Raw genomic sequence first — 72089 nt, 5'->3', positions numbered from 1 at the left:
AGTGACTGGAACGAATTGCAAAAATCACTGAAGTTGGAGACTTATACGTAGCTCCCTCACTAACTTTAAGCATCAGCTGTCTGACCAGCTTACCGATTGCTGCAGCTGTGCATAGCCCATCTTTAAATTGCCCAGCCAACTACCTACTTCATCCCCATATTGTTTTTATATACTTTTTTGTGTCACGCCCTGACCGTAGATCGCTTTGAATGTTTCTATTTTTGTTTGGTCAGGGTATGATGTGGGTGGGTATTCTATGTTTGTATGTCTAGGTTTTTCTATTTCTATGTTTTGGCCGGGTATGGTTCTCAATCAGGGACAGCTGTCTTTTGATGTCTCTGATTGGGAATCATACTTAGGTAGCCTGTTTTGCCACCTTAGGTTGTGGGTAGTTGCTTTCTGTTTTTGTCTGCACCAGACAGAACTGTTTTGGTTGTTCTCTTTGTTGTTTTGCTATTCAGTGTTCAGTTCAACTAATAAAGGATGAACACGTTCCATGCTGCACCTTGGTCCTCACCTTCTTCCTCTGAATGCCGTTACGTTTTGCTCTTTTGCACACCAGTATTTCTACTTGCACATCATCATCTGTACATCTTTCACTTCAGTGTTAATTTGCTAAATTGTAATGACTTCGTTACGACGGCCTATTTATTGCCTTACCTCCGTACTCCATTTGCACACACTGTATATAGACTTTTCTATTCTGTTATTGACTGTACTTTTGTTTATCCTATGTGTAACTCTGTGTTGTTTTTTGTCGCACTGCTTTGCTTTATCTTGGCCAGGTAGCAGTTGTAATTGAGAACTTGTTCTCAACTGGCCTACCTGGTTAAATAAAGGTGAAATAAAAAAATAAAAAAATAAAAATAAAGATGCTCGTTCAGACTGATGTTTACCATCATGGGTCTTTCTATAAACTAGGGTACTAGTTAGGTTTGGGCAGTATGCAGATGTTCATATCGTCATATCGTCCTTCTCTCATCCCGGGATTTACGGTATTACCGGCTTAGTACACAAGGGGGCGACCAAAAACTATGAAAAAAAGCCCATTTGGGCATCTATTAACAGAATGCTAACAAAATTAGCACAAGTAATAGAACATTTACATGGATACTGCTAACTAGCTAAATACGAATGTATAAGTAGGAGCTACCGAATGTTATTTCATGAAGGTCCTGACGAACAGTTATTTTGCTGACGATGCTTCCAGAGACAGTTTGGAAATCGGTAGTGAGTGATGCAACCGAGGACAGATGATTTCAACGCACTACACGCTTCAGCAATCGACCGTTCCATTCTGTGAGATAGTGTGGCCTACCACTTCGCGGCTGAGCCCGTTGTTTCTTCTAGATGTTTCCACTTCCCAATAACGACACTTGCAGTTGACACCGGGCAGCTCTAGCAGAGCAGAAATTTGACAAACTGACTTGTTGGAAAGGTGGCATCCTATGACAGTGTTATGTTGGATGTCACTGAGCTCTTCAGTAAGGCCATTCTACTGCCAATGTTTGTCTATGGAGATTGCATGGCTGTGTGCTCAATTTTCAACAACGTGTGTGGTTGAAACATCTGAATCCATTAATTTGAAGCGTTGTCCACATACATTTGTATATGTAGTGTATCTCTAGCTTAAACAGATGGATTTTGACTGGGAATTTTTTTATCATGTTAATTACATTTCCGTGGGGACGCGGCATTTGTAGGGTTAAAACGAAATGAATAATGTCCTTATTGTGGTTCTTCAATAATTATTCATAATACTTGTTGGATGCACATTTGGAGTCCATCTGATTAGTTTTGCTGTGATATTCTCACACACCATCATCTGATCCAGTAAGTAATTTTTTGTAATGACAGTCAAGTGACAAACAAACAGCTGTTATGATGTTATGATAGCACATGCAATGCAACAAACAGCCCAAGTGCTGGAAAGAATGTGTTTGAGAGGAATGTCCAGAATACTTTGGTGTATCAGTTGCGCCTGGATCCACGTTGGATCTAACATCCCTTGTGACTTTATGTTGATTATCTGTTGTAGTCTGCTTGATTTACTGCAGGGTCTCGCTAGATTTAACAGAGAAAGCATCAGGGTAATGACTTCATGTTTTCACGTGGGTTTTTTTTTGCTACGAATTGGACACTGAGTCTACTGTGCGTAATTGTGTAGGATAGTCTATTTCGGTACACCCGAAGCTATTCCCATGAACTTTTCGTGATAATAAAACAACAGATTACACAGCCTAGTGGACTTATACATACTATGATCTGGTAATGAAATAACATGACGAAAAACATTTTGTTTTCCATGTTACACCTGCAATTTTAAACACTACAAGGGACTTGAAGTAGCTTATTTCAACTTGAATTTGGAGCTCAGAAATGAAAGTACTGGAATAGGTCTACCTTAAAAATGGCCAAAATGTGGTGTATCAAAAGACCCTTGTAATTATTTTAGCCATGTTCTCCTGCTCCCTTATTAATTATCTGTGCGTTCATTATGCTTCTTCAAAGCTAGTGCCATCTGTGGCATTGTGTTGTGACAAACCTGCACATTTTAGAGTGGCATTTTATTGTCCCCAGCCTAAGGTGCACCTGTGTAATGGTCATGCTGTTTAGTCATCTTCTTGATATGCCGCACCTGTCAGGTTGATGGATTATCTTGGAAATGGAGAAATGCTCACTAACAGGGATGCTAACAAAATTGTGCACAACATTTCAGAGAAAAAAAGCTTTTTGGGCATATGGACAAATGTTGGGATCTTTTACATTTCAGCTCATGAAACATGGGACCAACACTTTACATGTTGCGTTTACATTTTTGTTTGGTATATTTTAGAATGTAATGGTCATTTGAATTTCAGTGCATTGGCAAAGCCGGAAAAAATGCATTATTCTTAAAGGGGTAATGGTGTACTTGTTTGTTTTGTTTTACACTTTTTGCATGTTTTTTTGTGGGGGGGTACAACTATTTGGGGCGGCAGGGTAGCCTAGTGGTTAGAGCATTGGATTAGTAATCAGAAGGTTGCAAGTTCAAACCCCCGAGCTGACAAAGTACAAATCTGTCGTTCTGCCCCTGAACAGGCAGTTAACCCACTGTTCCTAGGCCGTCATTGAAAATAAGAATATGTTCTTAATTGACTTGCCTGGTAAAATATACATTATACAATTTTATAACGTTGAGGTCCTTGAAAATTACAATGAAGTTCTTCTTTAAAAGAAAGTCCCTGAAAATGTATTGAATTTGACATTGGTATAAACCTTGATTAAAGGATGGCATCCTTTTCACAATTTACATGAATAGAATAGTTCATATAACTCTAAAACTCCCTATTGTGATATGTCATTAACATAAATCTTCACCTGTTGACTTTAACATCTTTCTGTGTAAATTTAACTACTTTAAATATTAAGAAAATAAAGATCAACAACACAAATGTCTAGTACATAACGAAGCTGTGTATACAATAAATCTCCAACCAAAGCGAACCTGGCAAAGAGATTCCTGCCCTGTGGCCATGTTGCCACCCTGCCCAAGATGGCTGTCCTGTGGCCATGTTGCCACGCTGCCCAAGATGGCTGTCCTGTGGCCATGTTGCCACGCTGCCCAAGATGGCAGTCCTGTGGCCATGTTGCTACCCCGACCAAAATGGCTGTCCCATGGCCATGTTGTCAGTAATGCCAAAAATCCATTCTAGTGTTCTATTTAATTCTGTGGTACCTGGCATGACTCATTGGGTGAAAGACCTCTCATGGGGTTGGTCAAGTTTAAAACCCCTGTAAAACAGACACCAGGAAAATCAAAGGTTTCTGAAAATGTCACTGGGTTTTATAATTCATGTCTGTCATTTCAATTTGAATACACTTCTGATCTCTTCACACGTATAAGGAAGTGAACCAAGAGCTTTGGTATTTCCTTATCTCTCTTCCACACATATGGTTTGCCATTGAAGGGAAAAGGTTAATCTCTCTCTGAACTATTGAAACATTGAAACAACATTTGTCCTTGCCTCTTCCTCATGTGGAACTTAACATTGATTTTGGATCCATTTTAGGTGTACACTATACATCGTGACGATCGTCGTATGGAATGGACCAAGGTGCAGGGTGGTGAGCGTACATTTTTCTTTATTTGCAAATGTCGCCAACAAAACAATATTACAATAATAAAAACTAACGTGAAGCTCTGTAATGCTACATATGCACAAACAAAGACAACTACCCACAACTACCAAAAGGAAAAAAGGCTGCCTAAGTATGATTCCAAATCAGAGACAACAATAGACAGCTGTCCTTGATTGAGAACCATACCCAAAACATAGAAACAAACAACATAGAATGCCCACCCCAAATCACACCCTGACCTAACCAAATAGAGAAATATAATGTCTCTCTAAGGTCAGGGCGTGACACACATTCATAAATAAACAGCCTGTGTAGAATTTTGCCAGTAACTATTAGGTGGGTTTGGAATCGAATGTGATTTCAAAAAATCTAACACATGGACGAGTACACATGAAGGTAATTCCAGAAGAGGTATTATGAGATATAATGTACTGGTGTTTATAAAGTCACAGATAGGATATATAATGTATTGGTGTTTATAAAGTCACAGATATGATATATAATGTACTGGTGTACTGGTGTTTATAAAGTCACAGATAGGATATATATCTTACTGGTGTTTATAAAGTCACAGATAGGATATATATTGTACTGGTGTTTATAAAGTCACAGATAGGATATATATTGTACTGGTGTTTATAAAGTCACAGATAGGATATATATTGTACTGGTGTTTATAAAGTCACAGATAGGATATATATTGTACTGGTGTTTATAAAGTCACAGATAGGATATATATTGTATTGGTGTTTATAAAGTCACAGATAGGATATATATTGTACTGGTGTTTATAAAGTCACAGATAGGATATATATCTTACTGGTGTTTATAAAGTCACAGATAGGATATATATCTTACTGGTGTTTATAAAGTCACAGATAGGATATATATATTGTACTGGTGTTTATAAAGTCACAGATAGGATATATATTGTATTGGTGTTTATAATGATAGGCACCAACTGATGGGATTGTGTCCTCTGTGATTCATAACGATTGTTTTCTAAGAATCTAGGCTCCATCTGGAGAACACTTAGAGGGTAGCCTAGTGGTTAGAGTGTAGAGGTGGCAGGGTAGCCTAGTGGTTAGAGTGTAGAGGTGGCAGGGTAGCCTAGTGGTTAGAGTGTAGAGGTGGCAGGGTAGCCTAGTGGTTAGGTGTAGAGCAGGGTAGCCTAGTGGTTAGAGTAGCCTAGTGGTTAGAGTGTTGGACTAGTAACCGGAAGGTTGCAAGTTCAAACCCCCGAGCTGACAAGGTACAAATCTGTCGTTCTGTCCCTGAACAGGCACTTAACCCACTGTTCCTAGGCCGTCATTGAAAATAAGAATTTGTTGTTAACTGACTTGCCTAGTTAAATAAAGGTAAAATATTTTTTTTTTATGCATAACAGCTATATCCTCAGCGGTACGGTAACTCATTATGAGATGTGACGTAGTTATGAAGAAGAAGACACAGACAGGAAAATACACGTTTAGTGGTGGTCATTACTGATGTTTCACTCAGTAAACTCATTGATCCATATATAATTGAATCAGCTAATGCTCAGAAATGGATGCGTTCTGCGAACATTCCCTTTTGTTTAGAAAAAAGGAAAACAAATGCTGGTAAATATTTTACAAAAATATCTCAGGTGTTATTTTTAACTGTCGATTGTTAATACTATCTGTCGTGCTAATCGTGACTGAAATATTGAAAGGACCAGAGCTTGTAAATGTTAAATATGGTCTGGTCTAATTCTGGTCTGGTGTTATGTACTTCTTTATCACATTGTTCCAAACAATAGTCATGCCTCTGATTTCATGTTAAATTTGCTTCTGGCAATATAATATTGTACAATCACCTATTTTGACACAATCAAAGAGACCATCTAGGATTGATGATATAATTCCTATTTCTCACTGATTACACTTAAAATCCTTTATCATAAACACAAATTGTAATGTAAATGTTTTTAATTGAATACCTATTAAATCCAATGTAAGATGTAATTTGTGTTTTTTAAAGCACAATGGTCATAGCAAATAACTTTTACATTGAACAACGGCACATAATACTATTTTAGAATAACTAGGGCATTAATGAAATTGAATAATAGATATAGAATTGTATAAAAAGTGTACTTTCCTCTTAATGGCCATTATATAACAGCATATGACGGATTACCTATATATACAAAAGTATGTGGGGGCGGCAGGGTAGCCTAGTGGTTGGACTAGTAACCGGAAGGTTGCAAGTTCAAACCCCCGAGCTGACAATATACAAATCTGTCATTCTGCCTCTGAACTGGCAGTTAACCCACTGTTCCTAGGCTGTCATTGAAGATAAAGAAATTGTTCTTAACTGACTTGCCTGGTCAAATAAAAAAATGTGGACACACCTTCAATTTAGTGGATTTGGCTAATTTAGCCACACCCGTTGCTGACAGGTGTATAAAACCGAGCACACAGCCATGCAATCTCCATACACAAACGTTGGCAGTAGAATGGCCTTACTGAAGAGCTCAGTGACTTTCAACGTGGCACCTTTCCAACTAGTCAGTTAGTCAAATTCTGCTAGAGCTACCTAGCAGTCAAATTCTGCTAGAGCTACCTAGCAGTCAAATTCTGCTAGAGCTACCTAGCAGTCAAATTCTGCTATAGCAACCTAGCAGTCACATTCTGCTAGAGCTACCTAGCAGTCAAATTCTGCTAGAGCTACCTAGCAGTCAAATTACTTCTGTTTAATAATCTCTGTCAATCTTGAAAATGATCACTTGCTTAGTGTTGTATCTCGCTGAGACAGATCATTGGTTGCACACATCTCTAATACGGCCAATTCTGCTAGGTCAACTGTAAGTGCTGTTATTGTGAAGTGGAAAGGAGCAACAACGACTCATCCTCAAAGTGGTAGGCCACACAAACTCACCGAATGGGACCGCTGAAGTGCGTATCGCATTAAAATCGTCTCGGTTGCAACGCTCCGTACCGAGTTCCAAACTGCCTCTGGAAGCAACGTCAGCACAAGAAGTGTTCATCTGGAGCTTCATGAAATGGGTTTCCAAGGCAGAGCAGCCACACACAAGCATAAGCGTCAGCTGGAGTGGTGTAAAACTCGCCACCATTGGACTCTGGAGCAGTGGAAACACATTCTTTGGAGTATTGAATCACGCCTCATCATCTGGAAGTCCGACGGACAAATCTGAGTTTGGCAGATGCCAGGAGAATGCTACCTGCCACAATGCATAGTGCCAACTGTAAAGTTTGGTGGAGGAGGAATAATGGTCTGGAGCTGATTTTTCATGGTTCGAGCTAAGCCCCTTAGTTCCAGTGAAGGGAAATCTTAACGCAACAGCAAGCAATGACATTCTAGACAATTCTCTACTTCCAACTTTGTAGCAACAGTTTGGGGAAGGCCCTTTCCTGTTTCAGCATGACAGTGCCCCCGTGCATAAAGCGTGGCACATACAGAAATGGTTTGTTAAGATCGGTGTGGAAGAACTTGACCGGCCTGCACAGAGCCCAGACATCAACCCTTTCGTACACCTTTGGTAAGAATTGGAATGCCAACTGTGAGCCATCCTTAATCACCCAACATCAGTTCCCGACCTCACTAATGCTCTTGTGGCTAAGTGGAAGCAAGTCCCCACAGCAATGTTCCAACATCTAGTGGAAAACATTCCCAGAAGAGTTGAGGTTGTTATAGCAGCAAAGGGAGGACCAACTCCATATTAATGCACATGAGTTTGGTCATGTAGAGTAGATGAATGTTATGATCATGATGAATGACCTATAGAGATGAAGGTTATTTTATGATCATGATGAATGACCTATAGAGATGAAGGTTATTTTATGATCATGATGAATGACCGATAGAGACGGTTGTTTTATGTAGATACCTAAACTACTATATTCTATATGGATACCGATCAAGGCAGGTTAAGCATTACAACTGGTAGGAACAGTGAACGACATGTACTTCGAGCTTTAATCAATGCTAGTTTTCTTCCTTATTTTCAATGGCTTGATGTCAAGTCTCTATCATGTAATATTTAGCTGTGTCTCTAAACTCTACATTCACTATACCTGAGTTTATAGCAAGCGATCTGAGGGGGGAGCAGATCCAGGTTTTAACAGACATTCCTCTCTGAGGGGGAGCGGATCCAGTTTTTAACAGACATTCCTCTCTGAGGGGGAGAGGATCCAGTTTTTAACAGACGTTCCTCTCTGAGGGGGGAGCGGATCTAGTTTTTAACAGACGTTCCTCTCTGATGGGGAGAGGATCCAGGTTTTAACAGACATTCCTCTCTGAGGGGGAGCGGATCCAGTTTTTAACAGACATTCCTCTCTGAGGGGGAGAGGATCCAGTTTTTAACAGACATTCCTCTCTGAGGGGGAGAGGATCTAGTTTTTAACAGACGTTCCTCTCTGAGGGGGAGCTGATCTAGTTTTTAACAGACGTTCCTCTCTGAGGGGGAGCTGATCTAGTTTTTAACAGACGTTCCTCTCTGAGGGGGAGCGGATCTAGTTTTTAACAGACATTCCTCTCTGAGGGGGAGAGGATCTAGTTTTTAACAGACGTTCCTCTCTGAGCGGGAGAGGATCTAGTTTTTAACAGACGTTCCTCTCTGAGGGGGAGCAGATCCAGTTTTTAACAGACGTTCCTCTCTGAGCGGGAGAGGATCTAGTTTTTAACAGACGTTCCTCTCTGAGGGGGAGCAGATCCAGTTTTTAACAGACATTCCTCTCTGATGGGGGAGCGGATCCAGTTTTTAACAGATATTCGTCTTCGTCTCTTCTCTCCATTTCCTACCAAATCAAAGGCTTATGAATCTTATATCCTCCCTGTTAAGATGGAACGAAAGATCAGTGTTTTAATGGATAGGCCTATTTTAATCTCCCTCATTAATACTTTAGTATGCAGGATATTATTGTTCTGTACCAACGACTATAATTACTTCTGTTTAATAATCTCTGTCAATCTTGAAAATGATCACTTGCTTAGTGTTGTATCTCGCTGAGACAGGTCATTGGTTGGACACATCTCTAATTCAGCCAATCTGCAATCTTCTGTCTGTAGCGTCTGAACCGCTTGGGTTACACACTAACATGACCCCTCTGTAGAAAGGTCAGACTCTCACAAACACATTTTGTCTGAAGGTAACCCGATACCAGTTAAAATGGTTTATGGAAGTATACGGTACTAGTCAAAAGTTTGAACACACCTAATCATTCAAGGGTTTATTCTTTATTTTTGTTACTATTTTCTACATTGTAGAATAAGACATCAACACTATGAAATAACACATATGGAGTCATGTAGTAACCAAAACCAAAATATATTTTATATTTGAGATTCTTCAAAGTAGCCACCCTTTGCCTTGATGACAGCTTTGCACACTATTGGCCTTCTCTCAACCAGCTTCATGAGGTGGTCACCTGGAATGCATTTCAATGAACAGGTGTGCTTTGTCAAAAGTTAATTTGTGGAATTGCTTTCCTTTTTAATGTGTTTGAGCCAATCAGGTAGTGGTGGAATACAGAAGATAGCCCTATTTGGCAAAACATAAACTCCATAATATGGTAAGAACAGCTAAAATAAGCAAAGAGAAATGACAGTCCATATTACTTTAAGACATGAAGGTCAGTCCCCAATGTTTTTTTTCAAGAACTTTGAACATTTCTGCAAGTGTAGTTGGAAAAATCATCAAGCGCTATGATGACACTGGCTCTCATGAGGACCGCCACAGGAAAGGAAGACCGAGAGTTACCTCTGCTGCAGAGGATAAGTTAATTAGAGTTAACTGCACCTTAGATTGCAGCTCAAATAAATGCTTCACAGAGTTCAAGTAACAGACACATCTCAACATCAACTGTTCAGAAGAGACTGCATGGATATCAGACCAGTGGAAATCTGCCCTTTGGTCTCATGAGTCCAAATTAGCAATATTTGGTTCCAACCGTCGTATCTTTGTGAGACGCAGAGTAGGTGAACGGATGATCTCCGTATGTGTGGTTCCCACCGTGAAGCATGGAGGAGGAGAGGTGATGGTGTTTTGCTGGTGACTGTGATTTATTTAGAATTCAGGGCACACTTAACCAGAATGGCTACCACAGCATTCTGCAGCGATATGCCATCCCAACTGTTTTGCTCTTAGTGGAACTATCATTTGTTTTTCATCAGGACAATGACGCAACACACCTCCAGGCTGGGTAAGGGCTATTTGACCAAGAAGGAGAGTGATGGAGTGCTGCATCAGATGACCTGGCCTCCACAATCACCCGACCTCAACCTAATTGAGATGGTTTGGGATGAGTTGGACAGCAAAGAGAAGGAAAAGCAGCCAACAAGTTTTCAGCGTATTGTGGGAACTCCAATAAGACTGTTGGAAAAGCATTCCAGGTGAAGCTGATTGAGATAATGCCAAGAGTGTGGAAAGCTGTCATTAAGGCAAATGGTGGCTACTTTGAAGAATCTCAAATGAAATGTATATTTGCATTTGTTAAACACTTTTTTGGCTACTACATGATTCCATATGTGTTATTTCATAGTTTTGATGTCTCCACTATTCTTCTACAATGTAGAAAATATTAAAAATAAAGAAAAACCCTTGAATGAGTAGGTATGTCCAACCTTTTGACTGGTACTCTACATTGAAGTAGTTTAGTACTCAATTTCCTTTGTTAACTATGGGTTAGAAAGTTATACAAATATTTTCCTGATTACTCAGATATAGGACATACACTTTATAACAAACATACTTTTATTTATTTTTGGACTATCCGGTTTCCATGCAGTAAGGCCAAATTCAATGGGGTCCTAAAATTCAAAGAGATGAAATGATCCTTGGTATAACCATCTTAAAACAATTCCATACTTTAGCTTAGTAGATCCCCATCCCAGGCTTATATCTGAACCCAAAAGTTAAAACGTAAAACAATTCCATACGTTAGCTTAGTAGAACCCCATCCCAGGCTTATATCTGAACCCAACAGTTAAAACGTAAAACAATTCCATACGTTAGCTTAGTAGAACCCCATCCCAGGCTTATATCTGAACCCAACAGTTAAAACGTAAAACAATTCCATACGTTAGCTTAGTAGAACCCCATCCCAGGCTTATATCTGAACCCAACAGTTAAAACGTAAAACAATTCCATACGTTAGCTTAGTAGAACCCCATCCCAGGCTTATATCTGAACCCAACAGTTAAAACGTAAAACAATTCCATACGTTAGCTTAACTCCCAGGTTGAACGCAAACCACAAGTCTTTATTAAACATTCTCTTTTTTTAATACATACATATATATATACATATATTTTTTTTAAACCTGGCTGCTCCTTGTGTTCACTACACCAGCCTGTGAAATTAAATAGAATGGTGAATGCAGCAATCAGGATAAGGCTTCTATGCAACAGGATCATATGTCAAATAATACCATATGGTAAATAATGTGATCATTTCACACCCGTCTGACTGACTAATAACAATAAGTCATGTGTCAGAAACAATTTGGATAAACAGATGAATGAAAATTGTGCATCTGCACAGGAGTATCACTAGCTCCCCCCCCCCCCCCTTTCAATGGCCAAGTCAAAATGGCAGCTAGCGCTCCGACTTCACATGCTTCCAAAGAACATTTAAATGCTAATATGATAAGCTGACAAGCTTATTATAAGCTCTGACGATTGAAGAGTTTCTCCCATTAGTTATACGTGGAGACATTACATTGCATCCCTGTGCTAGTAGAAGGTATGTGGTTCAATTCTGTTGGGGGAAAAAAAAATAGATTATTTTGGCTGCATTTGACAGCAATACAGTGCCGTAGTGATGGTTTGTCAGTGAGGGAAAAAGAGAGTGAAGCACCGGTGGCTTTGAGGAGAGGGTTATCTGTTGTTGCTGGAATACATAGTGCATAGGGAGGCTCCATCCAACCTACAGAGACTATCCACACCACTGCTGTACAGTCCATCATACTGTCAATCCGTTTTGCCGATGTCGCCTGACACAACCCTCAATAGACTCTCTCACACTACAATCAGACATTTGGATCAGAAGAGAAGCTAGCAAGATAGCTTAGTTGATTTATTAACACCAACATGTATTGATTATGGATCAAATGAACAGATCATATGGATTTTCACAGAAGAAAACAGCCTGATCAAACATGTAAATGCCCATGTGGAGTTTGAAACCATCGCTTCTTTGAGACCCTTAACGATGTAGATGTGTAATTAACAGACAATGGGTGTTTCTCAAAAAAATGCATAGTACTGTGCTCTCACGCTCGGAGTGCATTCTCCGACCACGCTCTCTTGAGCATGTTCTTGTGAGGACGAGAGTGCGGAGAACACATAGAACATTACATTTGAGAAGCACAACCCCTACCTCACGCTTTACCTCCCTCATTCACTGAACCTTCTTCTAGCAATGACAATGATGACAACAAGATATGCTCAAAGCAAACGTTTTATCAGTTAGATATGTCAATCGTAATAATCTAGCTAGCCAGCTAGTTGCCAATTCTTTGTGGATAGCAAGCTAGCCAGTTAGCCCTATCGACTTACTATGGACTTACCAATTCAATGAATCACATTCCTGCCAGGACAATTTGATTTTATTTCATTTTATTAGGATCTCTTTTAGTCCCCATTTGGACTAATCTTCCAAGAGTCCTTAACATTAAAATACAATTTATAATACAAACACACTTTCACATATAACACACTATTACAAACATACATAATACACTAGCACAATGACCCAATAAATACTCAATCTAAAAATATATTGATTCTTCATCTACTATAGTCCCACAACATTTCTATATACTATATTTAAATTATTTTAAAGTAATGTTTAAACTAATATATTGAAAGGTTTCTAGTTTGCTCAGTTAATTTATTCCATTTCTTTATTGCTCTAAATCGAAATGTTCTTTTGCCCATTTCTTTTTTCTGCCTGGATAACTCATAGATGGTGGACAATCTATTCCTAGTATTTATGGAATGTCTGTCTCTTACCAACTGAATAGAACTTGGCCGTTTTAAATGATGTATATTATAAAATAAAATAAGCCTGTTTTTTTTTATTATCTTGTCGATGACCAACCAAGAACACTGCGCATGACTGCAACCGAAGAACCATATCTCCGCCTTAAAACAATCCTTGCTGCTTTATTCTGTGCATTCTGCAGCCTCCTAACTTCACTAGATGATGCATTTCCCCAGACCACCGAACAGTTGTTCACTTGACTCTCAACCAATGCCTGTGTTATTTGCTGAAGGATTTTCCCCGGTAAATATTTAGCTATCCTTCTGTTTTAATATATTTTTTTACATAGATTAGTTATTTGAGACGACAATGGCAATAGAGACTAAACAAGATTTACACAAATCAAAAGTAACAGTCAGTATCTGGTGTGGCCACCAGCTGCATTAAGTACTGTAGTGCATCTCCTCCTCATGGACTGCACCAGAGTTGATACCCCACTCTTCCACCAAGGCACCTGCAAGTTCCCGGACATTTCTGGGGGGATTGGCCCTAGCCCTCACAGTCCAATCCAACAGGTCCCAGACGTGCTCAATGGGATTGAGATCTTGGCTCTTTGCTGGCCATGGCAGAACACTGACATTCCTGTCTTTTAGGAAATCATGCACAGAACGGGCAGCATGGCTGGTGGCATTGTCATGCTGGAGGGTCACGTCAGGATGTGCCTGCAGGAAGGGCACCACATGAGGGAGGAGGATGTCCTCCCTGTAACGCACAGACTTGAGATTGCCTGCAATGACAACAAGCTCAGACCGATGATGCTGTGACACACCGCCCCAGACCATGACGGAACCTCCATCTACAAATCGATCCCGCTCCAGAGTACAGGCCTCGGTGTAACGCTCATTCCTTCGACGATCAACGTGAATCCGACCATCACCGCTGGTGAGACAAAACCGCGACTAGTCTGTGAAGAGCACTGTTTTGCCAGTCCTGTCTGGTCCAGTGAAGGTGGGTTTGTGCCCATAGGCGATGTTGTTGCTGGTGATGTCTGGTGAGGACCTGCCTTACAACAGGCCTACAAGCCCTCAGTCTAGCCTCTCTCAGCCTATTGCGGACAGTCTGAGCACTGATGGAGGGATTGTGCGTTCCTGGTGTAACTTGGGCAGTTGTTGTTAACATCCTGTACCTGTCACGCGGGAGTGATGTTCGGATGTACCGATCCTCTGCAGGTGTTGTATCATGTGGTCTGCCACTGAGAGGACAATAAGCTGCCCGTCTTGTCTCCCTGTAGCGCTGTCTTAGGCGTCTCACAGTATGGACAATCCAATTTATTGCCCTGGCCACATCTGCAGTCGTCATGCCTCCTTGCACCATGCCTAAGGCACTTTCACACAGATGAGCAGGGACCCTGGGTTTTGGGGTTTTTCAGAGTCAGTAGAAAGGCCTCTTTAGTGTCCTAAGTTTTCATAACTGTGACCTTAATTGCCTACCGTCTATAAGTTGTTAGTGTCTTAACGACCGTTCCACAGGTGCATGTTCATTTAATTGTTGATGGTTAATTGAACAAGCATGGGGAAACAGTGTTCATAAACCTTTTCAATGAAGATCTGTGAAGTTATTCGGAATTTTACAAATGATCTTTGAAAGACAAGGTCCTGCTGAGTTTAGTGTGGCAACATATGAGATGTGAAAAGTGTATTTTCTCTCACTTCAGATTTGTCTTTTTTTTTTACATCATTATTTTGAATACCTGCCGTTGAAGCATTAATACGTGCTTCAAAAAATATCTACCAACGCATCTGTTTTGCATACTTGATTTGGACTCCGAACCCTTCCGTGCTCCAATTTGCGTGCTCGGAGCATTCCAAATGGCACCCTATTCCCTTTTAAAGTAGACTAGGTTGTGTTAGAACCTTCAGATCTGCCCTTCCCTAATGTTGTTGTAGTAGTTATCCCTAGTCTATAACATCAGACTCAGCATTGCCAACCAAGCCATTAACAATCACTTGTCAGTTCACACGGTGGTGTTGATGTGAGGCAGACATAAACCACAAAACACGGATCATCATACAGTACAAGACTGAATCTCTCTCAGGGAGCTCTCATGAGTTCAATACTTCAATTCGGTCAATAGATCTTTACATTTGAATCATGTTCTCATCGAGCCATGCTGTGCGGCTTCGGTTTCTCTCCATTAACCTTATCTGTGGACCATGCATTTAGGCCACATTAAAGCTGTAGAGAGTTAGTGAGGCCTTGCACTGTGAATGTTGTTCTGGTCTCAATTAGTCACTGATAGTGCAGCTGGCTAACAGCTGGCAGCCTCTGTCTGTATAATCTCTCAGTGCAGCTGTGCTGGAACAGGCAACATGCTAGCCTAATTAGCCATGTTTTCTCTATGGTGAAATTGAAGCCTAGGGGGTCCTGGATCAATGTTGCACTGCCTTGTTCATTCATTTCTTCCCTCCCTTCATCCCTCCCCTGTGATAGAAATGCACAAATCATCTCTTCACAGCCCCTGAAGATACTGTAGATACTAAAAAAGAAAATGGGGATTGTTGCTAGACTCTTAGAAAAAAAGGGGTACTTTGGCTGTTCCCATAGGAGTACTGTTTGAAGAACCCTTTTTGGTTCCATGTAGAACCATTTTGGTTCTCTGAGCAAGGCAGTTAACCCGTTGTTCCCCGGGCGCCGATGACGTGGATGTCGATTAAAGCAGCCATATTTCGGGAAAACACATTTCATTTGAATGTGTTCAGTTGTACAACTGACTAGGTATCCCCATTTCCCTTTCCATACTGAAGTGCCTTTACAAGCGTTCATACCCCTAACCCTAACCCTAACCTTAACCCTACCCCTAACCCTAACCCTACCCCTAACCCTAACCTTAACCCTACCCCTAACCCGAACCTTAACCCTACCCCTAACCCTAACCTTAACCCTACCCCTAACCCTAACCTTAACCCTACCCCTAACCCTAACCTTAACCCTAATCCCAACTGACTCGGTATTCCTCTTTCCCATTCAATGTAGAACCCTTTCCACAGAAGGTTCGACATGGAACCAAAAAGGGTTCTCCTATAGGAACAGTGGGAGAACCGTTTTGGAACCCAAACATGGTTTCAGTACAATGTGGAGTAATTGTGATATGATTGTTTTGGGTAATATACTGTGATAGATATTCTGTGTTTTGTAGTCATGTATATGGTGCATTCGGAAAGTATTCAGGCCCCTTCACTTTTATCACATTTTGTTACGTAACAGACTTTTTAATTATTCCCTCATTAATCTACAGACAATAATCCCGATAATGAAAAAGCAAAAACAGGCTTTTAGAAATGTTTGAAAATATATAAAAAATTATAAACGAAAAACTGAAATATCACATTTGCATAAACATTCAGACCCTTTACCCAGTACTTTGTTGAAACACCTTTGGCAGCCATTTCAGCCTCAAAGTCTTCTTGACACTACAAGCTTGGCGCACCTTTATTTGGGGAGTTTCTCCCATTCTTCTCTGCAGATCCCCTCAAGCTCTGTCAGATTGGATGGGGAGCGTCGCTGCACAGCTATTTTCAGGTCTCTCCAGAGATGCTCGAACGGGTTCTGGCTGGGCCACTCAAGGACATTCGGAGACTTGTTCTGAAGCCACTCCAGCATTGTCTTGGCTGTGTGCTTAGGGTCATTTTCCTGTTAGAAGATGAACCTTAACCCCAGTCTGTGGTCCTGAGCGCTCTGAAGCAGGTTTTCATCAAGGATCTCACTGTACTTTGCTCCATTAATCTTTCGCTCGATCCTGACTAGTCTCCCAGTCCCTGTTGCTGAAAAACATCCCAGAGCATGATGCTGCCACCACCATGCTTCACCGTAGGGATGGTGTCAGGTTTCCTCCAGACGCATTCAGGCCAAAGTGTTCAATGTTGGTTTCATCAGACTAGAGAATCTTGTTTCTCATGGTCTGAGAGTCCTTTAGGTGCCTTTTGGCAAACTCCATGCGGGCTGCCATGTGACTTTCACTGAGGAGTGGCTTCCCATTAGACATTCTACCATAAAGGCCTGATTGGTGGAGTTCTGCAGAGATGGTTGTCCTTCTGGACGGCTCTCCATCTCCACAGAGAAACTCTGGAGCTCTGTCAAAGTGACCATCGGGTTCTTGGTCACCTCCCTGACCAAGGCCCTTCTCCCCTGATTGCACAGTTTTGCTGGGCGGGCAGCCGGCTCTACGAAGAGCTTGGTGGTTCCAAACTTCTTCCATTTAAAAATGATGGAGACCACTGTGTTCTTGGGGACCTTCAATGCTGCATAAATGTTTTGGTACCCTTCCCCAGATCTGTGCCTAGACACAATTCTGTCTCTGAGCTCTACGGACAATTCCTTCGACCTCATGGCTTGGTTTTTGCTCTGACATGAACTGTCAACTGTGTGACCTTATATAGACAGGTGTGCGCTTTTCCAAATCATGTCCAATCAATTGAATTTACCACAGGTGAAATAAAGATATCAATTGAAAACTGACTAATCAATTATCAGTTTATTCAACAATACCAACTTGTATCTCTTTCACAACCTCAGCATTGTCCAAAAACCTTATTACTACAAGCTCATGGGATCTGATGGGGGCAGACTGTTTTTACTGACACAGTAAATATGCTAACTAACCAGTCTGTTGCATTCCCAAAACGGACCACTCAGAGGACGAGCCTTGTGCCTTTGTGGCTTCACTCTGTTTCTCTCCGGTTTTTCAATTCTTTCTTTGTCTCTGTTTCACTTTCAACTCGTGTTGTTTGAGATGGAGAGAGGAGATGATGGATGTGTCATTGGGCCTGACCTCCTATAAAGCTCCATGTGATCAGCCTTCTCTGGTGGTGGGTCAACAACCTGTAATAAGCAGATAGGAGCATGGCACTATTTTCGGGGGGGGGGGAAAATGCCCACTTTGCACAGCCTCGGGGAAAACGTCCAGAGCCAACTTGCAAAATTATTGGGGTCAGTGACTCCGCCTGCTTGTTTGATCTGTCTGCGGTCTCACAAGGCTTTGTTTTGACATTGAAGGACATATTTTCTAGCGTAAGGACTGTAAATGAACCGTGTCTTCCCGAAATCCAAGACTCGGAGCCGGTGGCACTGCATGGATGTGTTCCAAACGGTACCCTATCCTCTACGATAGTGCGCTACGTTTGACCAGGGCCCGTGTTAAAAGCAGTGCACTATATAGGACATACAGTAGACTGCTGTTTGGAACACCCCCCCCCCATTACAGCACCGGGTTTTTACAACATAATCCTCACTGATGGTAATAAAAAGGTTTAGACATTAATGTTGTTTGTATGATTACATTATATTAATTAACACGGTGTCGTTTGCGTTTCTGTTGAGACAGCAGCTTAGTTTGATAAGGTTACAAGGTGTTAGGTTTTAATTCAGAGAGGTGTCTAAACAGGGCGACGTCATGAACTCGTGATGGTATTTTTAAAACAGGCGCGGGCGTCCTCCGAGTTACACCGTTGCAGCTAATCGGTGTAATGAGGCAAAGATTGCAGCAGTAATCAGGGATCATTAGCTTTATGAGTATTTATTATCAGTGGCATGGAAATCATCAAGAAGTGGAGGCTGCTGCACACAGACAGGCAGACAGCACGCGGACACAAAGGAGAGGGTTGTCACAATCAGTTTATTAATGACCGGCTGTCGCAGGAGCCAACACAACTCAAGAACCAAGGGTCATCCATCAATGTTGGGCCCTGACACCTGGAAGATAGATCTACTTCTCTCTGTGTCTGACCTGGATGTTCTACATTTCAAAGTCACAGCACCAAACACATTGCAGTTCAGAATGTCATGTAGGTGGTAGCTGCCTGGCCCCAAGGCCTTCGAGCTCTCCCTCTTTTTGTATGTGTGTGTGTGTGTGAAAAGAAGAGTGTATTTGTTTGGCTTGAATTCCAAACGTGGCTCATCTTGTTTTAACTCTAAGCAGTGTAGAATACTGGTTCCAGACAGTTCTGAGATGAGAAAGGCATCAAGTGTTTCCATAGGGCTCTGAGACTAGTAAGACTAGTAAGGCTTGTGTGTGTCTCTCTCTCTCTCTCTCTCTCTCTCTCTCTCTCTCTCTCTCTCTCTCTCTCTCAAACCCTCTCTCAACCCTCCCTCTCTCTCAACCCTCTCTCTCTCTCTCTCTCTCTCAACCCCCTCTCTCTCTCTCTTTCTCAACCCTCTTTCTCAACCCAATCTTTCTCTCTCAATCCTCTCTCTCTCTCTCTCTCTCCAATCTCTCTCTCTCTCTCTCTCTCTCTCTCTCAACCCCCTCTCTCTCTCTCAACCCCTATCTCTCTCTCTCTCTCTCTCTCTCTCTCTCTCTCTCAACCCCTCTCTCTCTTTCAACCCCCTATCTCTCTCTCTCTCTCTCAACCCTCTCTCTCTCTCAACCCTCTCTCTCACTCTCTCTCTCAACCCTCTCTCTCTCAGTCTCTCCAAACCCTCTCAACCGTCTCTCCCAACCCTCTCTCTCAACCGTATCTCTCTCAACCCTCTCTCTCTCACTCTCTCCAAACCCTCTCTCCAAACCCTCTTTCAACCCTCTCTCAACCTTTTCTCTCTCTCAACCCTCTCAACTGTCTCTCTCAACCCTCTCTCTCTCTCTCAACCCTCTCTCTCTCGCTCTCTCTCAACCCTCTCTCTCTCTCTCTCTCTCTCTCCCACTCTCTCTCAACCCACTCTCTCAACCTCTCCCTCAACCCTCTCTCTCTCTCCCTCCCTCTCAACCCTCTCTCTCTCCCTCCCTCTCAACCCTCTCTCTCTCCCTCTCTCCAAACCCTCTCTCTCTCCCTCTCTCCAAACCCTCTTTCAACCCTCTCTCTCTCTCTCTCTCTCTCTCTCTCTCTCTCTCTCTCTCTCTCTCCCTCAACCCTCTCAATTCAATTCGAGGGGCTTTATTGGCATGGGAAAACATGTGTTAACGTTGCCAAAGCAAGTGAGGTAGATAATATACAAAAGTGAAATAAACAATGAAAAATCAACAGTAAACATTACACATACAGAAGTTTCAAAACAATAAAGACATTACAAATGTCATATTATGTATATATACAGTGTTGTAACAATGTACAAATGGTTAAAGCACACAAGGGAAAATAAATAAGCGTAATTTTGGGTTGTATTTACAATGGTGTTTGTTCTTCACTGGTTGCCCTTTTCTCGTGGCAACAGTTCACAAATATTGCTGCTGTGATGGCACACTGTGGAATTTCACCCAGTAGACATGGGAGTTTATCAAAATGGGGTTTGTTTTCAAATTCTTTGTGGATCTGTGTATTCTGAGGGAAATATGTGTCTCTAATATGGTCATACATTGGGCAGGAGGTTAGGAAGTGCAGCTCAGTTTCCACCTCATTTTGTGGGCAGTGAGCACATAGCCTGTCTTCTCTTGAGAGCCATGTCTGCCTACGGCGGCCTTTCTCAATAGCAAGGCTATGCTCACTGAGTCTGTACATAGTCAAAGCTTTTCTTAACTTTGGGTCAGTCACAGTGGTCAGGTATTCTGCCTCTATCTCTCACTCCCAACCCTCTCTCAAATTAAATTCAATTTCTCTCTCTCTGCCTCTCTCTATCTCTCTCCCCAACATGTAAGGAACAGTACAATCAGAAGAAATGTCCATGGTTTTGCTTCAACTGATTCCCTCTGGGAACTCAAATCTTTGCATGATGGTGTACTGAGCTCCTAGGGACATTGTGCTACATGAGTTGTATTAATTCCTGTTTGCAACGTAATATCTCTTGGCTGAATGCGTATCTGTTTATCCCTCTGGGTTCATGTACCTGTTCCAAACAGATGTTTAAGTAACAATAAATAAATAATCCAAATTATAATTATAATCCCAATTAAATCTGCACCAGTTCTTGGATAACTACTGTCGACTTGACTGTTCAGCTCAAGAAAAAGTAGACAGGGTTTTAGAATATGGAGGAAAAACAAAAAAACAAATGAGGGTTAGATTCATGATGTGTCAAGTTGTCTATTTATCCAATAGCTAAACACTAAAATATACACCGTTTCACTATATTGATTGCAATGTAATCATTGAAATGATTTGTGATGCGCTGATGCCTGTAGCGATGTGGTGTGTCTTGCTTGGGGAGGGTGTAACAGCCATCATACTTCACCGAGTGCTTCACTGTATCTGAACACAAGATAACATTAACCAGGGAGTTATTTCACAGGAGCAGCCATCCTCTCATACTTCACAGAGAGCTTCACTGTATCTGAACACAAGATAACATTAACCAGGGAGTTATTTCACAGGAGCAGCCATCCTCTCATACTTCACAGAGAGCTTCACTGTATCTGAACATAAGATAACATTAACCAGGGAGTTATTTCACAGGAACAGCCATCATACTTCACCGAGTGCTTCACTGTATCTGAACACAATATAACATTAACCAGGGAGTTATTTCACAGGAACAGCCATCCTCTCATACTTCACAGAGAGCTTCACTGTATCTGAACACAAGATAACATTAACCAGGGAGTTATTTCACAGGAACAGCCATCCTCTCATACTTCACAGAGAGCTTCACTGTATCTGAACACAAGATAACATTAACCAGGGAGTTATTTCACAGGAACAGCCAAGCAACAAAAAAAAATCTATAAAAGTGTTTTTTTTTGCTTATCGAAAACATTGGTGTGAAAGTTCAACAAATGATTATTCTAGTGTCCACATGACTACATGTGGGTGGAATGGGGTGTCAGACAGATTCTACATCACTGAATTAATTAGTGTGCCAGTCAGGTGTGTTGGAGGAGAATGGGTTCGTAACCAGAGGCTCTTATGAGGCAATAAGAAGTAAATCCAATGTGGCATGGTTAGTAAACACTATTTCCATCTCTATTTCCAACACATATAAGCAGAAACATAAAGATTGGCTTATATTGTTATGGACCCCTGGGGTACATTATTTTTTAAACTCTTGTCTGGTCATGAGCTCCAAAAAAAATGAGGCGATGGGATCTCCCATAAAGACCACACCAGTTTTATTTTTTCAATGCATGGTGATACTCTTATTTATATATATATATATATATATACAGTGGCGAGAACAAGTATTTGATACACTGCCTATTTTGCAGGTTTTCCTACTTACAAAGCATGTAGAGGCAGACCAATTATTTTAATCATAGGTACACTTCAACTGTGAGAGACGGAATCTGACACAAAAATCACAAAAATCACATTGTATGATTTTTAAGTAATTAATTAGCATTTTATTGCATGACATAAGTATTTGATCACCTACCAACCAATAAGAATTCCGGCTCTCACAGACCTGTTCTCCACTCATTACCTGTATTAACTGCACCTGTTTGAACTCGTTACCTGTATAAAAGACACCTGTCCACACACTCAATCAAACAGACTCCAACCTCTCCACAATGGTGAAGACCAAAAGCTGTGTAAGGACAGCTGGGATGGGCTACAGGACAATAGGTAAGCAGCTTGGTGGGAAGGCAACAACTGTTGGCACAATTGTTAGAAAATTGAAGAAGTTCAAGCTGACGGTCAATCACCCTCGGTCTGGGGCTCCATGCAAGATCTCACCTCGTGGGGCATCAATGATCATGAGGAAGGTGAGGGATCAGCCCAGAACTACACGGCAGGACCTGGTCAATGACCTGAAGAGAGCTGGGACCACAGTCTCAAAGAAAACCATTAGTAACACACTACGCCATCATGGATTAAAATCCTGCAGTGCATGCAAGGTCCCCCTGCTCAAGCCAGTGCATGTCCAGGCCCGTCTGAAGTCTTCAATGACCATCTGGATGATCCAGAGGAGGAATGGGAGAAGGTCATGTGGTCTGATGAGACAAAAATAGAGCGTTTTGGTCTAAACTCGTCGTGTTTGGAAGAAGTAGAAGGATGAGTACAACCCCAAGAACACCATCCCAACCGTGAATCATGGAGATGGAAACATCATTCTTTGGGGATGCTTTTCTGCAAAGGGGACAGGGCGACTGCACCGTATTGAGGGGAGGATGGATGGGGCCATGTATCGCGAGATCTTGGCCAACAACCTCCTTCCCTCAGTAAGAGGATTGAAGATGGGTCGTGGCTGGGTCTTCCAGCATGACAACGACCCGAAACACACAGCCAGGGCAACTAAGGAGTGGCTCCATAAGAAGCATCTCAAGGTCCTGGAGTGGCCTAGCCAGTCTCCAGACCTGAACCCAATAGAAAATCTTTGGAGGGAGCTGAAAGTCCATATTGACCAGTGACAGCCCCGAAACCTGAAGGATCTGGAGAAGGTCTGTATGGAGGAGTGGGCCAAAATCCCTGTGGCAGTGTGTGCAAACCTGGTCAAGAACTACAGGAAACGTATGATCTCTGTAATTGCAAACAAAGGTTTCTGTACCAAATATTAAGTTCTGCTTTTCTGATATATCAAATACTTATGTCATGCAATAAAATGCTAATTAATTACTTAGAAATCATAAAATGTGATTTTCTGGATTTTTGTTTTAGATTCCGTCTCTCACAGTTATAGTGTACCTATGATAAAAAATGACAGACCTCTACATGCTTTGTGAGTGCAAAATCGGCAGTATATCAAATACATGTTCTCCCAACTGTGTGTAACCCACCAGGCAATGTGTCTCTATGTGAAGACCATGGACTGTGGTCCATCAGCTGAGTAACCCACCAGGCAATGTGTCTCAATGTGAAGACCATGGACTGTGGTCCATCAGCTGAGTAACCCACCAGTCAATATGTCTTAATGTGAAGACCATGGACTGTGGTCCATCAGCTGAGTAACCCACCAGTCTATGTGTCTCAATGTGAAGACCATGGACTGTGGTCCATCAGCTGAGTAACCCACCAGTCAATATGTCTTAATGTGAAGACCATGGACTGTGGTCCATCAGCTGAGTAACCCACCAGTCTATGTGTCTCAATGTGAAGACCATGGACTGTGGTCCATCAGCTGAGTAACCCACCAGTCAATGTGTCTCATTGTGAAGAACATGGACTGTGGTCCATCAGCTGAGTAACCCACCAGTCAATGTGTCTCATTGTGAAGAACATGGACTGTGGTCCATCAGCTGAGTAACCCACCAGTCAGTGTGTCTCAAGGAATTGCTTTTTTCACCATCTAATTTTCTTCTCATTTTATATGAATTCATTCATTAAACATAAAAAAAATACATGAACCACTTTGCTATAAGTTATGTCTATTTTTGTTATGACATCCGTGAGACATATGCAACTGAACCCCGTGTCAACTATGGATTTTATGTTCACAGTTACACCCTCTACAAAATGCTTCTTTAGTAGATGACATGCATTATTTAGAACTCTATTGTAATCTACTGCAGACATCTTCATACGGTGGAAGAAGAAGAAGAAGCAGAAGAAGAAGGAGAAGAAGAAGAAGTAGATTAAGAAGAAGCAGAAGAAGAAGCAGAAGGGGAAGCAGAAGAAGAAGCAGAAGAAGAAGAAGCAGAAGAAGAAGAAGTAGAAGAAGAAGAAGTAGAAGAAGAAGAAGTAGATTAAGAAGTAGAAGAAGAAGTAGATTAAGAAGTAGAAGAAGAAGAAGCAGAAGAAGAAGGAGAAGAAGAAGAAGTAGATTAAGAAGAAGCAGAAGAAGAAGCAGAAGAAGAAGCAGAAGAAGAAGAAGAAGCAGAAGAAGAAGCAGAAGAAGAAGAAAGAAGCAGAAGAAGTAGAAGAAGAAGTAGAAGAGGAAGTAGAAGAAGTAGAAGCAGAAGAAGTAGAAGAAGTAGAAGCAGAAGAAGAAGCAGAAGAAGAAGAAGCAGAAGAAGAAGAAGCAGAAGAAGAAGAAGTGGAAGAAGTAGAAGAAGTAGAAGCAGAAGAAGAAGTAAAAGAAGCAGAAGAAGCAGATACAGTGGCAGGTAAATGGATGTGAACCCTTTCTGCATAAATTGATCTGATCTTCATCGAAGTCACAACAATAGCCAAACACAGTGTGCTTATTAAACTAATAACACATAAATACATTTATTGTCCTTGTCTATATTGAATGCATAATTTAAACATGTACAGTGTAGGTTGGAAAAAGTATGTGAACCCCTATGCTAATGACTTCTCCAAAAGCTAATTGGAGTCAGGAGTCAGCTAACCTGGAGTCCAATCAATGAGACGAGATTGGAGATGTTCGTTAGAGCTGCCCTGCCCTATAAAAAACACTTGCAAAATTTGAGTTTGATATTCACAAGAAGCATTGCCTGACGTGAACCATGCCTCGAACTAAAAAGATCTCAGAAGACCTAAGATTAAGAATTGTTGACTTGCATAAAGCTGGAAAGGGTTACAAAAGTATCTCTAAAAGCCTTGATGTTCATCGGTAAACGATAAGATAAATTGTCTATAATGGAGAAAGTTCAGCACTGTTGCTCCTCTCCCTAGGAGTGGCCGTCCGACTGCAAGAGCACGGCGCAGAATGCTCAATGAGGTTAAGAAGAATCCTAGAGTGTCAGCTAAAGACCTACAGAAATCTCTGTATGCTAACATCTCTGTTGACAAGTCTAAGATACATAAACTTCTGAACAAGAATGGCGTTCATGGGAGGACACCACAGAAGAAGCCACTGCTGTCCAAAAAAACAATGCTGCACGTCTGAAGTTCGCAAAAGTGCACCTGGATGTTCCACAGCGTTACTGGCCAAATATTCTGTGGACAGATGAAACTACAGTTGAGTTTGGAAGGAAAACACAACACTATGTGTGGAGAAAAAAAGGCACTGCGCACCAACATCAAAACCTCATCCCAACTGTAAAGTATGGTGAAGGGAGCATCATGGTTTGGTGCTGTTTCGCTGCCTCAGGGCTTGGACAGCTCGCTTTCATCGAGGGAAAAATACATTCCCAAGTTTATCAAAACATGTTGCAGGAGAATATAGGGCTATCTTTCCGCCAATTGAAGCTCAACAAAAGTTGGACGATGCAACAAGACAACGACCCAAAACACAGAAGTAAATCAACAACAGAATGACTTCAACAGAAGAAAATACGCCTTCTGGAGTGGCCCAGTCAGAGTCCTGAGCTCAACTCGATTGAGATGCTGTGGCATGACCTCAAGAGAGTGGTTCACACCAGACATCCCAAGAATATTGCTGAACTGAAACAGTTTTGTAAAGAGAAATGGTCCAGAATTCCTCCTGACCGTTGTGCAGGTCTGATCTACAGGTAACGCTTGGTTGAGGTTATTGGTGCCATAGGAAGGTCAAGCAGTTATTAAATCCAAGGGTTCACATACTTTTCCCACCCTGCACAGTGAATGTTTACACTGTGTGTTCAATAAAGACATGAAAACGTATAATTATTTGTGTGTTATTAGTTTAAGCAGACTGTGTTTGTCCATTGTTGTGACCCTAGATAAAGGTCAGATCAAAGTGTTACCTGGTGTTACCTGGTGTTACCTGGTGTTACATGGTGTTACAGAAAAAACCCAGGTAATTCCAAAGGGTTCCCATACTTTTTTCTTGCCACTGTAGAGAGAAAAGATGGAGAACCAAGTTTGATGATGATAAATGTCCGACTTTGAATCATATGTTTTTATTAAAGTGATCTGACAAGCCAAAGGAAGATGTATTGGCCTGGGAGAATATATATATATATATATTAGTTATTATTATTATTATTATTTTTTTATTCAGTTGTCAGGAGGGTATCAACACATTTTAAACCAATTGAAATGCAGCTATGTTGCTTAGGGAAATGCATCTACCTTCATTAGGATTGCCAAAGTGACTCTGAAGATGCAATTCATTCATCTAGACCGCTGAAAAGTGTTCTTCATATTGTTATGGAAAATCAATGAGATTGAGTTGGAGGACCGCCAAGCTAACCACTTCCATACAGGCCCTGGGAGAAAAGGCTACAATTAATGCATCAAGCATGACCAAATCGTATACCATGTAGACACCGTAAACTGACAACACTCTGTTAACATGACTTAACCCAGGGTCTGAGTCATTAAGGGGAAAACATTAGAACCCTATAGGTGAAAATACTTTGAAGAGGCCTTGCAACCTGGTTTACCGGTAATACAACCATGCTGAAGGTATAACGTGACATCCCCCACATCTCTAGAGCTAGAGATGAGACTAGAACTAGAGGTGAGAGTAGAGCTAGAGGTGAGAGTAGAGCTAGAGATGAGACTAGAGCTAGAGATGAGACTAGAGCTAGAGATGAGACTAGAGCTAGTGATGAGACTAGAGCTAGGGATAAGACTAGAGCTAGAGATGAGACTAGAGCTAGAGATGAGACTAGAGCTAGAGGTGAGAGTAGAGCTAGAGGTGAGACTAGAGCTAGAGGTGAGAGTAGAGCTAGAGATGAGACTAGAGCTAGAGATGAGACTAGAGCTAGAGATGAGACTAGAGCTAGTGGTGAGACTAGAGCTAGTGGTGAGACTAGAGCTAGAGGTGAGAGTAGAGCTAGAGATGAGACTAGAGCTAGAGATGAGACTAGAGCTAGAGATGAGACTAGAGCTAGAGATGAGACTAGAGCTAGTGGTGAGACTAGAGCTAGTGGTGAGACTAGAGCTAGAGATGAGACTAGAGCTAGAGATGAGACTAGAGCTAGAGATGAGACTAGAGCTAGTGGTGAGACTAGAGCTAGTGGTGAGACTAGAGCTAGTGGTGAGACTAGAGCTAGAGGTGAGACTAGAGCTAGAGGTGAGACTAGAGCTAGTGGTGAGACTAGAGCTAGAGGTGAGACTAGAGCAGGAGGTGAGACTAGAGCTAGTGGTGAGACTAGAGCTAGAGGTGGGACTAGAGCTAGTGGTGAGACTAGAGCTAGAGTTAAGGAATTAAATTAAATGACTAGAGGTGAGACTAGAGCTAGAGGTGAGACTAGACCTAGAGGTGAGACTAGAGCCGATTAAAAAAAAACTAAACTCTCCCCCTGTCTGAAATTGAAAAAGCATGACCCTACCCCATTTTTTCCAGTGGTCCCAGTTAAAAAAATCTCAACGGTCCCATATTATTATCAGGAGAGGGGTAAACAGGTTTAATAGCACCAATGGATTGTATGTGATATATCTGTGGTCTGAGGTGTTTTGAGAACAGCCTTTTTTTATACAATCAATCTACTCTTTGAGCTTTTTCTCATTTTCATGAATAACTCAAACAGTGTGGATGAATGTACTACACTCCTTGAAGTTGTCCCAGGTTAAAAAAATAATACTAATAATGGAGCTGAACAAAAAGTAATTCAAGGACCTGAAATTAGCCCAGCGGAGCGGAGAAGTATTTGATTGATATTTCATTGCACAGCGTGCATGAGGAGAAACCATGAACCCTGCCAAGACCCTGTCAGTAGGGCTTTAGAGAGGTGGAGAGAGGCCCTGTCATTAGGCCTTTGGATAGGTGGAGAGAGGCCCTGTCATTAGGCCTTTGGATAGGTGGAGAGAGGCCCTGTCATTAGGCCTTTGGATAGTCGGTCGGTCTTTAGAGAGGGCCTGTCAGTAGGTATTTAGAGAGGACCTGTCAGTAGGTCTTTAGAGAGGACCTGTCAGTAGGTATTTAGAGAGGACCTGTCAGTAGGTCTACCTGTCAGTTGGTCTTTAGAGAGGGCCTGTCAGTAGGACTTTAGAGAGGACCTGTCAGTAGGTCTATAGAGAGGACCTGTCAGTTGGTATTTAGAGAGGACCAGTCAGTAGGTCTTTAGAGAGGACCTGTCAGTAGGTCTTTAGAGAGGACCTGTCAGTAGGTATTTAGAGAGGACCTGTCAGTAGGTCTTTAGAGAGGGCCTGTCAGTAGGTATTTAGAGAGGACCTGTCAGTAGGTCTTTAGAGAGGACCTGTCAGTAGGTCTTTAGAGAGGGCCTGTCAGTAGGTCTTTAGAGAGAGCCTGTCAGTAGGTATTTAGAGGACCTGTCAGTAGGTCTTTAGAGAGGGCCTGTCAGTAGGTCTTTAGAGAGGACCTGTCAGTAGGTATTTAGAGAGGACCTGTCAGTAGGTCTTTAGAGAGAGCCTGTCAGTAGGTATTTACAGAGGACCTGTCAGTAGGTCTTTAGAGAGAGCCTGTCAGTAGGTCTTTAGAGAGGACCTGTCAGTAGGTATTTAGAGAGGACCTGTCAGTAGGTCTTTAGAGAGGGCCTGTCAGTAGGTATTTAGAGGACCTGTCAGTAGGTCTTTAGAGAGGGCCTGTCAGTAGGTCTTTAGAGAGGACCTGTCAGTAGGTATTTAGAGAGGACCTGTCAGTAGGTCTTTAGAGAGAGCCTGTCAGTAGGTATTTAGAGAGGACCTGTCAGTAGGTCTTTAGAGAGGGCCTGTCAGTAGGTCTTTAGAGAGGACCTGTCAGTAGGTCTTTAGAGAGGGCCTGTCAGTAGGTATTTAGAGAGGACCTGTCAGTAGGTCTTTAGAGAGGACCTGTCAGTAGGTATTCAGAGAGGACCTGTCAGTAGGTATTTAGAGAGGGCCTGTCAGTGGGTATTTAGAGAGGACCTGTCAGTAGGTATATAGAGAGGGCCTGTCAGTAGGTATATAGAGAGGGCCTGTCAGTAGGTATATAGAGAGGGCCTGTCAGTAGGGCTTTAGAGAGGTGGAGAGAGGCCCTGTCATTAGGTCTTTGGAGAGGCCCTGTCATTAGGCCTTTGGATAGGTGGAGAGAGGCCCTGTCATTAGGCCTTTGGATAGGTGGAGAGAGGCCTTGTCATTAGGCCTTTGGATAGGTCGAGAGAGGCCTTGTCATTAGGCCTTTTGATAGGTCGAGAGAGGCCCTGTCAGTAGGTCTTGGATAGGTGGAGAGAGGCCCTGTCAGTGGGTCTTTAGAGAGAAGCTGTCAGTAGGTCTACCTGTCAGTAGGTCTTTAGAGAGGGCCTGTCAGTAGGTATTTCGAGAGGACCTGTCAGTAGGTATTTAGAGAGGACCTGTCAGTAGGTCTTTAGAGAGAGCCTGTCAGTAGGTATTTAGAGAGGACCTGTCAGTAGGTCTTTAGAGAGGGCCTGTCAGTAGGTCTTTAGAGAAGACCTGTCAGTAGGTCTTTAGAGAGGGCCTGTCAGTAGGTATTTCGAGAGGACCTGTCAGTAGGTCTTTAGAGAGGACCTGTCAGTAGGTATTCAGAGAGGACCTGTCAGTAGGTATTTAGAGAGGGCCTGTCAGTGGGTATTTAGAGAGGACCTGTCAGTAGGTATATAGAGAGGGCCTGTCAGTAGGTATATAGAGAGGGCCTGTCAGTAGGTATATAGAGAGGGCCTGTCAGTAGGGCTTTAGAGAGGTGGAGAGAGGCCCTGTCATTAGGTCTTTGGAGAGGCCCTGTCATTAGGCCTTTGGATAGGTGGAGAGAGGCCCTGTCATTAGGCCTTTGGATAGGTGGAGAGAGGCCTTGTCATTAGGCCTTTGGATAGGTCGAGAGAGGCCTTGTCATTAGGCCTTTGGATAGGTCGAGAGAGGCCCTGTCAGTAGGTCTTGGATAGGTGGAGAGAGGCCCTGTCAGTGGGTCTTTAGAGAGAAGCTGTCAGTAGGTCTACCTGTAAGTAGGTCTTTAGAGAGGACCTGGTCAGTAGGTCTTTAGAGAGGACCTGTCAGTAGGTATTTAGAGAGGACCTGTCAGTAGGTCTTTAGAGAGGACCTGTCAGTAGGTCTTTAGAGAGGGCCTGTCAGTAGGTATTTAGAGAGGACCTGTCAGTAGGTCTTTAGAGAGAGCCTGTCAGTAGGTCTTTAGAGAGGGCCTGTCAGTAGTTATTTAGAGAGGACCTGTCAGTAGGTATTTAGAGAGGACCTGTCAGTAGGTCTTTAGAGAGAGCCTGTCAGTAGGTATTTAGAGGACCTGTCAGTAGGTCTTTAGAGAGGGCCTGTCAGTAGGTCTTTAGAGAGGACCTATCAGTAGGTATTTAGAGAGGACCTGTCAGTAGGTCTTTAGAGAGAGCCTGTCAGTAGGTATTTAGAGAGGACCTGTCAGTAGGTCTTTAGAGAGAGCCTGTCAGTAGGTCTTTAGAGAGGACCTGTCAGTAGGTATTTAGAGAGGACCTGTCAGTAGGTCTTTAGAGAGAGCCTGTCAGTAGGTATTTAGAGAGAGCCTGTCAGTAGGTATTCAGAGAGGACCTGTCAGTAGGTATTTAGAGAGGGCCTGTCAGTGGGTATTTAGAGAGGGCCTGTCAGTAGGTATATAGAGAGGGCCTGTCAGTAGGTATATAGAGAGGGCCTGTCAGTAGGTCTATAGAGATGGCCTGTCAGTAGGTATATAGAGAGGGCCTGTCAGTAGGTATATAGAGAGGGCCTGTCAGTAGGTATATAGAGAGGGCCTGTCAGTAGGTATATAGAGAGGGCCTGTCAGTAGGTCTTTAGAGAGGGCCTGTCAGTAGGTATATAGAGAGGGCCTGTCAGTAGGTATATAGAGAGGGCCTGTCAGTAGGTATATAGAGAGGTGGAGAGAGGGCCTGTCAGTAGGTCTTTAGAGAGGGCCTGTCAGTAGGTCTTTAGAGAGGGCCTGTCAGTAGGTTTATAGAGAGGGCCTGTCAGTAGGTATATAGAGAGGGCCTGTCAGTAGGTATATAGAGAGGTGGAGAGAGGGCCTGTCAGTAGGTCTTTAGAGAGGGCCTGTCAGTAGGTATATAGAGAGGGCCTGTCAGTAGGTATATAGAGAGGTGGAGAGAGGGCCTGTCAGTAGGTATTTAGAGAGGACCTGTCAGTAGGTTTATAGAGAGGGCCTGTCAGTAGGTATTTAGAGAGGACCTGTCAGTAGGTCTTTAGAGAGAGCCTGTCAGTAGGTATTTAGAGAGGACCTGTCAGTAGGTCTTTAGAGAGGACCTGTCAGTAGGTCTTTAGAGAGAGCCTGTCAGTAGGTATTCAGAGAGGACCTGTCAGTAGGTATTTAGAGAGGGCCTGTCAGTGGGTATTTAGAGAGGACCTGTCAGTAGGTATATAGAGAGGTCCTGTCAGTAGGTATATAGAGAGGGCCTGTCAGTAGGTATATAGAGAGGGCCTGTCAGTAGGTATATAGAGAGGGCCTGTCAGTAGGTATATAGAGAGGGCCTGTCAGTAGGTCTATAGAGAGGGCCTGTCAGTAGGTCTTTAGAGAGGGCCTGTCAGTAGGTATATAGAGAGGGCCTGTCAGTAGGTCTTTAGAGAGGGCCTGTCAGTAGGTATATAGAGAGGGCCTGTCAGTAGGTTTATAGAGAGGCCTGTCAGTAGGTATATAGAGAGGGCCTGTCAGTAGGTATATAGAGAGCCTGTGGATTCAGAGAGGGCCTGTCAGTAGGTCTTTAGAGAGGGCCTGTCAGTAGGTCTTTAGAGAGGGCCTGTCAGTAGGTTTATAGAGAGGGCCTGTCAGTAGGTATATAGAGAGGGCCTGTCAGTAGGTATATAGAGAGGGCCTGTCAGTAGGTATATAGAGAGGGCCTGTCAGTAGGTATATAGAGAGGGCCTGTCAGTAGGTCTATAGAGAGGGCCTGTCAGTAGGTCTTTAGAGAGGGCCTGTCAGTAGGTATATAGAGAGGGCCTGTCAGTAGGTATATAGAGAGGGCCTGTCAGTAGGTATATAGAGAGGGCCTGTCAGTAGGTTTATAGAGAGGGCCTGTCAGTAGGTATATAGAGAGGGCCTGTCAGTAGGTATATAGAGAGGTGGAGAGAGGGCCTGTCAGTAGGTCTTTAGAGAGGGCCTGTCAGTAGGTCTTTAGAGAGGGCCTGTCAGTAGGTTTATAGAGAGGGCCTGTCAGTAGGTATATAGAGAGGGCCTGTCAGTAGGTATATAGAGAGGTGGAGAGAGGGCCTGTCAGTAGGTCTTTAGAGAGGGCCTGTCAGTAGGTCTTTAGAGAGGGCCTGTCAGTAGGTATATAGAGAGGGCCTGTCAGTAGGTATATAGAGAGGTGGAGAGAGGGCCTGTCAGTAGGTCTTTAGAGAGGGCCTGTCAGTAGGTCTTTAGAGAGGGCCTGTCAGTAGGTATATAGAGAGGGCCTGTCAGTAGGTATATAGAGAGGGCCTGTCAGTAGGTTTATAGAGAGGGCCTGTCAGTAGGTATATAGAGAGGGCCTGTCAGTAGGTATATAGAGAGGGCCTGTCAGTAGGTATATAGAGAGGGCCTGTCAGTAGGTATATAGAGAGGGCCTGTCAGTAGGTATATAGAGAGGTGGAGAGAGGGCCTGTCAGTAGGTATATAGAGAGGTCCTGTCAGTAGGTATATAGAGAGGGCCTGTCAGTAGGTATATAGAGAGGGCCTGTCAGTAGGTATATAGAGAGGTGGAGATAGGGCCTGTCAGTAGGTCTTTAGAGAGGACCTGTCAGTAGGTATATAGAGAGGTGGAGATAGGGCCTGTCAGTAGGTCTTTAGAGAGGACCTGTCAGTAGGTATTTAGAGAGGTGGAGAGAGGGGGTTTATAGAGAGGGGTTTATAGAGAGGGGGTTTGCCTTGACGTACACTGAACACCTTGTTCTCACTGACTGCTGTTATGGTTCCAAGTATATGGATTTCAGTTACATATCGAAACATATCGAAACAAAATCAAACAATGATAATATAACCGATTGACACAGATGGTAATATATGTAAACAATACTATTTTTGAGATGTGATATTGATGGTACAAAAGAGATGACAAATTGTAATCAGGTATGAGCAGCTGTTTCAGTGGATGTCTTGCAGGCAGGTTAGTGGTCAGCTGGAAACAGACCCTACACATTAGAGTCGATGCAGCCAACCGCAGTGTGGTGTTCCAGAGAACAGGATTATGAAGTTAGCCAGCTGACGTTGATAAACAGACACATACTGTAACAACTCGTGCTTTTTTTTCTTCTTCTGGTTGATTCCAGAAAGCTACATTTGTATATTTGGTTCTCGTTGTGAAGTCAAAATAAACTCTGTCAATTTAAGTCTCCATTAAAAAAATTAAAAAAATTTAAGATAAAAGTTATTTCTAGTAATTTTACACACTTAGCTGACAAACTAGCTGATTCTGCTTTGCTTAACAACCCCCCCCCCCCCCCCCCTGCAGTGTGAGTAGAAGGTTCAAAGGAAACAGTTCAGCTCCAGAGGCAGAGCCCCAGCGGAGTTAAATGGCTGCTTTATATAAATGTCATAGTGTGTTATATTGTGATAGTACGAAATATCCGTCTAATAAAGTGATTTACGATGTGGTGCAACTCGCTGAGCTTGATCTGTTGATGCACCGCGCATTATATCAAGGGGACGTCCACGGATGTGTGCGGCAACGAGCCTGGTCATCTAATCAACTATCAAACAAAACACTAATCAATTGGCATAGTCTCTTGAAGGCAAAGTACTCTTGAAGATTGGTATCTATGGATCCAATCTTGATAGATGCATTCCCCATAGGAACGTGTTGAGTGGTATATAGAGAGCAATTGTTGATATATTGTATTTCCTAACGGAATGTGTTGAGTGTTTCACCTCGTTAATCACCAAAGAGAGGGCACTCTTCTCCCCATTGGCAAGGCTTCAGTGGGCTACTTGTATAAGTTTAATTAGAGACTCCGAGTTCCTTGATGTTTCAGGTTTGCCTTTTGGTATCACTGACTGACCGACCACATAATCGTTGGCTGGGCACATCACGGACATTGGCTTGGTTTTCAAAGGCTTTCGCTCTGCTGATTGGCTATGCATCCGTGAGATTGATCTCAGAGAGGTTTTTTTATTTTATTTTTATCTGAAGGAACAAGCCACTCGCTCCCATCCCTTCAGATCTGGGAGGTGTCCCGACCCCAAAGGGCTTGTGTTGTTTCCTTGCACCAGCCTGGCAAGACACACTACATGGCAGGGTTGGTGGTGGAGGGAGGGAGGGAGATTATGGTGGTAAAACACACTACATGGCAGGGTTGGTGGAGGAGGGAGGGAGGGAGATTATGGTGGTAAGACACACTACATGGCAGGGTTGGTGGAGGAGGGAGGGAGGGAGATTATGGTGGTAAAACACACTACATGGCAGGGTTGGTGGAGGAGGGAGGGAGGGAGATTATGGTGGTAAAACACACTACATGGCAGGGTTGGTGGAGGAGGGAGGGAGATTATGGTGGCAATACACACTACATGGCAGGGTTGGTGGAGGAGGGAGGGAGGGAGATTATGGTGGTAAAACACACTACATGGCAGGGTTGGTGGTGGAGGGAGGGAGGGAGATTATGGTGGTAAGACACACTACATGGCAGGGTTGGTGGTGGAGGGAGGGAGGGAGATTATGGTGGTAAGACACACTACATGGCAGGGTTGGTGGTGGAGGGAGGGAGGGAGATTATGGTGGCAATACACTCGCTGTTTGTTTTATTACATATGCATAGTCACTTCGCCCCTATCTACATGTGCAGATTACCTCAACTAGCCTTTACCCCTGCACGCTGACTCGGTACCGTAACACCCTGTATATAGCCTCCCCACTGACTCAGTACTGGTACCCCTTGTATATAGCCTCCACATTGACTCGGTACCGGTACCCCCTGTATATAGCCTCCACATTGACTCTGTACCGGTACACCCTGTATATAGCCTCCAAACTGACTCTGTACCGTAACACCCAGTATATAGCCTCCACATTGACTCTGTACCGTAACACCCTGTATATAGCCTCCACATTGACTCTGTACCGTAACACCCTGTATATAGCCTCCACACTGACTCTGTACCGTAACAACCTGTATATAGCCTCCACATTGACTCTGTACCGTAACACCCTGTATATAGCCTCCTCACTGACTCTGTACCGTAACACCCTGTATATAGTCTCCACACTGACTCTGTACCGTAACACCCTGTATATAACCTCCACATTGACTCTGTACCGTAACAACCTGTATATAGCCTCCACACTGACTCTGTACCGTAACACCCTGCATATAGCCTCCACATTGACTCTGTACCGTAACACCCTGTATATAGCCTCCACATTGACTCTGTACCGTAACACCCTGTATATAGCCTCCACATTGACTCTGTACCGTAACACCCTGTATATAGCCTCCACATTAACTCTGTACCGTAATACCCTGTATATAGCCTCCACATTGACTCTGTACCGTAACACCCTGTATATAGCCTCCACATTGACTCTGTACCGTAACACCCTGTATATAGCCTCCACATTAACTCTGTACCGTAACACCCTGTATATAGCCTCCACATTAACTCTGTACCGTAACACCCTGTATATAGCCTCCACATTGACTCTGTACCGTAACACCCTGTATATAGCCTCCACATTGACTCTGTACCAGTACCCCTGAATATAGCCTCATTATGGTTATTCTTATTGTGTTACTTTTATTATTACGTTTTATTTTAGTCTACTTCGTACGTATTTTATTTTTCGTCTTCTTGAACTGTACTGTTGGTTAAGGGCTTGTAAGTAAGCATTTCACGGTAAAGTCTACACTTGTTGTATTTGGCGCATGTGACAAATGACATTTGATTTGAATACAGCCAACGTCAGGAGTTGAGACTGGCCCATTGTGATTAATGGCAGACACACAAATACTGTGTTGTTCAACAGAAGGCTCAACTCAAATACACTCAGCTCAATTACACACAACTCAATTACACACAACTCAAATACACTCAGGTCAATTACACACAATTACACTCAACTCAATTACACACAACTCAATTACACTCAACTCAATTACACTCAAATCAATTACACACAACTCAATTACACACAACTCAAATACACTCAGCTCAATTACACACGACTCAATTACACTCAACTCATTTACACTCAACTCATTTACACTCAACTCAAATACACTCAACTCATTTACACAACTCATTTACACTCAACTCATTTACACTCAACTCATTTACACTCAACTCATTTACACTCAACTCAATTACACACAACTCAATTACACACATTGTATTTTGTATCTGTCCCTTCTGTAAACTGTCAACACTTCAAAATATTGGAATGTTGGTGTGAATGTGTGATTTAAAAATGAAGTGTGCTGAAAATAATGTATTTACTCAGAAAAAGCTCTGGCTATGAGGATGTGATTATGATTTTATTATTATTATGTTCATGTATTGATATCACTTTCCAGGAGATCACAGCAAAAAGTCTCAGTAGTGATGTGAGGATTTAAGTGTACAAAAATAAATCAAGTGTCACTAAACCAAGACTGGGGCATGCAGCTGTTTTGAGTATTCAGAAGATGGTGCTATTTGTTACGGTATGCATTGTTTTCATGAATCTGTTTATTCGTTTCCCGTGGCTTTAACAGATGCCTTTTGCAAAAACACAGACTTTAATCTACACCGCCTGCCAAAGACTGAATAATGTTCTGAATATGTTTTTTTTACTGTATATATAGTTTAACATCCTCAAATTTGTTTATACTTTCTCCTTATTCTAATCTGAGAGAGTTCCCATAATGTATTTCTCACAAACAGGGTTCAATTCTTGGACCGACTCTCTTCTCTGTATACATCAATGAGGTCGCTCTTGCTGCTGGTGAGTCTCTGATCCACCTCTACGCAGACGACACCATTCTGTATACTTCTGGCCCTTCTTTGGACACTGTGTTAACAACCCTCCAGGCAAGCTTCAATGCCATACAACTCTCCTTCCGTGGCCTCCAATTGCTCTTAAATACAAGTAAAACTAAATGCATGCTCTTCAACCGATCGCTACCTGCACCTACCCGCCTGTCCAACATCACTACTCTGGACGGCTCTGACGTGGACAATTACAAATATTTAGGTGTCTGGTTAGACTGTAAACTCTCCTTCCAGACCCATATCAAACATCTCCAATCCAAAGTTAAATATAGAATTGGCTTCCTATTTTGCAACAAAGCATCCTTCACTCATGCTGCCAAACATAACCTTGTAAAACTGACCATCCTACCAATCCTCGACTTTGGCGATGTCATTTACAAAATAGCCTCCAATACCCTACTCAACAAATTGGATGCAGTCTATCACAGTGCAAGCCGTTTTGTCACCAAAGCCCCATATACTACCTACCATTGCGACCTGTACGCTCTCGTTGGCTGGCCCTCGCTTCATACTCGTTGCCAAACCCACTGGCTCCATGTCATCTACAAGAACCTGCTAGGTAAAGTCCCCCCTTATCTCAGCTCGCTGGTCACCATAGCAGCACCCACCTGTAGCACGCGCTCCAGCAGGTATATCTCTCTAGTCACCCCCAAAACCAATTCTTTCTTTGGCCGCCTCTCCTTCCAGTTCTCTGCTGCCAATGACTGGAACGAACTACAAAAATCTCTGAAACTGGATACACTTATCTCCCTCACTAGCTTTAAGCACCAACTGTCAGAGCAGCTCACAGATTACTGCACCTGTACATAGCCCACCTATAATTTAGCCCAAACAACTACCTCTTTCCCTACTGTATTTAATTAATTTATTTATTTTGCTCCTTTGCACCCCATTATTTTAATTTCTACTTTGCACATTCTTCCATTGCAAATCTACCATTCCAGTGTTTTACTTGCTATATTGTATTTACTTTGCCACCATGGCCTTTTTTTTGCCTTTACCTCCCTTCTCACCTCATTTGCTCACATCGTATATAGACTTGTTTATACTGTATTATTGACTGTATGTTTGTTTATTGAATGTGTAACTCTGTGTTGTTGTATGTGTCAAACTGCTTTGCTTTATCTTGGCCAGGTCGCAATTATAAATGAGAACTTGTTCTCAACTTGCCTACCTGGTTAAATAAAGGTGAAATAAAATAAAATAAATAAACAAACAAAATGGACTGACTTTAGTGCCATTATCGCAGAGCTGTAGCTTAGTAACATTATAATGAAGCTAAGCTTACCACTTACATCGAAGGTCACCATGTAACAAGGAATAGCCAACAGTGTGTACAGCCAAGTGGTAGGAGAAGGTATCTCTCAAAGCCTTTTGCACAAATAGCTACCTCAGCATACTTCATTAGAACACTGTAAATACCCACTCCAACAGCATACTTCATTAGAACACTGTAAATACCCACTCCAACAGCATACTTCATTAGAACACTGTAAATACCCACTCCAACAACATACTTCATTAGAACACTGTAAATACCCACTCCAACAGCATACTTCATTAGAACACTGTAAATACCCACTCCAACAACATACTTCATTAGAACACTGTAATTACCCACTCCAACAGCATACTTCATTAGAACACTGTAAATACCCACTCCAACAGCATACTTCATTAGAACACTGTAAATACCCACTCCAACAACATACTTCATTAGAACACTGTAATTACCCACTCCAACAGCATACTTCATTAGAACACTATCAGAACACTGTAAATACCTACTCCAACAGCATACTTCATTAGAACACTGTTAGTTCACTGTAAATACCCACTCCAACAGTCTACTTCATTAGAACACTATCAGAACACTGTAAATACCCACTCCAACAACATACTTCATTAGAACACTGTAAATACCCACTCCAACAGCATACTTCATTAGAACACTGTCAGAACACTGTAAATACCTACTCCAACAGCATACTTCATTAGAACACTGTTAGTTCACTGTAAATACCCACTCCAACAGTCTACTTCATTAGAACACTATCAGAACACTGTAAATACCCACTCCAACAACATACTTCATTAGAACACTATCAGAACACTGTAAATACCCACTCCAACAGCATACTTCATTAGAACACTATCAGAACACTGTAAATACCCACTCCAACAGTATACTTCATTAGAACACTGTAAATACCCACTCCAACAGTATACTTCATCAGAACACTGTAAATACCCACTCCAACAGCATACTTCATTAGAACACTATCAGAACACTGTAAATACCCACTCCAACAACATACTTCATTAGAACACTGTAAATACCCACTCCAACAACATACTTCATCAGAACACTGTAAATATCCACTCCAACAACATACTTCATCAGAACACTGTAAATACCCACTCCAACAGCATACTTCATTAGAACACTGTAAATATCCACTCCAACAACATACTTCATTAGAACACTGTAAATACCCACTCCAACAGCATACTTCATTAGAACACTATCAGAACACTGTAAATACCTACTCCAACAGCATACTTCATTAGAACACTATCAGAACACTGTAAATACCCACTCCAACAGCATACTTCATTAGAACACTATCAGAACACTGTAAATACTCACTCCATCAACAGTATATTTTCTGATGGTACCAGCATTGGACACCAGGTTGTCCTTTGACAGCTCTTTGGTCTTGGCCATAGTGGAGTTTGGAGTGTGACTGTTTGAGGTTGTGGACAGGTGTCTTTTATACTGATAACAAGTTCAAACAGGTGCCATTAATACAGGTAATGAGTGGAGGACAGAGGAGCCTCTTAAAGAAGAAGTTACAGGTCTGTGAGAGCCAGAAATCTTGCTTGTTTGTAGATGACCAAATACTCATTTTCCACCATAATTTGGAAATAAATTCATAAAAAAATTCTACAATGTGATTTTCTGGATTTTGTTTTCTCATTTTGTCTGTCATAGTTGAAGTGTATCTATGATGAAAATTACAGGCCTCTCTCATCTTTCTAAGTGGGAGAACTTGCACAATTGGTGGCTGACTAAATACTTTTTTGCCCCACTGTACTCAGAGGTCATGCAAATATACAGCATATTAATAAATCCTTTAAGATGTGATTAAATTCACTATATGGGGGATTTGGCGCGGTTCTGGACTGGTTCCGACTGACATTTTTGGTGTACAAAGTGTTCTGTGAACGTTGTCGGGTCCAGTACCTTTACAGTTCCAGGAAGCCCCACCTGTCTGCTCTCCTCCACCACTCTGTCAGTGGACCTGACTTCAAGTGTCAGGTTTCACACCCCACAATTTGCGTAGGGAAAGACGTGTCACATGACAAAGAATGAATTCGCTAGGAGACGGCATCTGAAAGGTGACAGTCTAGCAAATCCAGCAATCTCAACATGAAAATACGAAATCATTTTCTAGAATTTCAACAAGACCACTTTCTCTTTGTCACAGATGGACAAAAGGACATTGTGCTTAAGCAAAGTCTTGTGAGGCCTATGGGTGTCCTAGAGCAAAACGGTAACTGGCCCAATGCTCTAACAGCTGAGCTACCTGCCCTATTTTTTTGGGCACCAAACTGTCTCCATAAATACTTTCATTCATTTTTTTCAGTTGGTACCAGGGGATCTTAACCCCCTAAGGTCGATGTCCGCGCCCACAGGGATATATAATTACCTTAATACAAAAATCTGCATCAAAATCCGTCAGTTTAAACTAGAGATGTCATTGGATGCGTCTCAAACAACCTCATCCGTCTATGATGACACGTCCATGTTGCACTTCTCATCCGTCTAAGATGACACGTCCATGTTGCACTTCTCATCCGTCTATGATGACACGTCCATGTTGCACTTCTCATCCGTCTAAGATGACACGTCCATGTTGCACTTCTCATCCGTCTAAGATGACACGTCCATGTTGCACTTCTCATCCGTCTAAGATGACACGTCCATGTTGCACTTCACATCCGTCTAAGATGACACGTCTATGTTGCACTTCTCATCCGTCTAAGATGACACGTCTATGTTGCACTTCTCATCCATCTATGATGACACGTCTATTTTTAATTTATTTAACCAGGCAAGTCAGTTAAGAACACATTCTTATTTTCAATGACGGCCTGGGAACAATGGGTTAAATGCCTGTTCAGGGGCAGGGGCAGAACGACAGATTTGTACCTTGTCAGCTCGGGGGTTTGAACTCGCAACCTTCCGGTTACTAGTCCAATGCTCTAACCACTAGGCTACGCTGCCGCCCCCTACGTCTATGTTGCACTTCTCATCCGTCTAAGATGACACGTCCATGTTGCACTTCTCATCCGTCTAAGAAGACACGTCTATGTTGCACTTCTCATCCGTCTATGATGACACGTCCGTGTTGCACTTCTCATCCGTCTATGATGACACGTCTATGTTGCACTTCCGCATCTGCGGTGGAAGGTGACAGAGCAAGAGCGGTGTTCGTCAGACCATGAGACATCCCGAAAATCAGTCTTCTCACAAAATGGTCTGCAGCATCCGAACAGTTAGGGTTACACACTAAGATGACACGTCTATGGAAAGGTGAGACTCTCACATTGTCCCGTTCTGACCTTAGTTCCTTTATAATGTCTGTGTGTTAGGTTGGTCAGGGCGTGAGTTGGGGTGGCTAGTCTATGTTGTTTTTTTCTATGTTAGATTTCTATGTGTTTGGCCTGGTATGGTTCCCAATCAGAGGGGTGGGTAGTCTATGTTGTTTTTTTCTATGTTGTATTTCTATGTGTTTGGCCTGGTATGGTTCCCAATCAGAGGGGTGGGTAGTCTATGTTGTTTTTTTCTATGTTGTATTTCTATGTGTTTGGCCTGGTATGGTTCCCAATCAGAGGGGTGGGTAGTCTATGTTGTTTTTTTCTATGTTGTATTTCTATGTGTTTGGCCTGGTATGGTTCCCAATCAGAGGGGTGGGTAGTCTATGTTGTTTATCACCATATTGTCACGTTCTGACCTTCCTTTATTATGTCTCTGTTTTTGGTTTGGTCAGGGCGTGAGTTGGGGTGGGCATTCTATGTTTTGTTCTGTGTGTTGTATTTCTATGTGTTTGGCCTGGTATGGTTCTCAATCAGAGGCAGCTGTCGTTCGTTGTCTGTGATTGAGAATCATACTTAGGCAGCCTGTTTTCCCCCATTTGAGTTATGTCTCTGTGTCTTCACCAAACAGAAATGTTTCTCTTTCCTTTCGTTCTCTCACTTTGTTATTTTGTATTTTCGTGTTCAGTGTCTTTTCATTAAAAATGACGAACACTTACCAGACTGCACATTGGTCCGATCTGTCATACTCCTCGTCAGAGGAAGATGAATGTCGTTACCCACGAACACGTTTTGCTCCAGGATGCCCACAGGCATGAATGTCTGCTAAGATGATTTAGGCTGCTTAGTGCCATAAATAAGGGGCAAAAAAAAAAAATCATCCGTCTGCCCACAATTCAGAAAGCTTCTCTCATCTTGCCTAGCTCTTTGCCATTCACAGGTAGAGTCACCTTCTGTCGTACCTAATGGTTAAATAGACCAGCGTTAATTATCTTCATCCCTGTTTCCTGACTGTCTGCTGCTGTATTGGATAGGAGACTAATATCTTGTATCATCACAGGAGGACACGGACTATTTCTGTTCCTGTTTAATGCACCGGGTCTCTCTGCCTGCTAGTATCCTCTCTAACGTCTCATCTATGATTCATTTTTTTATTACCCATGATTCCTGAGGCAGTGGTCCCCCTGTGGCGTTTACACGGTGACAAGGGGCGGGTTCAGGAAGTTGGCTGACATCTAATTTGGCAGTTGAGATGTATGGCTGTTTTTTTTTACTGGGATTGTTTCCCAAATACCACCCTGTTCCCTACATAGTGCCCTTCGTTTGACCAGGGCCCATGGGGCTCCCATAGGGTTTTGGTCAAAAGTAGTGCACTATAATATAGGGTTCCATATGGGATGCATCCTGTCTGCGTCTGATCACAGATTAGGTGACGGCCACAGCGGGATCAGTCAAACACAAGGTCAAGGTCTGCCTCTTTACAATAGGAAAATAAAAATGAATGGAAACACAACGTACAATCTAACCTTCCCCTTTGTCTATCTGTGTAAATCCCCAGCTAGAGCTAGGACACTCCTGTATTTCCCAGATTAATCTAACCTTCCCCTTTGTCTATCTGTGTAAATCCCCAGCTAGAGCTAGGACACTCCTGTATTTCCCAGATTAATCTAAATAAAATCTCTTTGGCCACTTTGGCTTGTATATAATTTGATCTCCTTTTGTCTCTGTGAACATATTTTCTTTCTTCACCTTCGATCACATTGAATTAGCCTCTGCTTTCCTCACAGGCAGAACGGTCATCGGAAATGCAACACGACTGACAACAGTGCGACTCTATTAATTCTCCCAACCCAGTGCATTATTTGACTTAGCTCGGGGGGAAGAGAGGAAATCCTGCATGTAAATTGCATGGAATATTTTCCAGAATATAAACGATTGTGATTTTCTCAATGAAAATCCCTCTTTATTTTTGATGTCCCCTTTCTATGCCAATGATAGAAACATTCAGATAAGAAGCAGCTTCTCTACGATATTGCGAACTCTGAATAATTCATCATTTAGGCCTAACCAACAAAACGTTTTGCTCCAAAATAGTGCGTTAGGTACAATCCCAGCAAGCCGACCACAAACTGATGGGGTACTGGTCACATGAATGTCTTCATGAATAATAAAACAATAATTCATAAGCAAAATGTATATAGAATTTAAATTGGTTATAAATGTGCCAAGTTGACTATAGTGAAGGCATAATTGGCAATTCACATAAGGGGCGAAGTCCAGCAGTCCCGAATGGCTCAACTTCAGAGCTAGCATATACCGTTCTGATTTGAGTTAGATTTGCTTAATTCAGTCTCATCTAAATCCTCCATAGATTTTTTTCCAATGCCCTAATTTACACCAAGCCCAGGTACAGGGTTCTCATCAAAAAGAGTGCACCATATAGGGAATAGAGTGTAATTTGGGATGCAAATCTGTCTCTATAAAAGCATGGAAATGATACCTCAGAACATGGAGGGTAATCAAATGCCCAGATAGTCTTTTTTGTGACCTAATCTTCTTAGATCTGCAGTAAAACCACTAATTCGTTCACCCCTAACACTCTCTACCCTAGCCCTCTCTTCCCTAGCCCTCTCTACCCTAGCCCTCTCTTCCCTAGCCCTCTCTACCCTAGCCCTCTCTTCCCTAGCCCTCTCTACCCTAGCCCTCTCTTCCCTAGCCCTCTCTACCCTAGCCCTCTCTACCCTTATCCTCTCTACCCTAGCCCTCTCTACCCCTATCCTCTCTACCCTAGCCCTCTCTACCCTTATCCTCTCTTCCCTAGCCCTCTCTACCCTAGCCCTCTCTACCCTTATCCTCTCTACCCTAGCCCTCTCTACCCTACCCCTCTCTCCCCTAGCCCTCTACCCCTCTCTCCCCTAGCCCTCTCTACCCTTATCCTCTCTTCCCTAGCCCTCTCTACCCCCTAGCCCCCTCCCTCTACCCTAGCCCTCTCTTCCCTAGCCCTCTCTACCCTAGCCCTCTCTTCCCTAGCCCTCTCTACCCTAGCCCTCTCTACCCTTATCCTCTCTACCCTAGCCCTCTCTACCCTATCCCTTCCCTAGCCCTCTCTACCCTAGCCCTCTCTACCCTTATCCTCTCTTCCCTAGCCCTCTCTACCCTAGCCCTCTCTCTACCCTTATCCTCTCTACCCTAGCCCTCTCTCTCCCTACCCTCTCTCCCTCCCTCTCTCTAGCCCTCTCTTCCTAGCCCTCTCTACCCTCCTCTTCCCTAGCCCTCTCTACCCTAGCCCTCTCTAGCCCTAGCCCTCTCTACCCTTATCCTCTCTCCTAGCCCTCTCTCCCCTAGCCCTCTCTCCCCTATCCTCTCTAGCCCTCTCTCCCTACCCTAGCCCTCTCTCCCTAGCCCTCTCTACCCTAGCCCTCTCTCCCTAGCCCTCTCTCTCTCCCCCTAGCCCTCTCTCTCCCCTAGCCCTCTCTCCCCTAGCCCTAGCCCTCTCTTCCCTAGCCCTCTCTTCCCTAGCCCTCTCTACCCTTATCCTCCCTCCCTACCCTACCCTCTCTCCCCTAGCCCTCTCTCCCCTAGCCCTCTCTCCCCTAGCCCTCTCTACCCTTATCCTCTCTACCCTACCTCTCTAGCCCTCTCTAGCCCTCCTAGCCCTCTCTAGCCCTCTCTCCCTAGCCCTCTCTACCCTAGCCCTCTCTACCCTAGCCCTCTCTACCCTAGCCCTGTCTTCCCCTAGCCCTCTCTCCCTAGCCCTCTCTCCCTAGCCCTCTCTCCCCCCCTCTAGCCCTCTCTACCCTTATCCTCTCTACCCTAGCCCTGTCTCCCCTAGCCCTCTCTCCCCTAGCCCTCTCTCCCCTCCCTCTAGCCCTCTCTACCCTACCCTCTCTCCCTAGCCCCATCTCTACCCTTATCCTCTCTCCCCTAGCCCTCTATCCTCTCTACCCCTAGCCCTCTCTTCCCTAGCCCTCTCTCCCTAGCCCTCTCTTCCCTAGCCCTCTCTCCCCTAGCCCTCTCTCCCCTAGCCCTCTCTCCCTAGCCCTCTCTCCCCTAGCCCTCTCTACCCTTATCCTCTCTACCCTTATCCTCTCTACCCTAGCCCTCTCTTCCCTAGCCCTCTCCCTTTCCTAGCCCTCCCTTATCTCCCCCTAGCCCTCTCTCCCCTAGCCCTCTCCCTCCCCTCTCTCCCCTAGCCCTCTCTCCCTCTCTACCCTAGCCCTCTCTACCCTAGCCCTCTCTACTACCCTTATCCTCTCTCCCCTAGCCCTCTCTACCCTTATCCTCTCTCCCCTAGCCCTCTCTCCCCTAGCCCTCTCTCCCCTAGCCCTCTCTACCCTAGCCCTCTCTACCCTAGCCCTCTCTACCCTTATCCTCTCTACCCTAGCCCTCTCTACCCTTATCCTCTCTACCCTAGCCCTCTCTACCCTTATCCTCTCTCCCCTAGCCCTCTCTACCCTTATCCTCTCTACCCTAGCCCTCTCTACACTTATCCTCTCTACCCTAGCCCTCTCTCCCCTAGCCCTCTCTCCCCTAGCCCTCTCTACCCTACCCTCTCTACCCTAGCCCTCTCTAGCCTACCATCTCTACCCTCTCCCTAGCCCTCTCCCTAGCCCTACCCTCTCTCCCCCCCTAGCCCTCTCTACCCTAGCCCTCTCTACTCTAGCCCTCTCTACCCTACCCTCTCTCCCCTAGCCCTCTCTACCCTAGCCCTCTCTACCCTACCCTCTCTCCCCTAGCCCTCTCTCCCCTAGCCCTCTCTACCCTTATCCTCTCTCCCCTAGCCCTCTCTCCCCTAGCCCTCTCTACCCTTATCCTCTCTCCCCTAGCCCTCTCTCCCCTAGCCCTCTCTACCCTTATCCTCTCTCCCCTAGCCCTCTCTCCCCTAGCCCTCTCTACCTAGCCCTCTCTATCCTCTCTCCCCCTAGCCCTCTCTCCCCCTAGCCCTCTCTACCCTTATCCCTCTCTAGCCCTCTCTCTCCTAGCCCTCTCTACCCTATCCATCTCTCCCCTAGTCCCCCTAGCCCTCTCTACCCTAGCCCTCTCTACCCTCTACCCTTATCCTCTCCCTCCCCTAGCCCTCTCTCCCTAGCCCTCTCTACCCCTAGCCCTAGCCCTCTCTACCCTACCCTAGCCCTCTCTCCTAGCCCTCTCTACCCTACCCTCTCTACCCTAGCCCTCTCTACCCTCATCCTCTCTCCCCTAGCCCTCTCTACCCTAGCCCTCTCTTCCCTAACACTCTCTTCCCTAGCCCTCTCTCCCCTAGCCCTCTCTACCCTTATCCTCTCTACCCTACCCTCTCTACCCTACCCTCTCTACCCTAGCCCTCTCTACCCTTATCCTCTCTACCCTAGCCCTCTCTCCCCTAGCCCTCTCTACCCTCATCCTCTCTTCCCTAACACTCTCTCCCCTAGCCCTCTCTACCCTCATCCTCTCTTCCCTAACACTCTCTCCCCTAGCCCTCTCTACCCTACCCTCTCTTCCCTAACACTCTCTACCCTAGCCCTCTCTACCCTAGCCCTCTCTTCCCTAACACTCTCTTCCCTCATCCTCTCTCCCCTAGCCCTCTCTTCCCTAACACTCTCTTCCCTAGCCCTCTCTACCCTAGCCCTCTCTACCCTAACACTCTCTTCCCTAGCCCTCTCTCCCCTAGCCCTCTCTACCCTACCCTCTCTTCCCTAACACTCTCTTCCCTAGCCCTCTCTCCCCTAGCCCTCTCTTCCCTAGCCCTCTCTACCCTACTCTCCCCTAGCCCTCTAGCCTACTACCCTCTTCCCTAACTCTTCCCTAGCCCTCTCTCTCCCCTCTAGCCCTCTCTACCCTACCCTCTCTTCCCTAACACTCTCTTCCCTAGCCCTCTCTACCCTACCCTCTCTTCCCTAGCCCTCTCTACCCTACCCTCTCTACCCTAGCCCTCTCTCCCCTTATCCTCTCTACCCTTATCCTCTCTACCCTACCCTCTCTCCCCTAGCCCTCTCTCTCCCTACCCTCTCTACCCTCTCTACGCTTATCCTCCCTAACCTTATCATCTCTACCATCTCTACCCTTACCCTCTCTTCCCTGCCCTCTCTACCCTTACCCTCTCTCCCCTAGCCCTCTCTACCCTTATCCTCTCTCCCCTAGCCCTCTCTCCCCTAGCCCTCTCTACCCTTATCCTCTCTCCCCCTACCCTCTCTCCCTAGCCTCCCTCTCCCCTATCCCTAGCCCTCTCTCCCTAGCCCTCTCTCCCTACCCTAGCCCTCTCTCTACCCTAGCCCTAGCCCTCTCTCCCCCTAGCCCTCTCTACCCTAGCCCTCTCTTCCCCCTAACCCTACTCTCCCTTCTCTTCTAGCCCTCTCTACCCTCTCCCTAGCCCTAGCCCTCTCTTCCCTAGCCCTCTCTACCCTTATCCTCTCTACCCTAGCCCTCTCTCCCCTAGCCCTCTCTACCCTACCCTCTCTTCCCTAACACTCTCTACCCTAGCCCTCTCTCCCCTACCCTCTCTACCCTACCCTCTCTCCCCTACCCTCTCTACCCTACCCTCTCTTCCCTAGCCCTCTCTACCCTTATCCTCTCTTCCCTAGCCCTCTCTACCCTAGCCCTCTCTACCCTAACACTCTCTTCCCTAGCCCTCTCTCCCCTAGCCCTCTCTACCCTACCCTCTCTTCCCTAACACTCTCTTCCCTAGCCCTCTCTAACACTCTCTTCCCTACCCTCTCTTCCCTAGCCCTCTCTACCCTCTCTTCCCTACCCTCTCTCCCTAGCCCTCTCTCCCCTAGCCCTATCCTCTCTACCCTAGCCCTATCCTCTCTACCCTTACCCTACCCTCTCTCCCCTAGCCCTCTCTCTCCCTACCCTCTCTACCCTCTCTACGCTTATCCTCCCTAACCTTATCATCTCTACCATCTCTACCCTTATCCTCTCTCCCCTAGCCCTCTCTTCCCTAGCCCTCTCTACCCTACCCTCTCTACCCTACACTCTCTTCCCTAGCCCTCTCTACCCTTATCCTCTCTTCCCTAGCCCTCTCTACCCTAGCCCTCTCTACCCTAGCCCTCTCTACCCTAGCCCTCTCTACCCTAGCCCTCTCTACCCTACCCTCTCTTCCCTAGCCCTCTCTTCCCTAACACTCTCTTCCCTAGCCCTCTCTACCCTACCCTCTCTACCCTAGCCCTCTCTACCCTACCCTCTCTTCCCTAACACTCTCTACCCTAGCCCTCTCTACCCTAGCCCTCTCTACCCTACACTCTCTTCCCTAGCCCTCTCTCCCCTACCCTCTCTACCCTAGCCCTCTCTTCCCTAGCCCTCTCTACCCTACTCTCTCTTCCCTAGCCCTCTCTACCCTACTCTCTCTCCCCTAGCCCTCTCTACCCTACTCTCTCTTCCCTAACACTCTCTTCCCTAGCCCTCTCTACCCTTATCCTCTCTACCCTACCCTCTCTCCCCTAGCCCTCTCTCTCCCTACCCTCTCTCTACCCTCTCTACCTTATCCTCCCTAACCTTATCATCTCTACCATCTCTACCCCCTTATCCTCTCTCCCCTCTAGCCCTCTCTTCCCTAGCCCTCTCTACCCTACCCTCTCTACCCTACCCTCTCTACTCTCTTCCCTAGCCCTCTCTACCCTTATCCTCTCTTCCCTAGCCCTCTCTACCCTAGCCCTCTCCCTACCCTCTAGCCCTCTCTACCCTAGCCCTCTCTACCCTAGCCCTCTCTCTTCCCTACCCTACCTTCCCTAGCCCTCTCTTCCCTAACCCTCTCTTCCCTAACACTCTCTTCCCTAGCCCTCTCTACCCTACCCTCTCTACCCTAGCCCTCTCTACCCTACCCTCTCTTCCCTAACACTCTCTTCCCTAGCCCTCTCTACCCTAGCCCTCTCTACCCTACACTCTCTTCCCTAGCCCTCTCTCCCCTACCCTCTACTAACCCTAGCCCTCTCTTCCCTAGCCCTCTCTACCCTACTCTCTCTTCCCTAGCCCTCTCTACCCTACTCTCTCTCCCCTAGCCCTCTCTACCCTACTCTCTCTTCCCTAACACTCTCTTCCCTAGCCCTCTCTACCCTTATCCTCTCTTCCCTAGCCCTCTCTCCCCTAGCCCTCTCTTCCCTAGCCCTCTCTCCCCTAGCCCTCTCTCCCCTAGCCCTCTCTCCCCTAGCCCTCTCTCCCCTACCCTCTCTACCCTAGCCCTCTCTCCCCTAGCCCTCTCTACCCTACCCTCTCTACCCTAGCCCTCTCTCCCTAGCCCTCTCTACCCTAGCCCTAGCCCTCTCTTCCCTAACACCCTCTCTTCCCTACCCTCTCTTCCTTCCCTAGCCCTCTCTACCCTACCCTCTCTTCCCTAACACCCTCTCTTCCCTAGCCCTCTCTACCCTACTCTCTTCCCTAACCTCTCTTCCCTAGCCCTCTCTACCCTAGCCCTCTCTACCCTATCCTCTCTCCCCTAGCCCTCTCTACCCTACCCTCTCTACCCTACCCTCTCTTCCCTAGCCCTCTCTACCCTTATCCTCTCTCCCCTAGCCCTCTCTACCCTACCCTCTCTTCCCTAACACTCTCTTCCCTAACACTCTCTTCCCTACCCTCTCTTCCCTAGCCCTCTCTTCCCTACCCTCTCTACCCTACCCTCTCTACCCTAGCCCTCTCTTCCCTAGCCCTCTCTTCCCTAGCCCTCTCTACCCTACCCTCTCTTCCCTAACACTCTCTTCCCTAGCCCTCTCCCTACCCTCTAGCCCTAACTCTTCCCTAGCCCTCTCTACCCTACCCTCTCTTCCCTAGCCCTCTCTACCCTACCCTCTCTTCCCTACCCTCTCTTCCCTAACACTCTCTCCCCTAGCCCTCTCTACCCTCTCTCCCTCTCTCTCTTCCCTACCCTCTCTTCCCTAGCCCTCTCCCCCTAGCCCTCTCTCCCCTACCCTCTCTTCCCTAGCCCTCTCTAGCCCTCTCCCCTACCCTCTCTTTCCCTCTCCACCCTGCCCTCTCTACCCTACCCTCTCTACTCTCTACCCTACTCTCTTCCTACCCTGCCCTCCATCCTACCACTCTCTCTACCCTCTCTTCCCTAGCCCTCTCTCCCCTAGCCCACCCTATCCTACCACCCTCTCTCCCCTCTCTACCACTCTTCCCTGCCCTCCATCCTACCACCCTCCCTATCCCCTACCCTCTTCCCTAGCCCACCCTATCCTACCCTACCTCCTCTACCCCTACCTCTCTCCCTACCATCCTACCCTCTCCTCTCCCTAGCCCTCTCTCCCCTAGCCCTCTCCCCTACCCTGCCCTCCATCCCTACCACACTCTCTAACCCTACCCTGCCCACCATCCTACCACTCCTCTCTCCCTACCCCTCTCCCTACCCTGCCCACCATCCTACCTCTCCCCTCTATCTCTAACCCACCCACCCTATCCTACCACCCTCTCTTCCCTAGCCCTAACCCTACCCTGCCCACCATCCTACCACTCCTCTACCCCTACCCTGCCCACCATCCTACCTCTCCTCTATCTCTAACCCACCCACCATCCCTACCTCTCTTCCCTCTACCCTGCCAACCATCCTACCCTCTCCTCTACCCTGCCCACCATCCTACCTCTCCTCTACCCTGCCCCCTCCATGCTACCACTCCTCTACCTCTCTACCCTGCCCACCATCCTACCTCTCCTCTCCCCTGCCCACCATCCTACCTCTCTCCTATACCCTGCCCACTCTACCACCCTTACCTCTCTTCCCTGCCTACCCTCTCCCCTCTCTACCCTAACACTCTATCCCTACCCCACCCACCCACCATCCTACCTCTCCTTTACCCTACCCTCTCTACCCTGCCCACCATCCTACCTCCACCTACCCACCCCCATCCTACCTACCCTGCCCCATCCATCCTCTACCACCATCCTCCCTCTCCTCTATCCCTCCATAACCCACCCTCTTCCTGCCCACCATCCTACCTCTCCTCTCCCCTGCCCACCATCCTACCTCTCCTCCATCCCTACCCCCTGCCCTCCTACCATCCTACCCCACCCACCCACCATCCTACTCTCCTACCCATACCCTGCCCTCCATCCTACCACCTCCACTCCTCTACCCCTACCCTGCCCACCATCCTACCACTCCTCTATCCCTACCCCACCCACCATCCTACCACTCCTCTGTCCCTACCCCACCCACCATCCTACCTCTCCTCTACCCTGCCCACCAACCTACCACCTACCACTCCTCTTTCCCTACCCTGCCCACCATCCTACCTCTCCTCTACCCCTACCCTGCCCACCATCCTACCTCTCCTCTACCCCTACCCTGCCCACCATCCTACCACTCCTCTATCCCTACCCTGCCCACCATCCTACCTCTCCTCTACCCTGCCCACCATCCTACCTCTCTTCCATCCCTACCCTGCCCACCATCCTACCACTCCTCTACCAAGCCCACCATCCTACCACACCACTACCCTGCCCACCATCCTATTGTAAGTTCCTAACAGCAGAGAAATGACAGCAAGTCCCTAACAGCAGAGAATGTACAGTAAGTCCCTAACAGCAGAGAATGTACAGTAAGTCCCTAACAGCAGAGAAATTACAGTAAGTCCCTAACAGCAGAGAATGTACAGTAAGTCCCTAACAGCAGAGAAAGTCCCTGAAAGGTATTACTCATTACACAACATGCTGACGCACAAACGCAATTAAGCAAGCACACTGTACTTCTAACTTCTTCATGTCAAGCGCAGGCCATTCGATTCAGATGCCAGCTGTCCTTCACTCAAACACATTACCTGTCTTTATATTCTACAGGTTAATTGTGTTCAGTTACAGTATTTTAACCAAGGCGCTCAATCTAATTTTCAAGGAGAAACAAAGTTTCTTTTCACAGATTGGCAACAGCTTTCAGCTTATTCCCGGTGAAGATCACAGGGCTCATATCTAGAGGATTCTGTTTCCCAGAGTATCTGAAAGACTGTCAGACGTTGACAGATTCAACAATGGAAACCAAGAGGATGTGGATATAAGGTGAGAAGAGCCATTACTGCCTGTTACCTAGGCCTGTCTTGAACCCTGCACAAGGAGAAGTAGATACACCTACTGTACACTAGCTATGTTCTCTTCAAGTTGGCTTCTTGCACCTCGTCACCAGATGAATAAATAATCTGTGAAAATGTATCATTATAGTAAACGGCTTCTCAAGCTGCCTGGTGGCAAGAGGTGCTGTTGCAATCCATCTCCTTAAAAGATGAATGCGTTAAATTAAAGTTTTTCTCCATTACCTATCTCTAACATACAGACCTCCATAGGAACGTAGTGTACAGAGTTATAGACCTCCATAGGAAAGTAGTGTACAGAGTTACAGACCTCCATAGGAGGGTAGTGTACAGAGTTATAGACCTCCATAGGAAAGTAGTGTACAGAGTTACAGACCTCCATAGGAAAGTACTGTACAGAGTTACAGACCTCCATAGGAGGGTAGTGTACAGAGTTACAGACCTCCATAGGAGGGTAGTGTACAGAGTTATAGACCTCCATAGGAAAGTAGTGTACAGAGTTACAGACCTCCATAGGAGGGTAGTGTACAGAGTTACAGACCTCCATAGGAGGGTAGTGTACAGAGTTACAGACCTCCATAGGAGGGTAGTGTACAGAGTTATAGACCTCCATAGGAGGGTAGTGTACAGAGTTACAGACCTCCATAGGAGGGTAGTGTACAGAGTTATAGACCTCCATAGGAGGGTAGTGTACAGAGTTACAGACCTCCATAGGAGGGTAGTGTACAGAGTTACAGACCTCCATAGGAGGGTAGTGTACAGAGTTACAGACCTCCATAGGAGGGTAGTGTACAGAGTTACAGACCTCCATAGGAGGGTAGTGTACAGAGTTACAGACCTCCATAGGAGGGTAGTGTACAGAGTTACAGACCTCCATAGGAGGGTAGTGTACAGAGTTACAGACCTCCATAGGAGGGTAGTGTACAGAGTTACAGACCTCCATAGGAGGGTAGTGTACAGAGTTACAGACCTCCATAGGAGGGTAGTGTACAGAGTTACAGACCTCCATAGGAGGGTAGTGTACAGAGTTACAGACCTCCATAGGAGAGTAGTGTACACAGTTACAGACCTCCATAGGAAAGTATTGAATGTATAATCGAATCAAATCAAATCAACCTTTGTGGTTTCACAAAAATGATCCAGCTAGGGATTTGAACTCATATACAGTGCCTTGCGAAAGTATTCGGCCCCCTTGAACTTTGCGACCTTTTGCCACATTTCAGGCTTCAAACATAAAGATATAAAACTGTATTTTTTTGTGAAGAATCAATAACAAGTGGGACACAATCATGAAGTGGAACGACATTTATTGGATATTTCAAACTTTTTTAACAAATCAAAAACTGAAAAATTGGGCGTGCAAAATTATTCAGCCCCTTTACTTTCAGTGTAGCAAACTCTCTCCAGAAGTTCAGTGAGGATCTCTGAATGATCCAATGTTGACCTAAATGACTAATGATGATAAATACAATCCACCTGTGTGTAATCAAGTCTCCGTATAAATGCACCTGCACTGTGATAGTCTCAGAGGTCCGTTAAAAGCGCAGAGAGCATCATGAAGAACAAGGAACACACCAGGCAGGTCCGAGATACTGTTGTGAAGAAGTTTAAAGCCGGATTTGGATACAAAAAGATTTCCCAAGCTTTAAACATCCCAAGGAGCACTGTGCAAGCGATAATATTGAAATGAAGGAGTATCAGACCACTGCAAATCTACCAAGACCTGGCCGTCCCTCTAAACTTTCAGCTCATACAAGGAGAAGACTGATCAGAGATGCAGCCAAGAGGCCCATGATCACTCTGGATGAACTGCAGAGATCTACAGCTGAGGCGGGAGACTCTGTCCATAGGACAACAAACAGTCGTATATTGCACAAATCTGGCCTTTATGGAAGAGTGGCAAGAAGAAAGCCCTTTCTTAGATATCCATAAAAAGTGTCGTTTAAAGTTTGCCACAAGCCACCTGGGAGACACACCAAACATGTGGAAGAAGGTGCTCTGGTCAGATGAAACCAAAATTGAACTTTTTTGGCAACAATGCAAAACGTTATGTTTGGCGTAAAAGCAACACAGCTCATCACCCTGAACACACCATCCCCACTGTCAAACATGGTGGTGGCAGCATCATGGTTTGGGCCTGCTTTTCTTCAGCAGGGACAGGGAAGATGGTTAAAATTGATGGGAAGATGGATGGAGCCAAATACAGGACCATTCTGGAAGAAAACCTGATTGAGTCTGCAAAAGACCTGTGACTGGGACGGAGATTTGTCTTCCAACAAGACAATGATCCAAAACATAAAGCAAAATCTACAATGGAATGGTTCAAAAATAAACATATCCAGATGTTAGAATGGCCAAGTCAAAGTCCAGACCTGAATCCAATCGAGAATCTGTGGAAAGAACTGAAAACTGCTGTTCACAAATGCTCTCCATCCAACCTCACTGAGCTCGAGCTGTTTTGCAAAGAGGAATGGGAAAAATTTCAGTCTCTCGATGTGCAAAACTGATAGAGACATACCCCAAGCCAGTTATAGCTGTAATCGCAGCAAAAGGTGGCGCTACAAAGTAGCAACTGAATAATTTTGCACGCCCAATTTTTCAGTTTTTGATTTGTTAAAAAAGTTTGAAATATCCAATAAATGTCGTTCCACTTCATGATTGTGTCCCACTTGTTGTTGATTCTTCACAAAAAATACAGTTTTATATCTTTATGTTTGAAGCCTGAAATGTGGCAAAAGGTCGCAAAGTTCAAGGGGGCCGAATACTTTCGCAAGGCACTGTAATTTGAAGAAAGTAAGCACATATTTTAGAGGAACAGATTCCCCTGTCATGTGGTGGATGGTTGTCGAGTTGATTTAATGATTACATTTCTGAAAAACGATGTTTACATATGCTTAATACAATACAGTGTCTTGTAAAAGTATTCACCCCCCTTGGCATTTTTTTACTATTTTGTTGCATTACAACCTGTAATTTAAATGTATTTTAATGTAATGGACATACACAATATAGTCCAAATTGATGAAGTGAAATGAAAAAAAATATACTTTTCTCATGTAATTCAGAAAACTTAGAAACAGAAAAGTGCTACGTCAGCCTTTTGCTATGAAGCCCCTAAATAAGATCTGGACAACCAATTACCTCCAGAAGTCACATAATTAGTTCAATAAAGTCCACCTGTGTGCAATCTAAGTGTCACATGATCTGTCACATGATGTCAGTATACAGTTGAAGTCAGAAGTTTACATACACCTTAGCCAAATACATTTCAAGTCAGATTTTCACAATTCTTGACATTTAATCCTAGTAAAAATTCCTGTTTTAGGTCAGTTAGAATCACCTTTTTATTTTGAGAATGTGAAATGTCAGAATAGTAGAGAGAATTATTTATTTCAGTTTCTATTTGTTTCATCACATTCCCAGTGGGTCAGAAGTTTACATACGCCCAATTACTATTTGGTAGCATTGACTAAAAATTGATTAACTTGGGTCAAACATTTTGGGGAGCCTTCCACAAGCTTTCCACAATAAGTTGGGTGAATTTTGGCCCATTCCTCCTGACAAAGCTGGTGTAACTGAGTCAGGTTTGTAGGCCTCCTTGCTCGCACACACTTTTTCAGTTCTGCCCATACATGTTCTATGGGACTGAGGTCAGGGCTTTGTGATGGCCATTCCAATACCTTGACTTTGTTGTCCTTAAGCCATTGTGCCACAACTTTGGAAGTATACTTGGGGTCATTGTCCATTTGGAAGACCCATTTGCAACCAAGCTTTAACTTCCTAACTGATGTCTTGAGATGTTGTTTCAATATATCCACATCATTTTCCATCCTCATGATGCCATCTATTTTGTGGAGTGCACCAGTCCCTCCTGCAGCCAAGCACCCCCACAACATGATGCTGCCACCCCCGTGCTTCACGGTTGGGATGGTGTTCTTCACCTTGCAAGCATCCCCCTTTTTCCTCCAAACATAACAATGGTCATTATGGTCAAACAGTTATTTTTCTGTTTCATCAGACCTGAGGACATTTCTCCAAAAAGTACAATCTTTGTCCCCATGTGCAGTTGCAAACCGTAGTCTGGCTTTTTTTATGGCTGTTTTGGCGCAGTGGATTCTTCCTTGCTGAGTGGCCTTTCAGGTTATGTTGACATAGGACTCGTTTTAATGTGGACAGAGATACTTTTGTACCGGTTTCCTCCAGCATCTTCACAAGGTCATTTGCTTTGGTTCTGGGATTAATTTGCACTTTTCGCACCAAAGTACGTTCATCTCTAGGAGACTGAACGCGTCTCCTTCCGGAGCGGTATGATGGCTGCGTGGTCCCATGGTGTTTATACTTGTGTACTATTGTTTGTACAGATGAACGTGGTACCTTCAGGCATTTGGAAATTGCTCCAAAGGATGAACCAGACTTGTGGAGGTCTACATTTTGTTTTCTGAGGTCTTGGCTGAATTATTTTAATTTTCTCATCATGTCAAGCAAAGAGGCACTGAGTTTGAAGGTAGGCCTTGAAATACATCCACAGGTACACCTCCAATTGACTCAAATTATGTCAATTAGCCTATCAGAAGCTTCTAAAGCCATGACATCATGTTCTGGAATTTTCCAAGCTGTTTAAAGGCACATTCAACTTAGTGTATGTAAACTTCTGACCGACTAGAATTGTGATTCAGTTAATTATCAGTCTGTATAATCTGTCTGTAAACAATTGTTGGAAAATGACTTGTCGTGTGCGAAGTAGATGTCCTAATCGACTTTCCAAAACTATAGTTTGTTAACAAGACATTTGTGGAGTGGTTGAAAAATGATGGTTTTAATGACTTCAACCTGTATGTAAACTTCCGCTTTCAACTGTTCTGAAATGCCCCAGAGTCTGCAACACCACTAAGCAAGGGGCACCACCAAGCAAGCGACACCATGAAGTCCAAGGAGCTCTCCAAACAGGTCAGGGACAAAGTTGTGGAGAAGTACAAAAATATCCAAAACTTTGAACATCCCACGGAGCACCATTAAATCCATTATAAAAAAATGGAAAGAATATGGCACCACAACAAACCTGCCAAGAGAGGGCTGCCTACCAAGACTCATGGACCAGGCAAGGAGGGCATTAATTAGAAAGGCAACAAAGAGACCAAACATAATCCTGAAGGAGCTGCAAAGCTCCACACTGGATATTGGAGTATCTGCCCATAGGACCACAAGTCATACACTCCACAGAGCTGGGCCTTACGGAAGAGTGGCCAGAAAAAGCCAGAAATAAGAAAGAAATAAGCAAACACATTTGGTGTTCACCAAAAGGCATGTGGGAGGCTCCCCAAACTTTTGTAGGAAGGTACTCTGGTCAGATGAGACAAAATGTTGCTTTTTGGCCATCAAGGAAAACGCTATGTCTGGTGCAAACCAAACACCTCTCATCACCCCAAGATAACCACCCCACTGTGGGGATGTTTTTCATTGGCAGGGACTGGGAAACTGGTCAGAATTAATGGAATGATGGATGGTGCTAAATACAGGGAAATTCTTGAAGGGAATCTGTTTCAGTCTTCCAGAGATTTGAGATGAGAATTGAGATACTAACATGAGATGGAGGTTCACCATCCAGCATGACAATGACCCTAAGCATACTGCTAAAGCAACACTCGAGTGGTTTAAGGGGAAACATTTAAATGTCTTGGAATGGCCTAGTCAAAGCCCAGACCTCAATCCAATTGAGAATCTGTGGTATGACTTAAAAATTGCTGTACACCAGCGGAACCCATCCAACTTGAAGGAGCTGGAGCAGTTTTGCCTTGAAGAATGGGCAAAAACTCCAGTGGCTAGATATGCCAAGCTAATAGAGACATAGCCCAAGATACTTGCAGCTGTAATTGCTGCAAAAGGTGGCTCTACAAAGTATTGACTTTTGGAGGGGGGGGGGTGAATAGTTATGCACGCTCATGTTTTCTGTTTTTTTGTGTGTTATTTCTTGTTTGTTTCTCAATAAAAATAATTTGCATCTTCAAAGTTGTAGGCATGTTGTGTAAATCAAATGATACGAACCCCCCCAAAAAATAATTTTTAATTCCAGGTTTTAGGGCAACAAAATATGAAAAATGCCAAGGGGGCTGAATACTTTTGCAAGGCACTGTATGTTAGCTAATTGTTTAATAATTGAAAAATGTTAAATGACAATGTCTTCCAACTGCCATTCTTTGTTTGTGAAATGTGTCCGTTTAGCAGCTCTGATTACACAGAAAGCTCCTGCCAATTAAAGGTTGCTCAAACATTTGTATGACTCACTTTTGACAAATGAAAATATCAGGCATGTCCTTCTGACAGGGGTGATGTACATTAACTATTGAGAATAGTCAGTAACAATAGGTTTCTGTCAGCCAAAGGAGAATAGAAATGTCACTCCTGTCAGCCTGTATACTGGCCAAAGTTCTTCCTCTTTCTCTCCCTCTCTCGACACAAACTCACTTTGACAATTTGAAAGAATGGGCTCCATTTCCTCTATGTTTTACCCACCTTAGCGGATGAGTTTTTAAAAAGAGACTATGAAGAGACAGACACTCACTATGTCAAGGTAGAGAGAAGACAGACACTGCTTATGTCAAGGTAGAGAGAAGACAGACACTCCCTATGTCAGGGTAGAGAGAAGACAGACACTCCACTCCCTATGTCAGGGTAGAGAGAAGACAGACACTCCCTATGTCAGGGTAGAGAGAAGACAGACACTCCCTATGTCAGGGTAGAGAGAAGACAGACACTCCCTATGTCAGGGTAGAGAGAAGACAGACACTCCCTATGTCAGGGTAGAGAGAAGACAGACACTCCCTATGTCAGGGTAGAGAGAAGACAGACACTCCTATGTCAGGGTAGAGAGAAGACAGACACTCCCAGGGTAGAGAGAAGACAGACACTCCCTATGTCAGGGTAGAGAGAAGACAGACACTCCCTATGTCAGGGTAGAGAGAAGACAGACACTCCCTATGTCAGGGTAGAGAGAAGACAGACACTCCCTATGTCAGGGAAGAGAGAAGACAGACACTCCCTATGTCAGGGAAGAGAGAAGACAGACACTCCCTATGTCAGGGTAGAGAGAAGACAGACACTCCCCCTATGGGGTAGAGAGAAGACAGACACTCCCTATGTCAGGGTAGAGAGAAGACAGACACTCCCTATGTCAGGGAAGAGAGAAGACAGACACTCCCTATGTCAGGGTAGAGAGAAGACAGACACTCCCTATGTCAGGGAAGAGAGAAGACAGACACTCCCTATGTCAGGGAAGAGAGAAGACAGACACTCCCTATGTCAGGGTAGAGAGAAGACAGACACTCCCTATGTCAGGGTAGAGAGAAGACAGAGTCCAAAGCACCTCCACCAACAAGTAGTACCAATGGCCTTCAAACATTCACGACCGTTACTTCTACTTCAAGGAATTTTATTTTTGTATTATTCATATATTTTAATGATGCAACAATGTGCAAATTAATGAATCTAATGAATAATACATTAATTGAAATAACTAAAGTTAGTGAACATGGAATGAATAAGATAAAAAAATCTTAGCCAACCTTTATTAATGTCAATTTATTACAGTATGCATGATGTAAATGCAACATTTAGCATTTGAGGAGAGACGGTAGCTCCATTGAGTGTTGCTGGTATAAAGGGAAAACACTGAGTTGGGAAAACAAGGCAGAGTTCGTTCATAAAGGCCTATTATTATTATTATACACAACAGTATTAAGCAAATGATTTCCAAGAGGCAACGACGCACCATGACCTATAGGAACACATGCTGCTCCATTGACTTTTTGAAAATAATAAAGAAATGTGATTGGCTATGCCTTTGGAGAGTTGACTTGGATGTTTGCCTAATTTACTAGCGTGCTACCACTGCATAGTTATCACCTTAGGGATAATTGGAAATGGTTTACTTGTGGAGCATCGCAAATCCCTTATGCCGTAGATGAATAGCTCAAAAGATATGTTGTTAAAGCATCATGCATATTCATTTTTATAAATCTTTTCCATCTCGGTCGGTGTGAATCACTGATACTGACACTGGGTTAATTGTAGAATGACTGACATTATGCGATCATCACGGTTCATGTGTAAACAATAGCCTGGGAAATAGAGTGAATGGTAACACATTGGTCATTTACAAGAACTTGTTTACTTCAACCAGTGAATACCAGGTACTAACATGGCTATATACAGGGAGTATCAGGTACTAACATGGCTATATACAGGGAGTAGCAGGTACTAACATGGCTATATACAGGGAGTACCAGGTAATAACATGGCTATATGCAGGGGTACCAGGTAATAACATGGTTATATACAGGGAGTACCAGGTACTAACATGACTATATACAGGGAGTACCAGGTACTAACATGGTTATATACAGGGAGTACCAGGTAATAACATGGCTATATACAGGGAGTAGCAGGTACTAACATGGCTATATACAGGGAGTAGCCAGGTATGGCTATAACAGGTACTAACATGGCTATATACAGGGAGTACCAGGTAATAACATGGCTATATACAGGGAGTAGCAGGTAGTAACATGGCTATATACAGGAGTAGCAGGTACTAACATGGCTATATACAGGGAGTAGCAGGTACTAACATGGCTATATACAGGGAGTAGCAGGTACTAACATGGCTATATACAGGGAGTACCAGGTAATAACATGGCTATATACAGGGAGTACCAGGTAATAACATGGCTATATACAGGGAGTAGCAGGTACTAACATGGCTATATACAGGGAGTAGCAGGTACTAACATGGCTATATACAGGGAGTACCAGGTAATAACATGGCTATATACAGGGAGTAGCAGGTACTAACATGGCTATATACAGGGAGTAGCAGGTACTAACATGGCTATATACAGGAGTAGCAGGTACTAACATGGCTATATACAGGAGTACCAGGTAATAACATGGTTATATACAGGGAGTACCAGGTAATAACATGGCTATATACAGGGTACCAGGTAGTAGCAGGTACAGGAACATGGCTATATACAGGGAGTACCAGGTAATAACATGGCTATATACAGGGAGTAGCAGGTACTAACATGGCTATATACAGGAGTAGCAGGTACTAACATGGCTATATACAGGGAGTACCAGGTAATAACATGGCTATATACAGGAGTACCAGGTAATAACATGGCTATATACAGGAGTACCAGGTAATAACATGGCTATATACAGGGAGTACCAGGTAATAACATGGCTATATACAGGGAGTAGCAGGTACTAACATGGCTATATACAGGGAGTACCAGGTACTAACATGGCTATATACAGTGAGTACCAGATACTAACATGGCTATATACAGGGAGTAGCAGGTACTAACATGGCTATATACAGGGAGTACCATGTAATAACATGGTTATATACAGGGAGTACCAGGTAATAACATGGCTATATACAGGGAGTAGCAGGTACTAACATGGCTATATACAGGGAGTACCAGGTAATAACATGGTTATATACAGGGAGTACCAGGTAATAACATGGCTATATACAGGGAGTACCAGGTACTAACATGGCTATATACAGGGAGTAGCAGGTACTAACATGGCTATATACAGGAAGTACCAGGTAGTAACATGGCTATATACAGGGAGTACCAGGTAATAACATGGTTATATACAGGGAGGTAATAACATGGCTATATACAGGGAGTACCAGGTACTAACATGGCTATATACAGGGAGTACCAGGTACTAACATGGTTATATACAGGGAGTACCAGGTACTAACATGACTATATACAGGGAGGTAATAACATGGCTATATACAGGGAGTACCAGGTACTAACATGGCTATATACAGGGAGTAGCAGGTACTAACACGGCTATATACAGGGAGTACCAGGTAATAACATGGCTATATACAGGGAGTACCAGGTACTAACATGGCTATATACAGAAAGTACCAGGTAATAACATGGCTATATACAGGGAGTACCAGGTACTAACATGGCTATATACAGGGAGTACCAGGTACTAACATGGCTATATACAGGGAGTACCAGGTACTAACATGGCTATATACAGGGAGTAGCAGGTACTAACACGGCTATATACAGGGAGTAGCAGGTACTAACATGGCTATATACAGGGAGTACCAGGTAGTAACATGGCTATATACAGGGAGTACCGGTAATAACATGGCTATATACAGGGAGTACCAGGTAATAACATGGCTATATACAGGGAGTACCTGTTAGTAACATGGCTATATACAGGGAGTAGCAGGTACTAACATGGCTATATACAGGAAGTACCAGGTACTAACATGGCTATATACAGGAAGGTAATAACATGGCTATATACAGGGAGTAGCAGGTACTAACATGGCTATATACAGGGAGTACCAGGTAATAACATGGCTATATACAGGGAGTACCAGGTACTAACATGGCTATATACAGGGAGTACCAGGTAATAACATGGCTATATACAGGGAGTACCAGGTACTAACATGGCTATATACAGGGAGTACCAGATACTAACATGGCTATATACAGGGAGTACCAGGTACTAACATGGCTATATACAGGGAGTATCAGGTACTAACATAGCTATATACAGGGAGTACCAGGTACTAACATGGCTATATACAGGAAGTACCAGGTACTAACATGGCTATATACAGGAAGTACCAGGTACTAACATAGCTATATACTAGCTATATACAGGGAGTACCAGGTACTAACATGGCTATATACAGGGAGTACCAGGTACTAACATGGCTATATACAGGGAGTACCAGGTACTAACATGGCTATATACAGGGAGTAGCAGGTACTAACATGGCTATATACAGGGAGTACCAGGTACTAACATAGCTATATACAGGGAGTACCAGGTACCAGGCTACTAACATGGATAACATGGCTATATACAGGGAGTACATGGCAGGTACAGGGAGTACCAGGTACTAACATGGATATATACAGGGAGTAGCAGGTACTAACATGGCTATATACAGGGAGTACCAGGTACTAACATGGCTATATACAGGGAGGTAATAACATGGCTATATACAGGGAGTACCAGGTACTAACATGGCTATATACAGGGAGTACCAGGTACTAACATGGCTATATACAGGGAGTAGCAGGTACTAACATGGCTATATACAGGAGTAGCAGGTACTAACATGGCTATATACAGGAGTAGCAGGTACTAACATGGCTATATACAGGAGTACCAGGTACTAACATGGCTATATACAGGATACAGGGAGTAGGTAATAACATGGCTATATACAGGGAGTACCAGGTACTAACATGGCTATATACAGGGAGTACCAGGTACTAACATGGCTATATACAGGGAGTACCAGGTACTAACATGGCTATATACAGGGAGTACCAGGTACTAACATGGTTATATACAGGGAGTACCAGGTAATAACATGGTTATATACAGGGAGTACCAGGTACTAACATGGCTATATACAGGGAGTACCAGGTACTAACATGGTTATATACAGGGAGTACCAGGTAATAACATGGTTATATACAGGGAGTAGCAGGTACTAACATGGCTATATACAGGGAGTACCAGGTAATAACATGGCTATATACAGGGAGTACCAGGTACTAACATGGCTATATACAGGGAGTACCAGGTACTTTGTGTTGATTTTCAGGGTAATATGTAAATGAGGTAGCTCATTTTTAAGTTAATGTATTTCAGTAGGCATATTCTCATCAATGTTTTTTGTTACTTTTGTATTGGAATCCAGAAACTTGATTATTAATCTCCGCGAGTCGGGGCTGGATCTCCCGTGGCGGGCGTGGTTGAAAGATGAAGACGTTCATTTTCTGTTCTCTCTCCCTGGCAGCATTTGATGAGAGTAAAAGAATGTCAGATTTACGCTGTAGAAATACAATGTATGGGACACTTCATAATGTGGGTCTACAAAACAAGATTTTATATTTACAAAACATTGTAAGAGGTACAAAGTCAATAGTGGTACTGTTGTAGAGAAGACACATGTTTCTTTTAAGTGTCGGTCTAGCTTTTCTACCCAAAATCTCCCAATTGGCCTGTAAAGCCACATACAAGAGGAAGATAAACAGCCTCTCTTGACCCCTAACAGTCTTTGAACAGTAAGTTGGTAAAAACAGTCTTCAAGAGTACAACACCAAAAGAAACCCATCAATAGAATTGTGGCAGGTAGCATTTTGGTTATAGTTTTGGGCCAGTAAGCGAAAGGTTGCTGGTTTGAAATTCCCCCCAGCCGGCAAGGTGAAACATCTGTCTATGTGCCCATGAGCAAGGCGCATTATTCCTAACTGCTGCTCTTAGTCGCTCTGAATAAGTCTCTGTTAATTTACCTAAATATAAATGCATTATGCAATCATCGATATGGCTTATATGTGAATATGCTTAATGATCCCTGAGCCTGTTATATTTTATGTTTTATAGGCCTATTTATTGTCTTGATTGTTGTATAAAACATTGTCATGTATTTATTTTCTGTCTCACTGGACAATACCGACTGGTCTGGAGTGGATGCCGAGGAGAGAACATCTAGGTTAACCTCTTAAGTCGACCCTCTACTTTTTTGAACATTCTGTTAAAAATCGCGCAACATTTCAGCGCCCTGCTACTCATGCCAGGAATATAGTATATGCATTTGCTTAGTCTGTGTGGATAGAAAACACTCAGACGTTTATAAAACTGGTTAAATCACTGCTGTGGCTATACCAGAACGGCATTTACATCGAAAAGCACAGGAAAAACTGATCACTGAAAATGGGAAAATATATCCATGCGCTACTTGAACCCATTGATAAAGGTGAACCACAATTAATTGACTGAGGTTGCAGTACCTACAGCTTCCACACGGTGTCTAGAGTCTTGTCATTTCCCTTCGAGTTTTTTCTTGGTCAAACACATGCAGGGCACCGTATCTCCTCAGGTCTAGGACCGGATATTTTCGTTGAGTTTCTAGCCGGACATTTTTCCAGACGGACAGCTAATGATCTTTACATCGCCTCCTGATGAATTTTATCGCTTATTAACGTTTACTAATACCTAAAGTTGCATTACAAACGTATTTCGAAGTGTTTTGTGAAAGTTTATCGTCGACTTTTTGAATTTTAAAAAATGACGTTACGTTTTGAAACAATGTTTTTTTCGTTTATCACACAGTCTACATATAACGATATCTAGGCTTTATATGGACCGATTTAATCGAAATAAAGACCCAAATAGTGTTTATGGGACATCTAGGAGTGCCAACAAAGAAGATGGTGAAAGGTAATGAATGTTTTCTATTTTATTGTGCGGTTTGTGTAACGCCGAAATGCTAATTATTTTGTTTACGTCCCCTGTGGGTCTTTTGGGGTGTTACATGCTATCAGATAATAGCTTCTCATGCTTTCGCCGAAAAGCATTTTAAAAATCTGACTTGTTGCCTGGATTCACAACGAGTGTAGCTTTAATTCGATACCCTGCATGTGTATTTTAATGAACTTTTGAGTTTTAACTAATACTATTAGCATTTAGCGTAGCGCATTTGCATTTCCAGAGCTCTAGTTGGGACGCAAGCGTCCCGAGTAGAAGCAAGAGGTTAAGGCCAACGACAGGTACTCCCAGCCTCTGTGGTGGCAACAATTAGATCCCCAACAGCACCTACATTGGACTCCAGGAAGTTGAGGAGGCTCATAGCGTCTTATACGAATAACATTTTCAATAAATAACATTGTATTTCACTTTCTTTTAAATAAACAATTTAATGTTAATAGAAAACAATTACACAGTTACTATGCCATTCACAAAGTCACTCAGCATTAGTTAGACCAGGGATTTACAAACGTGTTCCTGGAGAGCAACCAGCAACCATCTTGTAAGTTTTCACTCCTGATTAGGGTCAGGTTGGATGATAGATATCTACGTACATGGTTTGAGAATCGTAGAGGGTAAAATAAAACACAGGGAAGATCCCGAAAGTATTTTTTTGTCTTCTTTCCTTCTCAATTCACATTGGATGAGAAGGCTAGAGGATTTCTGTGCTTCTCATCCAATGTCTTTTGAGTAGTAGACGAAGGGAGACGATATGATGCATCTGAGATCTTCCCACAGAATCCTACTCATTACTCCATGTTGTGGCTCACACCTGGGAGGCCGGTTCCAAAAGTTCACCTGCTGCAAAACACGCCTATCCGGGCGCATGGGCCAGTGTTCCCATTCAAGACAACGATGGCTTTAAGTAAAAACGTCATTTAAAAGCAGGACGTTTACCCATCAATCTGTGCTGTGATCACTGTTCCCTCTAAGCTGCTGTGATCACTTAAGAATGCTCTCTCTAATTCTCTCTTTCTCTCTCGGAGGAGGACCTGAGCCCTAGGACCATGCCTCAGGATTGCCTGGCATGATGACTCCTTGCTGTCCCCAGTCCACCTGGCCGTGCTGCTGCTCCAGTTTCAACTGTTCTGCCTGCGGCTATGGAACCCTGACCTGTTCACCGGGCGTGCTCCCTGTCCCAGACCTGCTGTTTTCAACTCTCTAGAGACAGCAGGAGCAGTAGAGATACTCTTAATGATCGGCTATGAAAAGCCAACTGACATTTACTCCTGAGGTGCTGACTTGTTGCACCCTCGACAACTACTGTGATTATTATTATTTGACCATGCTGGTCATTTATGAACATTTGAACATCTTGGCCATGTTCTGTTATAATCTCCACCCGGCACAGCCAGAAGAGGACTGGCCACCCCTCATGTAGCCTGGTTCCTCTCTATGTTCTTTCCTAGGTTTTGGCCTTTCTATGGAGTTTTTCCTATTCACCGTGCTTCTACACCTGCATTGCTTGCTGTTTGGGGTTTTAGGCTGGGTTTCTGTACAGCACTTTGATATATCAGCTGATGGAAGAAGGGCTATATAAATACATTTGATTGGATTTGATCACTGCTCCCTCTAAGCTGCTGTGATCACTGTTCCCTCTAAGCTGCTGTGATCACTGTTCCCTCTAAGCTGCTGTGATCACTGTTCCCTCTAAGCTGCTGTGATCACTGTTCCCTCTAAGCTGCTGTGATCACTGTTCCCTCACTGCTGTGATCACTGTTCCCTCTAAGCTGCTGTGATCACTGTTCCCTCTAAGCTGCTGTGATCACTGTTCCTCTAAGCTGATCACTGTTCCTCTGTGATCACTGTTCTGCTGCTGTGATCACTGTTCCCTAAGCTCTGTGATCACTGTTCTGCTGCTGTGATCACTGTTCCCTCTAAGCTGCTGTGATCACTGTTCCCTCTAAGCTGCTGTGATCACTGTTCCCTCTAAACTGCTGTGATCACTGTTCCCTCTAAACTGCTGTGATCACTGTTCCCTCTAAGCTGTGCGCGTGCGGGACTGCTGCTCAGAAGAAATATCAACCTTGGAGAGAAGCGTGAGATTGAACTTCATCCAACTTTCTAGATTTTTCTCCAATTGGTTAACACAATCAACATTTCGCTTAACTGTGGCAATTCTGATCAAAACAATGCAATATTAGCCACTTTGAATGCATCATACCGAAACAAAACAAACGATGCAAGACTTAGCGTGCAAAACTAACTATGCAAAATATTTTGTTGTAGGCAGAACACATCGGAGTAGGATTCTATTTCATTGACAGGCCTGACTTAGGCCTGTACTCTACACAGACCGGTGCGCCTTAGCCAATCAGAGCCACGGTAGGCCTATATACAAGTAGACCATTGCCATATATGGATATGTGCCGTTCACTTTGAACTGGACTGTGTTTACAGCATGAGCGGTTGTCAGTAGATGCGCTTGTTTTGAGATCAAAGCCAGAGCTACATGTAGGGACATGTGTACTGTACATGTGTTCATATCCTTCGCAACTTAATGAGTTGTTAGCCCAGTTATAGATCATGTGTAGTCAACAAAAGGGGGAATGATTGCTTCCTACAAGAGCACAAAACACGTGCATTTCAAGCCATCTTTGAAAAGCCAGTCAGGTAAAGAGCTTCTTTATATGTCTTAAAGGGGCAGTGTTGCATTTTGAGAGAGGCATGAATAAGCTAAGTAGCCAGGACGCAGAGGGTAGCATGATTTGTCCGATTCTCTGTAATAATGGTATAATGGGATAATGATGTATTTCATTTTTTAAGTGGTTTCTTGTATCAAACAACACAACAACATGTTCAGTCACCTACTTGTTTGAAGGACAAGTGGATAAACAGGTTAATGTCAAGCCCTGTATGTTTTTTTTCAGATGTCTCATGGAATGTAGGCCTACATTGGACACCACATCTTGGCTGCTACTGTAGGCTGAATAATAGAACAGCTAGTTCCATGTAAAAATATTATGGGATGCATTGTTATGGGATGCATCTCCGTTGGTTTTCGAGGGTAGGCCTGCTGGACCAATCGGTTGTAACGTTGATTGATTGTCATCCTGCTGGACCAATGGGGTTCTAAAATGGAATATATTCTGTTCAGATACTCTTCTCTACCCAGTCCTTGGCCTGTTTGGAAAGGTCCAAACAGCTCCTGAATCTCCTGAAAGATGTGCAACAGAATAACAAAACAAAACATAGAAATGTGTCCTGTTTAGGCTTTCCTTGCATCCTCCTGAAAAAATGATTGGATGAGGCATGAGTGGAGGAACATTGGGTTCCCTCTTTGAAAAACATGTCAAAAGGATACAAAGATAGAGGATGTGAGAAATTGAAGAAAGATAAAATCCGAGACGGTATGGTTCATTGTTCTATCCTTATGTCTGTTCCACCACCCCTCTCCTTCTTCCATTCCCTCCCAGGCAGGTAGAAACAGAAAGAGTGATTGGTGATGTTTGGCTGGTAAAAAACAGAGTCAGTCAATTCAGCGCATGAGCTGATATTCTAACTGTTTTTATGTAAATAATGTAAAGGTTAGGATAGTTTGTTGTCATTACAACTCATGCCACAGTGAGGGCCAGAGACATATATTTATGTAAATTGCTCTGGCTAGGGCTGTGTCCTACTCATGGATCTTAACTAGGGCCAAGTCATTTCAATGCAAGCAATAGCACTACATAAAACTGTGATGCCTAGTAGTAAAGAATGTACTATTTCGTATCAGTAACATCATAATGAAAAAGGAATTGCATCACAAAGTCAAATCAACAAAACAGTCAGTAGGACAGAATAACGTTACCGTTACAGTAGTAGCTAAGCTGAAAACACCAATAACTAGCTCAAGGAATGGTAAACAAATGACCTTGTAAATGACTTTGTTGTGACTAGCTATCGCTGTTAGCAACTTAGCTGGTTTGCAACACACCTTGAATGGTTGGAGTTTTCCCATCCATGGTGGAAAGATGGTGGCAACAGAACCCGGTTTCAACCGGTCCCCATTGCAGACAACCGCAGCTAGTGAATGACTAGGTGTTGTGTCGACACCATAAGCAGGATGGAGGATGGCCTGCAGCCATTCCTGACAGAAAGCTCTGTCGTGGTCAGGAATAGAGTGGAAATGTCTAGTGTATTTGTATCTGGCATGAACATTATTGCACTTCATTTTGGCCAATGTCGCTTAGCTACTCAACTTCAAACGTTATTCACCTTACTTTACTTCAGATATTACTAACCGCTAGCTTAACTAGCCTTACTTTACTTCAGATATTACTAACCGCTAGCTTAACTAGCCTTACTTTACTTCAGAGATTACTAACCACTAGCTTAACTAGCCTTACTTTACTTCAGATATTACTTACCGCTAGCTTAACTAGCCTTACTTTACTTCAGAGATTACTAACCGCTAGCTTAACTAGCCTTACTTTACTTCAGAGATTACTAACCACTTGCCTAGCTAGCTACCATCTCTTTATTTATTTCCTTTCTTCTGACTTCCTTTCTTAAAAGCCAATACTAAGACACTCCTTCATCCCGCCTCATGTAAATTATCCATCTTACAATCACAAAGAAGAGTATCTACAGGGTTAGATTGTATGGAAGACCTTTGTGCTAGCACAAAGTATAAGCTTTGTTTTGTATACTTTTTACATTAAACAACACATATATTTGGCAATTCAATGCCGAGACACTAACAGTTATTTTTCAATAATAAACACACAGTTTCTAATTGATTTTAGGTCGTTTAGGAAATTCAGCATTTTCATGTAAACATACAGAAATCTAAATACTCTAATATACGACCTAAAAAGTGTCTTGGGTAGTAAAAAAAACAGCCACAGGCGTGTTATAAAGGGCCCAGAGGTGTTTTGTTTCAACTTCCCCTTTAAGTGTTTGATTGACACTAAAAAAGGTCTCATAAATTGGTGATACTTATGCCAAGCGGAATGACGATACAGTCATTTATTAAAGGCAATAGTACTGAGAGGTGTTATTTCAAAATGTCTCATTATTCATTTTGACAGGGTCTCCTCTGTTCCTCCTGCCTGTTGTGAGCTTTACACAGTCTATCTCACTGTGTTCCTCCTGCCTGGGTGTGAGCTTTACACAGTCTATCTCACTCTGGTCCTCCTGCCTGTTGTGAGCATTTATTAAAGGCAATAGTACTGAGAGTTCTCCTGCCTGGTGTGAGCTGTTATTTCAACACAGCTATCTCACTGGTCCTCCTGCCTGTTGTGAGCTTTATGTCTCATTATTCATTTTGACAGGCCTGGTCTTTACACAGTCTGTTCCTCCTGCCTGTTGTGAGCTTTACACAGTCTATCTCACTGTGTTCCTCCTGCCTGTTGTGAGCTTTACACAGTCTATCTCACTGTTCCTCCTGCCTGGTGTGAGCTTTACACAGTCTATCTCACTGTTCCTCCTGCCTGGTGTGAGCTTTACACAGTCTATCTCACTGTTCCTCCTGCCTGGTGTGAGCTTTACACAGTCTATCTCACTCTGGTCCTCCTGCCTGTTGTGAGCTTTACACAGTCTATCTCACTGTTCCTCCTGCCTGGTGTGAGCTTTACACAGTCTATCTCACTCTG

Source organism: Oncorhynchus nerka, linkage group LG5 (assembly GCF_034236695.1).
Source record: "Oncorhynchus nerka isolate Pitt River linkage group LG5, Oner_Uvic_2.0, whole genome shotgun sequence".
NCBI classification, from domain to species: Eukaryota; Metazoa; Chordata; class Actinopteri; order Salmoniformes; family Salmonidae; genus Oncorhynchus; species Oncorhynchus nerka.
The sequence above is the reverse complement of the archived record's forward strand: the minus strand, read 5'-3'. Positions refer to the sequence as shown.